A 58,451-nucleotide genomic window follows, 5' to 3' on the forward strand; every position below is an offset into this window, starting at 1 on the left:
CTCCTCCGAGGCGCCCTTCCTCTGTCTGCCTAAGTTGAGGGCTTCCTTCTACCGGGAGCTGCACCGGGCAGGAAGCGGGTTGTCCCTGTGTAGACCACAGGGCTTCTCGTGGCCCTGTCAGAGGAAGCTTGTGGCTAGGTCAAGCTCCACTCTGTCTACCTGATGGACTCCTAGACTCAGGTCCCCTCATAGAACTCTGGGGTGTTCCTCCAACTTCATCAACACCCCTACAAATTTCAGCATTCCTGAGGCTGAAAAAGGCTGATTCCCTTGAGTCCACTGAAATTGCAAATTTAAGACTGAAAAGACTTCTCCCATTAATATTTCATCCTCATAACCTTATAGTTTTTTTTGTTTTTTATTTTAAAACACCCCTGTCTGGCTCAAATGGTTGTCTCTTCATTTCTACACACTTGTTTTTTGCAACAGTGAGCAGAGGGTCGTAAAATGACCGACTGCTCCCAGCTCGGTCATTTTTCAGTGATGAAGAGATATTTTATTTTCGAAAGAGGTGCGTGTGCATGTTTGGGAACTGAAGGAGTGTAATGAGATTAGTGCAATGCTTTGTGCTGGGGGCGTGTGTGAGTCTGTGTAAGGTCTGGGAGAGGCAGAAGTGTAGCTGTTTCGGTGCCCAGTGGGTGGGGGGGGAGGGGGTTTAGTGTGGGAATCCTACCCAGGAATGCCCAGGGTCCCTCTGCATGGCCACTGCACAGTCACTTGACTCTGTTTCTCCATCACCCGGAGTCCCAGCTCAATCCCCCGAATGAAATGAGGCCACCGTGAGAAACCGGTCCGGCTTTGCATCTCATTTACATAAATATTTATTAATCGTCATTAAACTGAACAGAAACACGCAATGCACTTCGGGTGTCCGACGGGAGTTTCATCTTCACTACAAGAGGAAGGTAAAATTGCGTGTGAGTGTGTGGGTGAGTGTGTGGGTATGTGGCCTGTGGGTTTGCATCTTTGCAGAGTGTGTTTGGATGCCTGATCTCCTGCCTCCGGTGGGAAGAGGTTCTCCTTTTGCCCCCTTTTTTGGGAAATCTCCAGAAGGAGCCCTCAGCCCTCTCCCTGCCCACCTGCCAGCCAGAGCCAAGAGGATGTCTCAGACAAAAACCCCCTCTCCAGACACTGGAAATCGCCGGGCGCCTGGCGCCCACCGAGGCACAGTCGGGCAGGGGCGGGGCTGCCTCCAGTTCTCGGTCTCCTCCCTTGTCCCGGGGAAGGGACTGAGTTGCCTGCGGGGAGGGGGGTGTGCGGCGAGCTCTCCTCCCTCTGCCCCCGGACGCCCGCGCCGGGGCTGCGTGTGCGTGCGGTGTGGTGTGCGTGTGTGTCTTCCATGCAAACCCTCCCTCCCCAAACCGACCCCCCCAACAGTTTGCCATTCCATACAAATTTGGAAACAGATTTTTTAAAAACAGCAGGACGCACAACGGGGACGGGGCGGGGGAGGGCAGTGGCACTGGGGCCCCAAATCTCCGAGTCACTGATTGTAAGAACCTGGGGAGGGGAGGGGGCAGCGCCGGCCCCCACTTCACCAAAGTGCACAGATCCGCGCTTGGGCGGCGCGGCCCGCAGGCCGGGGAGGGGGAGCATCCCGGGGCCGGGCCGGGCCGCTAGGCTCAGTCAGAACCTCCTTGCATAGATATTTGTGTCTTTTTATTATTGGTAGTAGTATTTTTTGCCTTTTATTGCTTCTAAAAGTTCTTACTGCGTTTTCTCTCCGATCCGGACTCTGCGTTCGGCCTCCGTCGCCTCTTAGCTTTTTTTTTTTTTTTTGTATGTTTGTTTGTTTGTTTAAAAAAGGGAAAAGGGAAAAATGGATTCTAGTTACAAATTGTCTTGGCCTCTCTCTTTCCTTCAATCCACATTCCCTCCCGCCAAAATTAAAATCACAAAACGCTTAGACTAGGGGTTGGGGATGATGAGGGCTTCCAGGTCCAGGCTCCGTGCCCTGACTTCTGCCCTCTTCAAGAAAGAGGGGGCGCCCGGCAGCTCGGTGTCTGTTCTAATAATAATAATAGGGGGAAAACAGCATCCCACAGCTCAGCTGCCCCCTTACCAAAGCCTTTGGGCCTGCAGGGGGAAAGGGGAAGAGAAAACCTAAGTGCAGGAATTGGGAATTGGTGGGGGGTGGGGGATCTCCAGGGAGTGCCCAAAGAGGGGTCCCTGTAGAAGTACTCCCTGGGAAAGAGGAGGAGGGAACCCCTTGGGGAGAGAGAAGGCAGTCCCCTGGGGGAAGTGAGGCCCCTGGGACGGGCCACCCACAGGTAAGAGGATCGCGCTGCCTAGGAGAGCGGCAGGACCGGCAGCCCGCGCCCCGCGCCCCGCGCCGGAGTAGGTGGGGTGCCCCTGCGCTCGGGGGGCCTAGGGGCAGGGGTGCGGGCAAAGGCAAAAGAAAAAGAATGGGGCGGGCGCGAGGTCTCAGTTATGGAAAAACGCATTGAGCTCCTCGTACACGGGGCCCCGGTCGTGGTGAAGGTGCATATCGTAAGACAAGAGATTCTCCGAGTGGACGCCCCCGCGCACAGCCGACGAGCCGAAGACCAGCCCGTGGCCCGTGGGCCGCGAGCCGGGCAGCGCCGAGTAGTGCATAGAGTAATGGTAGCTCTTCTCGTGGTCGGGCGACGAGTCCTGCTTGAGCGAGAAGTTGCCATTGAGACAGAGCGGGGGGCTGAGCGGGCCCTCGTACTCGGAGCTGTTGTAGTCCGGGCTCGCACCGCCGCCGCCAGCCGCCGCGTACAGCGTCTCGTAGGCGGCGCAGTAGCCGTGGGTCCGCAGGGCGTGCGCCGCGCCGCTGCCCAGGCCGCCCGCCGCCTGGCACTGTGCGCCCGCCAGGCGCGAGCACGGGTACGGGTAGGGGTGCATGGCGAATGGGCCACCGGAGCCGTGGAAGCGGCCCGTGCCGTCGGCGCCCTGCTCAGTGAGGAAGTTGCGCGAGTTGAGCTGCAGGCAGCCGGCCACCAGGTTGGTGGTGGGCTGCGACAGGCCCTTGCACAGCGTCTGCACGTAGGACACCAGGTCGGGTCGCTTGCCCGAGCGCAGAATCTCAGAGAGCGCCCAGATGTAGTTCTTGGCGAGGCGCAGCGTCTCGATCTTGGACAGCTTCTGCGTCTTGGAGTAGCAGGGCACCACCTTCCGCAGGTTGTCCAGCGCCGCGTTCAGGTCGTGCATGCGGTTGCGCTCCCGAGCGTTCGCCTTCTGCCGCCGCAGCTTGGAGCGCTCCAGGCGCGCCTTGGTCATCTTGCGCTTCTTGGGCCCGCGCTTCTTGGGCCGCTCGCCCTCTGCCTCGTCCAGCCCTTCCTCTTCCTCCTCTTCCTCCTCCTCCTCGCCCCCCAGCTCGCCTTCCTCCTTGACCTCGGCCAGCGCGGCCTCCGGCACCTCGTCAGCACGGAGAGGGACGGGCTTGGCGGCCCGGGCGGGCCCCGGAGCCCCGGGCCCCGGCGGAGGCGGAGGTGGTGGCGGCGCCTCGCCCTTGTCGCTTCTCGGCTCGTCGTCGTCGCCGTCGCCCCAGCTGGCGAACTTGGGCACGTCCGAGAGGAGACCGGGCTCGCTGAACAGGCGGGTCAGCATGGTGCCTGAGGGCGCCCGGCGGGCGGGAAGAGGAGAGAGCGCAGAGTTAGGGGAGCGCTGGGGTCATCCCGACCCCCGTAACCCGCCTCCACCCCCGAGTCCGGGGCGGGTTCCCGCCCGGGGGGCCCTGGGTGCCCACCTCCTCCGCTTGCCGCACCCCGAGCCAGCCCAGCCCAGCCCAGCCCAGCCCAGCCCAGCCCCGCCGCCCGCCCGGGGTCTCGGCACAGGCCCGTTCTCCGGCGCTGGGCCCCGGCTCCACCCCTCGCCTGAACGAGGGGCCGCTCCCCGCGCCGGTCCTCTCCGGGTGTGGTCGGGGACAGAACAGGGGCTTTAGGGAGCAGATCTTTCGCCGGGGGAGGCGGCGCGATCGCCAGGAAGCCTCTTCTCTCCCGGCGGTGGAGGAAGGCTGGGCGGCCGCGGTGGGGCAGCTGCCCCGCTCGGCGGCTCCGGCGGCCCGGGCCCCGCCGCCCGGCTCCCCCGCCCTCCCGTGGCTCTCACCCCCACACTCCCTAATCCAATTTGCAACTTGGCCGCGCGCCGCCCTCGGCTCGGCCCCCACCCCCGCAGCCCCAGTTCCAGAGGCGGGAGGATCGTCTCCTCCAGCCGGGCGTCCCCAGCTCCCGGAGCCGGCTCGGGGCGGCGAGGGCTGAGAAAGCCGGGCATAGGGAGGAGACTGAGAGAAGCGAGCCCCGTCCGTCTCCCCTGCGGTCAGGGACCCCCTTCCCCCCTTTAAACTGCCTCCCTCCCACACGGCTCTTCAGATCTCGTTGTATTTCGGGATTGATGGGAAAAAATCCAAATTTGTTTGTTTGCTTCTCTCTCTCTCTTTTTTTTTTCGGTGGTAGGGAAAGGTCGAAGGTTCCTCCGGGACAACCATGGGTGGGGGTTCCCATCTCAGCCTCTTCACGCCCCCCCATGACCCTGCTTTCCCCCTCCTCCCCAAGCCCATCGCAGGCAGAGACGCCTCCCTCCGCAGCCCACTGAGCTGCAGCCCCTAGGGGAGAGGGAACCCGGGGCGCCTCCAATGCCCACCCCATGAGGGGGCATCGTCCCGGGAAGGGGGGATTTAGGGACCCTCCTGTCGGCCGAAGAAGCTGCCCCCCATCCCCCAAGCGGCGGGTCAGATCTAGCTGCCTTTCGGACAACTTACCTCGGAGAGGAGTCAAGGGGAGAGGGGAGGGGAGGGGGGGGAGGGGGGCAAGAGAGAGAGGGGGGAGAAGAGGAATCTTCTCGCTTATTTCATTGTTCCCCCATCTTCAGGGAGCGGGGGCAGCGGCTCCTCAAGGCGGCAGGCGCCGGCGTCTTCAGAGCGCCATGCGAACCGCGGAGCGAGTGTGGCATCTCTACCAGGCGGGGTACCAGCCTCTATGCCAGGCCATATGGGCTTGGCACGTCACGGGCAGCAGCTATCACATGAGAGACGGTGATTGGCATGCGTCTGCATTGGGGGAGAGCCGGCTCCCCCGGGACCCGCCGCCATCTGTCACTCTCTACTCCAAAAAAAAAAAAAAAAAAAAATTAAATAAATAAAGGAAATAAATAAATATCTCTGCCTCCCTCCCCTCCCCGCCCAACGCAGGGAAAGCAGGGATTGAGAGGGAGGTAGGAGGAGTTGCCCCCCTTGGATATAGAGTCCCCCACAAGGGAACAATGGGGTGGCAAGGCTGGAACTTGGGGGGTTTTGATGTCCCCAATTCTATGCTCCCTCCAGGGCCCTGTTCTGTCCATTTCCTCCCTTGCAGGCTCCCAAAGGTGGGTCAGGGACCAGACCCTCGGCTCCGGAGGAGGGACCTCTATGTTTGCCTCCACCCCACCCCCCGACCCCCAGGAGGATCCCCTCGGTCACAAAGGGACAGCTGAGGCCCCCTCCCAGGGTGGGCGTGGGGGGCGTTCCTGGCCTAAGCCCCATAGGTAGATGTTGGCACCGTGCCATCCCTCATCCCTGTCTGCCCCTCCCCCACCCACCGTCACGCACACACAACATATGTGGCTGAACGCAATTCAAACCAAGGGAAAGACAGAGGAAAGGAAAGACTTGCCTGGATGTCTGTGCCTTTGCATGGGCGTGTGTGTGTCTGTGGGGACATGTGTGTATATCAGTGGCGTCAGCTGATGGGAAAGATTTCCTTGGGTGTTTAGGGGTATATGTAGGTTGGGATGGGAATGGAAAGGAACCCTTGGGATGAGCCAGTGCACCCACCATCTGGGGGTGTGGGAGAGGGCTCAGTCTGGATTCCTAACCCAGAAACTTCTCCCTCCTCCCCCCCCCCCCCCGCTTCCCTGCCTAACATACTTTCCCCCTGCTAGACAAGTGACCATCCCACCAGTGGCTTTGTCTCCTGGCCTCTGACTTGCTTATTTGAGGGAGGAGGGGGCTGAGCTGGGAATTGCCTAAAGTTCCTGGAAGAGGCTCAAGCATTCTCCTCCCCCTGCAAACAAAAATACTGCAAGTACTGAAGCCAACTCCAGCAGTCTTGAGAGTGACCAGGGGGAGGTAGGTCAGACAGGTGTCTTGATAAGGAAGGTAGGAAATTCCTGTTTTATCTTACAGCTCACCTTTCAACCCTCTCCCTGGGCCAGACACAGAGGGAAATGGCACGAGTTGAGGGAGGAAGCTTTAGACACACACACACACACACACACACACACACACGTGTTCCTCACTCTGTGGTGCAGAAAATGGATACACACCCCTACTCCGATAGATTCCTGTGTGTAAGCAGGTAATAGCAACCAGGTGTAGAGAGACCCTCGTCTACACCTTTATTCAGGCATTCGTGTGTTTCAGACCCTCGTTTCCTATCCCTCCCCACCCTCCAGCTTCCATATGCTTAGACAACTTCAATTATACTTTAACCACGTGCCCTTTGGTGGCAACCACGTGCTAAGCACTGGGCGGTGCAAAGACGGGGGTTTCACCCTCAATCTGGACAGGAAGTTTTCTCCCTCTAGGACCTGCAGAAGGGGTCTCAGGCTGGTAAGACACTGATTTGATGCCTGGTAGAATGAATTAGGTTCTAAACAGAGGTACGCATGATGGCCAAGGAGGCCTTGGAGAAGGGGGGCTGGCACTGTGTGAGCCAGGACCAGGTACCGAAAGGCACCTCAAATCTTCCTCCTACAGAGGCCCGTAGAGGGGAACTGACTTGCCCAGGACCACAAAGGGGAGAGCAGAACTTGGTCTAGAACCCAGGGACTTGACTCCCAGCCCAGTGCTCCTTCTACAGTCACACAGTCTGCCTCAGCGGTCTCCAAGGATGAGAAACCAATGGTAAGTTTTCCTCCACTCATACGTCCTGGTTCTGGGAAGGTAGGCTCCCACCCATGGTCTGGCAGATGGTCTGGGGCACTCTGGGCATGGCAGAGAGAGGGGCCAAAGGATAGGCCTTAGGTGGGGCAGAGACTCAGGGGTGCTGGCCAGGCCTTTGTCCATGTTTGGGCGCAGCCTCAAAGGCTTTCCTGTCCCTTTACAGAGGGTGGGGGTCTTCAATCCTGACACATGGCCCTTCTTGAGTCCCCCAGTCACATGGTATTTTGATTACCTGCACATGCTTTGGGCTCTGATTCCTGGCCACCCTACTTACCAGCTTTAAAGAATGCTGAATGCCTTGAGCAAGTTACATAACGGCTCTCAGTCTTGATTTTCCCATCTGTAAAATGGGGACAATTATCCTACACCTCATAGGGTTGTTGTTAGTACTAAATGGGATAGTACCTGTATTGAGTTTAGCACAGGGCTGGCAATAGAGTGCGCCTTCAATAAATGTCCACTCTCCTTTTTATTAAAGCACTTTGTAAACTGTAACATGCTTTATGCTATTAGTTTCTTGCACATACCCCCGGCACATACACACTCAGAATGCTTTGTCTACATGAGAACTGAGTTTTTGTTGAATTAATGGGTGAATGAATGGATGACTAAGTGAATTAATGCTTCCTTGGGGTCGAAAGATACCCCCTGCCCTCTTCTTTGGACACTGGGGCCTGGGTTAAGCCTCACAGGTCCCTACCAGCTCTGCTTTCTGCTCCAGGCAGGAAGCAGACCTCCTCAGCATGGGGGAGCCCTTCAGAGGCTCTTCCATCCCTGCCCTATCTCCTGTCAGGAATGACCTCAGCTCCCTTCAGACCCCCAGAGAAAGAGGCCTGAGGGGTCAGGAGAATATACCTTGGGGTATGGAGAACTTCAGTCCTCTCAGTCTGTTTGCTGCCCCTGTCTTTTCTTCCTTCAGAAAAATGGAACAAGTTTTTCTCACTCGACACATTTCAACTTTTTTTTAGAAGATACAATAAAAAAAAAAAAAAAAAACAGGGGAAAATTGGAACAGAGGGAGGTGTGGGATGGGCCCGCCTTAGACATGGGCTTGAAAGAGGTATAACACACACGTGTCCACATACACATGCACAAGCATGAACATCCAGGGACGTCTGTGCTCCTCTCTGTGCATCCAGAGATGCAGAGATGCAGTGATGGAGAGACAGAAAGAGCCAGAAATGGAAGGAAGGAGACGGAAGGAGAAGGACACCCAGAGATGCCATCTGTTCCTCCCCCTGGCATTGGGGGAAGGGAGGTGGTGAGGGGCCTGGTCCCCTCTGGGTCTCTGAGAGGGAAAGGGGAACGCTGGGCACCTCAGCCAGGTCGGGAAGCCTCCCATCTCTGCTGCCCACTCCCATCCAGGGAGCTGGGAGCTGAGGGTCTGAGGTTCCCATGGAGACATAGCCCCATCCCAGGGGAGGCCACAGTCTGGGCACCTAAAATGGCTGCCTCAGAGGGGTGGCAGCCATTTTGTGCAGGCGTAGGTCCTGGGGGGGAGCATTGGGGATGTAGAGGGGAGAGAGAGGGAAGGGATAGGTCGTTCCTGAGCAGTCTAGGTAATCGTGCTCAGAGGACAGGAGAATGTTCTATAAAACTGCTCTCACCAAAAAAAACCCAAAACAGAACCAAAAACCAAAAACCAAAAAAAAAAAAAAAAAACCCAACACACCACACACACACAAATCTGTAAACCCGCGTTCCATTCTGACACCCAGAAAGGACACCTAGCCAGACGCCACCACCACCACCCGCACCATGCTCCAGATAAGACTGGTGGGGGCAATTGTGCCGGAGGAGAGTTCATTTCCCACCAAAGTGCCAGACCACGAGGGGCAGGCGGATTAGAACCCAGGTGTCCATTCCCCGCCCGCGGCCCTCTAACTCCCGGGGCCTCCCCAGCTGAGGTGGGCAGGCGGGTTAAGAACGAGGACAGGAGCAGGGCGAGGAGGGGGCGGTCTGCTCTGCTAGCCCCCCCTCTGATTTGAGGGGAAGGGCAGGAATGTGGGGCTCCTCTGAGGGCCGGTGCTCCCGGCATCGGCTGTGCTGTGGGGAAGAAGGGAGGGGAGGGGGCCGGCCGGCGCTGCCCAGACGGCGACTCTTCCATCAGTTCGGATGCTCGAAGCTTCCTCCTGAAGTATCAGAGCACCTGCCGCCCTCTTCCCCAGCCCCCTGCCCACCTCAAGTCCAAAAGGACGTTGGGGGAGGGGACCTGCCGCTTCTTCCTGGCTCTGGGGTGGGCACCTGCCCCGCTGCCCCCTCCCCCCACCCGCTGCAGTGTTCTGGGGAGCGGCGGGCACGCCAGATGGCGTGGCTGAGAATGCGGCGACGTTGCCGGGAGGTGAGGGCTGGCACGGGTGACATGCGGCTGCGTGCCTTGTGGTGCCACCGGGGAGGGGGAGGGGGAGGGGAGGACCAGTGAGGTGTAGCCCGCCTCCTCTGTGCTGACCTCCTGGCCTGACCTCCGGAGCTCACTACCAGGATTCTCTTCGACTTCCTTCGCCTGCGCCCTGGGCTCCCGCTCTGGGCCTAGGCGCCACGCAAAGATAGGTGGGCACATGCCCGCCGCTCCAGGCGTGAGCTGAGAGAGTCCTGGGTCAGACCCCGCTAACCAGGGACAAAGGCCGGTGGAGGAGACCCACTAGTCCTCCAGCAAAGCCAGCACCCTTGGGATTGGTCCTTTGCTCCAAGCGTACAGTGACCCGTGCCCCATAACCTTTGACTTCTGGCTTCTGAGCCCTGTTCTTCTGAAAAGAGCTCCTTCCCTGACAGGCTCTGGCCTCTGAGTCCTTTTTTTCGTCAAACTCATTCTCATTCCTCACCAACAGGGTTCCTGGTTGGACATCTCCTCCTGGCAGCCTTCCCTGATCTCCCCAGGCAGCTTCAGTACTTACCACCCTCCGTCAGGAGAAACCATTTACCCATGTCTCCCTGACTTGACTGTGGTGGCTACTTACCTTATATCTCAGTAGTCCGGGGCTTCACATAGGTTGTATACAGTTGGTGCTCAATAAATGCTCCTTGCATTAATGCCTGGCTGATTTATAGGGTTTGGGGTACTGGAGCCTTTCTCCAGAGACTCTTCCAAAGCAGTCAGGTCCAAGGCCCCGGGTCAATCCCTGAGCCCCCAGACTCCGCCTCCTGCCTTTTGCACCAATTTCAGTGTGGGGAGGAGGACTTGGGATGCGGGGGTCACAGGTTCCCCTCAAAGTAGCTTTCAGAGAGAGGGCTCAGGGCATGGAGGCTGAGCCTGGGAGTGCCTGACGCCCATTCCCTGGGCACCAAGCTCAGATTCTGAAGCCACATGAGGCCCCAAATGCCTCCCCTTCCAGGGCGGTTCCTGCCCAGCTGTAGACCCCCTTCTCGGGCCTCACACCTCTCAGCAGGCTCAGAGCCCCTCTCCTTCCTCTCCCTACCCCGCACCTTCCCTGCATGGGGTAAAGGCAGCTCCCCGAGGGGAGGGGAGATGAGGTCCAGGGACACAGCTGAGTCCCACTCCCACTGCCATTTCTTCTTTGCTGATGCTACTCCCCAAAGCCACCCCCCAATATCTCAACCTTCTGTCTTATGGACCTGGCCCAGGCTCTCTTCCCCTGGGAAGCTCTGACTTCCCACAGGCCCTTGCTCCTCTGGCTTCCCACATAGGACCGAGGCCATTCATCCTGTTGAAAAGTCACATCTGAACGTGACATTCCCCTCCGCAAGCACCTTCAGTGGCTCCCCATCACCCCTAGGATCAGGCCATGCTCTTAGGGACACCCTGATCTGGCTGCTACGCAGCTCTCTGTCAACGCTTGTCCCTGCCTTGAACTCTGCCCCTCAGCCACTCTAAACTCCTTCAGTTTTCATAAGCCTCATGTCTATGAGCCCTTGCTCAGGCTGTCCCCTCTGTGTGGAGCACCCTCTCCACTTTCTTCACCTTTTAAGCCTAAGCATCACCTCCTCCAGGAAGTCTCTCTGGGTTAGATGCCCTCTCCAGACTTCCCTAATGCCTTCTGCACACCTCTATGGAGGCACAGGCCATGACCTTTGCCTCATGGGTCTCTCCCACCTGGAAGGCAGGAACTGGTCCCAGAGCCTGGCACATACAATATCCTCAATAAGTGGTCGTGGTGACAAAGGTCCGTCCTGCCACTGCCCAGAAACTGCAGGCTGCAGCCAGGGCAGGACACCTGCCTAGGGAAAGCTCCTCCTCCTTTCCCCTCAGCCTCCCTACAAATCCCCGCACTGACATAGAACCTCAACCTTCCCCCCTGTAAAATGGGCGTGATAATTACAATAAGATACCTGCTAAGCATCAGATGAGTTAACAAATGTGGAAGGGCTGCCTCAGCAACTGCCCCATCCAGGTATGGCTGGTTTTGCCTCAGGCCCCTGATCAACTTAAAAAAAACAAAACCCAACAACAACAACAACAACAACAACAAAACTTTGGGACTTCTCTGATGGCGCAGTGGTTAAGAATCTGCCTGCCAATGCAGGGGACACGTGTTCGATCCCTGGTCCGGGAAGATCCCACACGCCGCGGAGCAACCAAGCCCCTGTGCCACAACTACTGAGCCTGCACTCTAGAGCCCACGTGCCACAACTACCGAAGGCCGCGTGCCTAGAGCCTGTGCTCCGCAGCGAGAAGATATTGCAATGAGAAGCCCGCACACCACAACAAGGAGTTGCCCCCCACCTGCCGCAACTAGAGAAAGCCCGCGTGCAGCAACGAAGACCCAACGCAGCCAAAAGTATATAAATAAATAATTAAAAACAAAACTTTGTTCCTGAACCTCTGTTCATCACTGCATCTTTGTTCTGCCTTTCTTGTCAGTTTCCCAAGTGAGCTGCTGGGATGTCCTGCCCCTGCCCCTCCACGGGTCTGCAGAGGAGGGCAGTCAGTGGAAGAGGGAGCTCGAGCTGGTCAAAAGAACACCAGACTTAGCAGGGTCTCAACCTTTGTCAAATCATGTAAACTTCTGCTTCCTCATCTGTAAAATGGGACTAGTGCCACTTGTCCACCTGCTGACTCTCTTAGCACTGACGGGAGGACCAAAAGGACAGTGATTATGAAGTGCGCTTGGAGTGGTTAAGTCCTGATTGATGGCAGATAGTGGGTGCCTGATGGGGCAGTGCAGGGCAGTGGGAAGAGCACAGGTTGGGTGTGCATCCCAGGTTTCTTTCGTCCAGGCAGGCTCTGCACTTTTTCTTTTTTTTTTTTTTGCGGTACGCGGGCCTCTCACTGTTGTGGCCTCTCCCGTTGCAGAGCACAGGCTCCAGACGCGCAGGCTCAGCGGCCATGGCTCACGGGCCCAGCCGCTCCGCGGCACGTGGGATCTTCCCAGACCGGGGCACGAACCCGCGTCCCCTGCATCAGCAGGTGGACTCTCAACCACTGCGCCACCAGGGAATCCCCAGGCTCTGCTCTGAACTTGCCCATGACTTGGGCATATCATGATTTCCTCCCCTGGAAATCAGAACCAAGGATCTGGGCTGGGGACTTCTGGGTACCTGGTACTGGACAGTCCTCTGATGCTTCCCTTGAGCCCAGTATCAGTGCATATGGGGCACCTGAGGCTGGCAGTGGGCACAGAGGACCCACAGCCGCAGTGGTGCTGCTGCTGGTGCTCACAGGAGCCTTAAAGGGCTGTGCATGGGGGTGAGGGCGGGGGTGTGCATGCAGGGCAGGAGGTCACAATTTAACCAGAGACCTCTTGGCTTAGCCCCTGGGAGACTGGAGCCCAAGACAATGTGAATGAGACTTAGCCTTTACTCCCCTGGTTCAGTACCCTGTGGGGTCAGGGAGGCACGGGGAGAGAAGGGAACAGTCTAGGGGTAGGAGCCTCATGGCCCAGTGCCCCACCTTACAGATAAGGAAACCACAGCACAGAGAGGGGAAGCAACATGACTTGTTTCACACAATAAGTGGTGACGGAGCTGGGACTAGAAACCAGGACCCTGATGACTGCTTTGGGGTCCTCCTGTCCCTGGGGCCTCAGAGCTCTCTGTGATACTTTAATGCTTTGTAATCCATAATAGTGAAATAATGACAGTGGCAGTGTTATCTGTGCCAGGCCCTGGCTTCACACACACAATCTTATTTCATTCTCACCATGACCTCGGATGTGGGATTACTGTTACCTCCACTTAAAGACTAGATGCTGAAGCACAGAGAGGTTGAGGTTAAGGTTGCTGTGTCGGACTTCCCTGATGGCGCAGTGGTTAAGAATCTGTCTGCCCATGCAGGGGACGTGGGTTCGAACCGTGGTCCGGTAAGATTCCCATATGCTGCGGAGTAAGCCACAGCTAGGTGAACCCGTGCACCTAGAGCGCGTGCTCCGCAAAAAAGAAGCCACCACGATGAGATGCTCACGCACCACAACTAAGAGTAGCCCCTGCTCTCCGCAACTGGAGAAAGCCCGCAGGCAGCAACGAAGACCCAACGCAGCCAAAAATAAATAAATTTATTTTTTTTAAATGTTGCTGTGTCAAGGTCACCTGGCTGGTAAGTGGCAGAGCCTGGATTTGACCCAAGCTCTGCCGTACTCTGAGTCCAACCTCTTACTCAGTTTTACAAACAGTGTTCCTTTCTCTGAAACCTGGGTTTATCTCCACACTGTGGGACCAGCAGACTCTACAATAGAGAGGGAAAGGAGGGTACCCTGGGAGGATCTGGGGCCAAGGGTTTGCCTGTTATCCAGGCCCCCACGTAATGGGAGTCAGTGCCCTGGCCTGGGTCTCTGCAGTTCTACTCATGGTAGGTGGGGGGCTCTCTCTACACAGGGAAAGGGGCAGTCACATCAAACATGGGTTTTCTCCACCCTGTATCCCTCTTCCCTCAGCTCCTTCAGGAGGTGCCTTCCTCGCCCTTGCAAGCTCAGTGAGGGGCTTCCTTCGCCAGGAAGTCCTCTCTGATGCCCCCTGAGGAAATGGCACTCTTTCCTCTGGCCCTTGGCTCCACGTTGAGCACTTGAGGATGGACCGACCTGCTGGAAACCCAGCTTTACGACTTGATCACTAGCCGCGGGCCACCCCATTCTGTTTTCCGTCTGTAAAATGGGAATAAGGAGCCCTGCCGCACAGAATCTTTGTGAAGATTGGAAGCAAAGCGGTGTCCTATGAAGAAGCACCTGGCACCCAGTGGGCCCCTGACACTCCTTCTCCTTGTCCTTCTCACCCTGGCGTTCTCCCGGCTCTCTCCTCATCACCCCCGCCGCGTGCCGGGCAGAGGGCCTGGAGCTCCCCGGCCGCTGGGTCCCGGCTCGCAGCCTGCCTTCCGGCCTGCCAGGCTCCCTCGGCACGTGCCCCGCGCCCCCTGGGGCCGCGCCACCTCCTGGGCGGCCTCGGCGCGCGCCCTCTGGCCTCTAGCCCAGCTCGGACCGCCGGTCGCCTCCCGGAAGGGGGTCCAACTGGGGCTGGGGGGTGGGGTCGGCGGGGGTGGGGTCGACCGGGCGGCGGCGGGAAGCGGACGCTGCCCCTTTAAGGTGCCACCGCCGCGTGGCAGGGAAACAGCTTGTGCCAGCCCCATTCCGCCAGGCTCCGCTCGCAACAAGAAACACAATGCATAACAATCAGGCGCGCTCTTGGAGCTGTGCCACGCGGCGGGGGCGGGGCGGGGCCGCGGGCGGGGTGGGGGCGCCCGGGTCACGACCCCGACCGGCGTCCGGTGGCCGCGGGTCGGCCCGGAACCCGCGCTGCCCCGCGCGGCCGCTCCGCGCCTCGCGAGGTGGCGCAGCGCCCCGGCGCCCCCGGCCTCGCCCCGCTCGCCTCCCCCTCCCTCCCCGCCTTCGCGCTCCCTACAAAGTTCATTCCCACTAACTCTTTTCCAGGCCACTTCCTCCTCACATCTGACAATCCAGGGCCCCTCATTCTCCCAGTAATCACTCCACTGCACTAATTGCACATGCAAATATGCAAATGCGTATTAATTAATTACTATACTAATTAGTTCTGTGGTATTTGCGAGTAATAAATCATTGGATGGGAGCGAGGAAGCTGGAGACCTGGCCCATTTTCATTCTGCATAAAATTTTAATGGTCTCTCTGGCTGATCCGGGACGGCGGCGCGCGGAGAGGCTCTTAAAGGGCCAGTGGCGGCGGGAAGGGGCAGGGCCGCGGAGCGCGGGGCGACCCCGGCCCTGGGCAGGCTTGGAGGTGCAGCCCCACGTCCTGCAGAGGCGATCTCCAGCACGGGGTTGGCTCTTCCCCTCCCCTCCCGGGCTAAGGGTCCTCCTGGGTGGCTTCTAAGGAGAGAATCCGGGCCGGGAGGAGGCGGCTGAGCTCGGTTTCTTTAAGAAAGGAAAGAGGGCAAGGAGCTGCGAGGCCAATGCCAAGGCCTTTGGGGCCCCAGGGAGACAGAAATGAAGACTCCATCTCCAGGATGGCTGAGTAAACTGAGGCACCAGACAAGACAAGCTTAGCTCTCACCCCAGTCTGTCCCCAGGGGAAGGAAGCCTCCAGGATGTCCTGGGTGCCCCCGTCTCGTCTCTGGTGGAGGCCACCACGGCTGGGGGTACCTCCAAGCTTTCCCTTTCCACATGATCAAACTGCAGCACCGCCTCCATGGGCACCAGCTGGCACCCTGGCAGAGCAGTCCTAGGCTTGAGTGGGCCCCCGGGACCCGCTTTTTTTCTTCTAGGAGGTAGTCAGGACCTATGCATAGGGAGGGGGCCGGAGAGTTTGCAGGAGCATTGACTCAGGGAGGTAGAGGGTTGTGTCTCCTGACTGAGCCCAAGCCAGGGTCTAGGGGGATGTCAGAGGTGGGAACACTGAGGAAGTGGAGCCTGCGGGCCTGTCCTGAGCCAGGAACCCCAATACTAGGGTCTCCAGTCTGGTTCTGCTCACCCTGCAACCTTCTGCCATCAACAAGCCCCTAGTGGGGCAAGGCCTAAAGGGGGTCAGTGCTCTAGTGGGCCCATCATAGTAACAGCAACTCACAATACTGTTAATTCGGGGGAACATTTATTTAGCCGGAGACCTGTTCTGAGAATTCTAGATGGCTCACAACCCCCCAGTGACGCAGGTTCTATCACAGGCCCTTTTATGGATGGAGAAACATGGGCACTAGACAGTTAAGCAACCTGCCCAAGGTCACTCAGCTGCGAGGAGTGGAGTGGGATTTGAACCAAGACAGTCCAGTTCTGACATCCGGGTTCTTTCCACCACACTCTGCCACCTCTCTCTCCACCACTATGTCCTGAGCACCTGCTGAGAGCCAGGCCCTGTGCTAAGGATACGAACTTCATGGGCAGAGTCTCATTCAACCCTCATGACAACCCAGGAGGTAGGTTCTGGGATTCTCCCCATTCTAGAGCTGGGGAGCCCAAGGCTCAGAGAGGTTGACTAAGTTGCTCTGGGCACACAGGGAGGATGTAGCAGAGTCGGGCTCACTCCCGGCCTGCGGCCTGCGTGACTGCAGAGGCCAGCAGGTCTCTGGGTGTGGGGCGGGAAAGAGTCATGACAGCTAATAGAACAAGAGAAGAAATGGAAGGGAATTCAGTTAGACAGAATGTGGGGAGAACTTGCTTCTTGAGAGGTGGGGCTCCCAGGAGCTGGAGTTAGGTGGAAGCTTTTCCTTCTTTTCCAAGAAGCAGGCTGGGGAAAGGCCATGGCTACCTGAGTCAGGAGGAGGTTGGGGGGTGGAGGAATGGGAGGGAACAGAAGGGCCCAGAATGAGAGAACCCAGTCAGAACCATATAACTCAGAAATCCGGGTTGGTTTTTTTCTCAGTTTTGTCCCCAGAACACCTACCTGCCCCCACCTGTGGAAATCTCCTGAGCAACCCCACCCCAAGATTTGCTACTTGTGGGGAGCTAGGAGATCCAGTCTCTGCTCTTTCCAGCAGGCGGATGAGAAAGATAATACTGTCACATTACTGTAAGCACCTACGATGTGCCAGGCACTTTGTGTGCCTCAGCTTGTCTAATTTTCACAACAGTTGTGTAATTATTATCCCTATTTTATAAATGGAGTCACCAAGGAGGGAAAGAGAAGTTAAGTTACGTGCCCAAGGTCACACAGCTAGTAGGTGGGAGACCAGGATTTGAACTTCTGACCTGGTGTGATTTACCACACTGTTCCCCGTTTCCTACTGAGCTCCTTGTGTCTACAGGGGCATAGCTGGATTTTTCTTTAAAAATAAATAAATTGTTTACTTATTTTTGGCTGCATTTGGTCTTCATCGCTGCGCGTGGGCTTTCTCTAGTTGCGGCGAGCAGGAGCGGTACGCAGGCCTCTCACTGTTGTGGCCTCTCCCGTTGCGGAGCACAGGCTCCAGACGCGCAGGCTCAGTGGCCATGGATCACGGGCCCAGCCGCTCCATGGGATGTGGGATCTTCCCGGACCGGGGCACGAACCCGTGTCCCCTCCATTGGCAGGCAGACTCCCAACCACTGCGCCACCAGGGAAGCCCAGGGCTACTCTTCATTTTGTTGTGAGGGCTTCTCATTATGGTGGCTTCTCTTGTTGTGGAGCACGGGCTCTAGGCACGCGGGCTTCAGTAGTTGTGGCTCGCGGGCTCTAGAACGCAGGTTCAGTAGTTGTGGCGCATGGGCTTACTTGCTCCGCAGCATGTAGGATCTTCCCGGACCAGGTATCGAACCCGTGTCCCCTGCACTGCAGGCGTATCCTTAACCACTGTGCCACTAGGGAAGTCCAGCATGGCTGGATTGACTCTTGCCCAGCAGCATCAGGGAACACAGCAGCAGCAGGCCTTTCGCCCTGGGTGCCTTTGGAACTTGCAGATGCAAAGAACATGTCTCATGCCTGCCATTCACAGGACCCCCACCCCGCGTGGATTTTCACGGTGCCTTTTATATGCCGGTGGAAGTTGGGCAAAGTGAATGTTCTGGAGGCCCAGCTCTCTCCTCTCACTATCCTGGGGATGAGTGTGTGTGGGCATCTCCCCAGAGCGGGGATGTTATCCCAGCATTCCTTGTGCCTCCCAGCTCCCCCCACCCTTGAGAGAACAGCAGGGTCAGTGAGTCTGTTAGCATCTGTCAGGGGGACCACCCTGATATGGGAATTGAGATTCCAGTGCGCTCAGGGATGAGTCCAGGTTCCCTTTGCCTCCCAGTTGCTCAGGGGAACTTCTCTAGGGAACCTGAACACCTCATCTCCCCCAGAACTAAGAAAACCTTTGACACCTACCCTCTGGGCCTGGGAGTCCTGGGTTTGGGGGTTTTAGGGCGTTGGGAGGGATGGCCTTTGGGCTGTAGAAGAATCATCCTCCCCCTCTCCACTCCACTCCACTGAAGCCCAGAGAAGCTGGGTTTCATTGGGGTCTCCCCCACACATGTCCAGTTCTTGGGAGACTGGGGGCAAGTTGGGGAGTTGGGGGAAGGAGGCAGGAGGGGCGGGCTGGCAGCTCTGAGCTTCTCCGTGCAGCCCTCGGGGCCGGGTGCCTGGGCAGGAGGGGGGGCAGAGCAGCTGCTGGCGATTTATTAAGCAGTCACGGAAAAATTGGTTTATAAATTAACAGCTGTTTTAACTTTAGGGCCTCTTCTTCAGGGAATGGAAGCAGCCGACTGGACCGGGATTGGAGTGTGTGTGAGGCTGGTGGAGGGGGTGGGAGGCGGCAGGCTCCGGCAGCTGGCGTTCTTCGGGGGCAGCCTCAGCTGGCACCTCGGGGGGCACCAGGCAGTGGCCAGAGCAGGGGGTCTCCAGGTGCCCGGGGCTGACGCTGCCCCCCGCCGTGGGCTGCCGGCTTGCTCATTCTTCTCAACAGCATCCCACCTGGGGGCGCCAGAGGGAACAGATACCGCTGTACTCAGGTCTGCCACCAGAGGGCAGCCTCCGCACATTGATTTTTGCTTCCCACCCAGGTTGGTCCAAACTGGGCTGAGAGAGAGAGAGAAACCCGGTCCAATTCTGAGCAAGAGAGAAGCCCAGTTCAGTGTATGCAAGCGATCTTGTACTTAACTCTGAAGTCAGACGGTTTGCCTTTGAACCCAGGCTCTGGGCAGAAATTCTGAGCCTCATTTGCCCCATCTGCAAAACGGAGTGAATCTAATGAGGATTAAATGAGACAATACATATAAAAGGCCCAGCCCCGTGTCCAGCACGGAGTAAATGCTCCATATACGTCACGCGTTGCCAATTTCTATGACTCATGTATTTATCTATTCATTCATTCCTCAATCCATCCCCTCTGCAGCATGTAGTGCTACTGTATTCTGGGCACTATGGCAGGCAGGTGATGATGCAAAGACAGATAGTGGGTAGGACATGTCTCAAAATAGTGTGCTAAGAGTTATGATACACCCAGTGAGGGGGGAGGGGAGATTGACTTGGATGGGGCAAAAGAACATTTTGGGGTGATGAGAACGTTCTATATCTGTATTGATAGTGGTCACATGTTGTATGGAAATGTTTCATAGAAGTTTATATTTAAACTTGGTACATTTTATTGATTATAAACTCTAACTCAATAGAGTTGATTTTTAAAAAAGCACCCAATGTGAATTTAATGAATGGGCAAAGGATCGGATGACGGATGGATGAATGAATGTGTGTCAACGAGTGTCTCAGATGATGGCCCACCTGTCCTGGTGTCACCAGTGTCCCTACTGAGGGTGCCTTTGCCCTCTTCTCTCGGTGTCCACGGGTTTTCCCAGAGGCGGGCCTTGGAATCCCCAGTCTCTCCCTCCCGCTCTCCATCCCGCCCCCCGTCCGCCCCCCACCAGCTGCGGCAGGGAAAGATGCCCCAGAGTGCCCAGCTAACGCTCCCTGGCTTCTCTAAGGTTGCTTCCAGGGGCTTCCGGGGGCCTCCCTTCCAGCTGCCACATGCCAACACAGCCAGCTTGACTCAGCTCCGGGGTTCCAAGGTCAGGGTTGTGATGCCCAGCTACAGACCCGCAGTGCCAGCAGCGTAGCAGCCCAAACACTGGCCGACCCCGCCACCTTCTGGCTATTTTCCGAACTGCACTCCTAGCGCTCTAGAGAAGCTGAAACCTTTATTGAATACTGACCGGAGAGCCCTGCACTGGGCTGGGGACTTCATTAGTTTCACTTTTTCGAATCGTCACAGGTACCATGTAAGGTGGGCTTTGAGACACGAGGAAACTGAGGCACGGTGAGGCTAAGAATTTGTCTAAGGTCACACAGTAAGTTACAGAGCTAAGATTCCTACCCAGGTCTGTCCAGTCTACCTAGTTTATTATGTCCACTAGACTATATCTTGCTTGGAAGAAAGGAGGGAAAATTCACGACTGAACTCTTTCCCCACCTCCCCAAAAGAGAACAAAGGCTTCACACTTCCAGAGAAGGTGAATGTAGTGCCTCCTGTATGCCGGACAATGTGGCAGGCAAGAGGCAATGATGTGAGGAGAAACGGTGTGCCCAAAATAGTGTGCTCACACCTACTATACATTAATAGACACCCTATGACAAACTTTGTCAGTCCAAGCAGAAAGACCCATAGTTCAATGGGAGTTAAGTCAAACAAGGTCTTGAATTTGTTCCTTGGACCCAAACGCCTGTGTTTCTAACTCAAGAATAATAACCGAGGAGTGGCATATTATTTTTACAGCTCATTTGCATATGATTAATTCTAAGTCAAAGAAAATGGAGGCCACCCTGGCCCCTTGCTTCTCAGCTCCCCTGGGATGTGCCTGACGCTGGCCACCTCCCCCAGCCCCTGCTGGGCTCCCCCATCCTCACCAGCCCCTCCCCACTCCTTGCCCCTGCCCACACCTCCCTCCCCCAAGAAGTCCCTTTCCCTTCCTCTGTCACCCACGCAGCCTCCGCCACCTGGCCGCCCACCTGAAAAACTTTTCCCCAAGTTCTTGAGAAGTCGCGTAGGATCCAGGAGAGAAAAATCAAAGTAATAAAACCTCATTTAATTCCTAACGGAGGGCAGAGCTGTGAGCTGCAATTATCTTAATGCCGAGCTATTTTTGCTCCCTCTCCATCTCTGTCTCCTGCCTCTCTCTGTCGTGAGGCTTTCGCTCTCCCCCTTTGTCTCTCCATCTCTCACACGTGTTTTTTCGCTCTTTCTTTCCGATGTCTCCTACCTCCCCCTCCTCTCTCTCTCTCACCTCCTGTCTCTGCCATCCTTCCTTCCCTTTCCCCTCCTTCCTGTCCGTCCCTTGTGACTGTTCCTCTGTCAGCGAGGTTCCCCCGTCCCTCTTGGCTCCAGGGTTTAGCAGCCAGAGCTGTGGGTGCCTGGGCAAAGGTTGGGGAAAGAGGGCAAAGACCCTCCCCTCTGTCCCTGAAGACCCCATCTTCCAAGCTTAGCCAAGAGAGGAGAGTCTCCGTTCCCAGCTGCCCCAGCCCGGGTCAGGGGAACTTTTCCTGATTCAGGGCCACCCAGAGCTCCAAGCCTCCCTGGTCAAAGGAGCCTCAGCCGCTGTGTTCCCCAAGGCCCTCTCAGCTCGGATGGGCCTGACGCCTCCTTGTCCCCGTCCTCTCGTTACCCACCCAGCTGTCCTCTGTCCCCTTCATCCCAACCAGGACCTTCCCACCTCCCCAGCACTGGAAGCCACAGGCCTTTCAGCCTCCTCTTAGCCCGGTGGCCACTCAGGTTACTGCCTGAGCCATGGCTTTCCTGTGCCCCTTCCGACTCCCAGGACCTCCTCATGTGCACGGCCAAATTGGTCGTTACCACCGTAACCCAGCTGAAGGAGGGGTCTGGGCCAAGCCAGGGGCTGCCAGAGATGCCCACACCCCTGGGCCAGCAACCTGGCATCTGGCTGTTTCCCCACAAGCATAAAAGTCAACAAACACAGCAGGACTTGAGCCAGGCCTGGGGGTTGGGGGGAGTGGTGCTGAGCAGCCAGGGCTTCCAGTGCCCATGGGCAAAGCTCTGCCCTCCTGATACCCTCTCCTCACCCCCAGAGTGGGCGCTGACTCTGGGGCTCTGCCTTGTGCCCCTGACCCCATTGTCACAAGACTCCTCTGGCCTCTTGCTCCTTCTGCTCTGCCAAGGACCCAGCACACTGGGGCTGGGAGTGGAAAAGTTGCCAGGTGGGGGGAGGGGGACGCCTGACTGTTCCAGGCCTGAGGGTGACCGGGAGAGAAGAGAGCCAGCACAGAGCCCCAGGAAGACACATGCCTATGTACACGTCTACACACACACCCTCTCGTCACCGCAGAGGGGCCTTCAGTCCCTCGCCCCTAGGCCCGCAGAGGGAAACACCGGTTCCTGCAAAGATACCCAGGACCTGGACAGATAAACAGGGACACTCCAAACCACAGGGCCATCTCCTCCCCTTTCTCCCCTCCAGAGACACACACAAACGCCTGTGCAGAGAGAGAGAGGTTCACACCTCAGAAACGAGCACGCACACACCTCTCCCCCCTGCTCTATTCCTGCACCAAACTCACACACGTGCTGGCACGTGTACTGGTACAGGCTGGCCCCCAGCACCCCCAACTCCATCTCCCCCGGGCTGGCTCTGTCCCCCCCACATTAGATCTGGGGAGACACTTGAATCCAGGATATTTCACGGCAGGGACACATTCCCCGCCCCCCACGGGAGTGCTCCCAGGATCACAGCCTCATCCCCTTCTACTGTACAGGCTGGAGCTGTGGATACAGTACTCCCCCACCCCCCCCCGCCCCCGCAAGCTGGCACAGCCTGCCCATCACCTTGACAGCCTCTGACATCCTCCCCCACCTCACCCCCTCCCCCGCACACACACAGTCTTCCCACACCCTGCCACTCACACCCGCATCCTTGACACTCTGACACACTTACTCACATACTCGCACACACTCTCACCACACCGACACCCCCCCTCACACACACACACACACACACACACACACACACACACTCCCTAGCTATAGGCACTACAGGGCCCCTGGCACTCACTTTCACACACTCCCTGCCATGATGACTGACACGTGTCCTCCCACGCACAACCCGTTCCACGCTCACTCGCTTTCTAGGACACCCCCATTCACAGCGTGGCAGGCTGGTGGTATTCTCTCCACGACCTCACAGGCCTCCCCGTGAAACTCCAAGTATCCACGCCAGGAAGGGGTTAAAGCCAGAGTCCCCGCTGCTGATCTCCCCTCGGCCTGCCCGCATTATCCTCCCTGCTGGACTCCATCAATAATGCAGCTTCAAGTTCTGGGGAGACGGCAGGGGGCCCCCAGCCCGCTCCCCGGGTCCTGGCTCACACTCCCCGCCCTCCTCCCGGCCCCGGGAGAACACGCTCCTCGGCGCTCATTGGCCCTTGTCTCCTGAGTCCTCCCACCAAGCTCCCGGGCGCCAGTCCCAGGCTGAGGGGACGGGCTGGGCACCCCAAGGCTGGGGCCGGAGGGTGAGACCCGGAGAGACGGAGCGAGGCAGAGACAGAGACAGGCATGCGGAGAGGGAGCAAGGGAGATAGAGGAAGGGCGGAGAGACACTGAGAGAGAGCGAGGGAAGGAGGGGAGAGACAGGGACCCAGACCCGCGAGCCGGGGAGCCCGGGGTGCGGGCGCGAAGGCACCGAGGCACGGGCGAGCCCCGGAGCCCGGCGGGGTAGGCGAGCAGGCGGCCGCCCCCCGCCCCACGCCCCCGCGCCCCACGCCCCCGCGCCCCCTCCCCTCGCCGGCGCGGTATTTTTATCTGTGCGTGAACAGCCCTCCTGCTCCTCCCCGCCGCACTCAGCCCGCTGTCGCCGCGGCGCCCTGAGCAGCGCGCCTGGACCGCAGCCCCGGACCCCGCGGCGCGCGCCCCGCCCACCGACCACCCGCCCGCCATGGACCCCAAGGACCGCAAGAAGATCCAGTTCTCCGTGCCCGCGCCCCCCAGCCAGCTCGACCCCCGCCAGGTGGAGATGGTAAGGGGGCTGCGCCCCAGCCCCGGCGGCGCCCCCCTCACCCCCGCTAAACACCCGGGCTCGTCTGCGCTCCGGGGTCTGAACTGGCCTGGGAGACGGGGGCGAAGGAGTCCCGGGCCCGCCTCGGACGCGGCGGGGACGTGGGGCAGCGCGTGAAGTTCGCTGGAGACTCGTGCAACTTTTTCGCCTGGGGCCCCGGTCCTGATCCCGGGGCGGGAGAATCCCGGGCGGCCCCAGGGAGGGCAGACGGTCCTCTGGACCCTGCACAGTGTCCTCCTTCCCTAAACTCCCACGCGGACCACTGGTGCCGCTCAGATGTGAGAAACGTGGTACACTGACCCATTACACAGAGCAGGCCTCCGCCCAGCTGCCCCACGCTCCGGCTTTCTGTCTAGTTCCACCCTTCGTACCTGGGCTGGGGTCGCCAGAGCCTTGTTCTGACCTCTAGACAGAGCCAGAACATGGCAACAAGCGGGGGAGAGGGGGGGATGATGACCAGTCATCACAGAAGCCAGAAGTCCTCCCACAGACAACTGAGTTCTCTGGACAGCCTTTTTGGGGACTGGAGGCCTCCAAGGGCTTGAGGTGGGGGTGGAGGGTGGGATGTGATGGAGGGAGAGAAGAGGGTTCTGCCCCCCACCCCGCAGCCTAGCCATTCACTTGTTGCTGAGATGCAGCTGGCACCCCACAGCGCGGTGAGAGTGGAGCCAAGTCATTTTGGGGAGAGCTAGGCGGCCGTGGGGGCGGGTTGGGTCCCCAGCCCAAGCAGCTTTTGGTCTGGAGGGCAGTGTTGGGAGCTTGGCAGAGGGAGGTGGCAGTTTCAGCTTAATTCACCTGGTTCTCTTTGTGCATTTCCCTGGAGCTCAGAGGGGACCTAATTAACTGACACTTGGTCTGATTGCCAAGCTGGGGGGAGGGGGGGGAGTCACTAGGAGTGCTCAGTGCGCCCCCCACCCCCCGGCTCAGCCTGGCTCATGTACCAAGGAGGGCAACTTTTTGTTTTTTATGAGGACTGGGTGAAGAGTTCTGCAGCCTGAGAGATACTGCTAGAGGGACCCAGAGCCAGGCCCCCAGAGACCACATCCAGGCCCCTGTGGGTCTGGGGGTCAGACCCACACCTGAGCCTCAGTGTGAGGTTGGAGGTGCCTGCAGTACCAGGCTCAGCCTCCCTCCACTTTCCCTGGAGCCCTTGAGCTGACCTTAGGTAGGCAGGGCCATGTGGGTGCCATGGCCCATGGGGCATCTTCCACAGCCAGCTTCAGGTCCTGAGGTCTGATGTCTTCAAAAATGAGAGAGGAAGGGACTTGGTAGGGGAAGAAGGAAAGGGAGGTGGCAGTTCTGGAGTAGCCATGGAGTGGGATGGGCGTCAGCTGGGAGCCAGTGATACGTTTTTCTTGTCCCTTCCCTGCCTTGGCACGCTGTGTGACTTTGAGCTCTTTGCTGAACCTCTCTGAGCCTTGGGTTTTCACCTTGGTAAAATGAGGGGGTTGGGTGAGCTATGGAGTTCCTTACAGCTCTGACAGTCTTTGATTCAAAGGTTCCCTGGGGACTCCAAAGCACTGTTTGTCCCCTGCTGCCTGGGTAGGGGGTGGGGAGTGGGCTGCAGGTGTCCGTCCTGCCCCCCCTCCTCCCCATCTCTTTCTCTGTCTTCTTAGATCCGGCGCAGGAGACCAACCCCTGCCATGCTGTTCCGGCTCTCAGAGCACTCCTCGCCAGGTGGGCCCCTACCCTGCCCCCTAGTCCTGGCCCCATCCTAACCCTGATGCCTTCTTGGGGCCCCTGCCAAAGTCCCATGAGTAGGAGACTGAGCAGAAGATGGGGGGGTTAAGGTCTGGGAGCCCAACTCCATTGGGTTCATTTATTGACCAGGCACCTCCCAACACCAGGAGGGAAAGGGCACAGAGGCTGAGCCTTTGGGGAAAGTAATTCAGATTCTTTCTCTTTTCTCTCTCTCCCTCTTCTCTCTTCTTCCTGGCTCGGTTCACTGGTGGCCTCCCTCAGAGGAGGAGGCCTCACCCCACCAGGTGAGTTTCCAGGGGCAGCTGGAAGGAGGGATGCCAGGGCCCTTTGTGATGGGCTGGAGGGGATTACTTCCCAGCTAACACAGGGTGCCACCCAGGAGGACATTAGCATATCAATTGGCACCTCAGTGAGAGTGCCTGGTGCCAGGGTGCCACCAGCACTCTGCCCTTGTCTCTCCTCTGCTCAGACTCAGGCTGGGCCTCCAGAACCCAGGGTCCTGCTCTGAGCCAGGCCATGGCTCTGGAGCCCCTCCCAAAGCCACCAGTTAGCCTCAGCCTTGGTGCAGGAGGTGCAGGACCCGAGGGGCGGCAGTGCCTGGGCCTGGACCTGGACCTGAGAACAGAGGCTAGACCAGTCTGCCTGGGTTGCCTTGGTGGGATGGAATGGAGGGAGGGTGAAGGCAAGGGGCCTCTGTAAGCCCATTTAACCTGGCACTTCCCCAGCAGAGAGCCTCAGGAGAGGGGCACCACCTCAAGTCGAAGAGACCCAACCCCTGTGCCTACACACCACCCTCGCTGAAAGGTACTGTCCCCCACCCATTAGTTGGGCTGTCCCCTTGACCCCTGCAACTGGGCTGACATGGGGTGTGTGTGTGACATGTTGAGCTTTTGTTGGTGGGGACGGATAGTCTTGGGTACCCACCCCAATCCCTACTTAGAGACCAATTCTTTCTTAATTTGGCCTTGTAAAAAGAAGGAGCCCAGAGGCTGAAAAGGGTGGCATGGGTCTTACAATCAGGTTGTGGGGTTGAAAGAAAAGAGGCACGTAACAAGTAGGCATCGTCTCTGCACCTCCTTTGCAAGCATGCACTGGACCACCTCCCCCTCCTTCTCCCCGAAGGGCACCTTCTTTGGGCTGCACCCCTTGCTCTCCTCTCCCATTCCCGTGCCATTTGCACAGGTCTGCACACTGATGCTTCTGTTCCTGCTTCTCCTTTCTACACCAAAAGGCAAGTCATTCCTATAGCACTCACTTATCAAACACCTAGTGTATGCCAGGCCCCCCTGGTGGGTGCTGGGCAAAAATAAGAGTAAGATTTGGCCTCAGCCCTCCTGGGGCCCTTCACCTCAAAGGGTCGGGGAGAGTTACAGAGGAGAGGGTGTTTCAGCTTGCATGGGAAGCCAGAATAAGAATTCAACAGGCAGGCCAGGCATGGAGGGGCATTCCAGGGAGAGGGAGGAAGGTGTGCAAAGGGAAGCAGGTGTGAAATCACAGGGGTCTTCAGGGCCGGCCTGGAGACTTGGCTTCCAGGGGGGAGCTGGGGGAGATACACCTGGAGGAGAAGGTGGGACGGGTGTGGGGAGGGTCTCTTCCTAACTAAGCCTTAGGATGCCTTCCTACACCCACCTCAGCTCCCACCTGAGGCTCTTCTTGCCTGGCCAGCCTCTCCTCCCACGGAGGCTGGGAGGGAGGGGACCAGAAGGGTGTGTGGAGAGCTCCCTCTGGGGTGGGTTTAATGAGCTCCCGGTAACCGGCCAAGGTCTACAGGTGCAACTGTCAGGCTGCCGGCCAAGGCTGGGAGCAGAGACTGGGAGGAGAGGCGAGAAGCGCAGGCGCCCTTTCTCTTCCTCAAGGACAGGACGATGCAGGGACAGCTAGCGGGCCGTGGGTTCAGCTTTTGGAAGGCCTTCCTACCTGTAGGGATGTGGGGAAGGCCAGCCCCTGAAGCAGGCATGAGGGAGGAGGTGGCATCTTCTCAGGAGAGAATATGAGAAATCTCTCTCCTCCCCATCCTGGGCTGGGCTGGGGGCAAGTGCCTGTGAGAGGGAAGAACCACCCTTGGACTCTTGATTGTGAGCAAGGGGCTGGGGTGAAAAAGATGGCCAGAAATGTGCCCCCACCCCGCGGCCCCTTTGGGCTGCAACTTAAGGAGGGTCTGAGTGGGGAGAGGCAGGGCGGTGGAAAGGGGCCAGGAGAGGGGTGCGGGGGCTGTGCTGGGGACCTTGGGGCTTAAAAAGGGACACTTGGGTGGGGGGAACTCAGGTTCCCAGAGCTGGAGACGGAGGGATTAGGAGACAGTTGGGAGGATGAGGGGGAGACCCCAGAGAGCCCTGCGAGGCACGAGGCAGGCGAGGCACGCGGGAGGCTCACGGGGCGCCAGCACAGGGCTGCGCACACCTATTGTTGATGCTGCGGCTCACGAACTGAACTCTCCTCCCCCGGCTGCTCGAGCTGCCACCTCCTCTCCTCCCTTCCTCCCTTCCCCAACGCTCAGGGGACCCTTCTGAACCTGCAGGGCACTGTGTTATAGGCTTTGGCTCCTTTCTGGGCAGGGAAAGCATCTGGCAGGGTGGGGGACTTGTAGGTGGAGAAGCTCAGGGCCCCCAAGGAAGGGTGGACACTGAGTCTTGGCTTGAGGGGGGTCCTCCAAGGCCGAGCCCTCACACTTGCCTCAAGGTGAAGCTTTCCCCAAGGACAGGGCGGGGTAATTTATTGCGCTTTTATTGCCTGGGTAGCTTGCCCAGAGCCAGCAGGAGGCACCGGGTGGAGCTCGGGGCAAGGCAGGGCAGCGGGCAGACACAATGCACCCTCTGTGCCTGTCCCTGAGTTGGCAGGAGAGCGGTGCCCTGCTCCCTACACTGGAGGTTTCCAGCCTGGATCTGCCCGCTCTGGGCTTTCTGAGGGGAGGGGCTGCCTGTGGAGCAAGGAGTAGCAGCAGCAACTGCAGGTCCCAGCTCATCAGCATCTGGTCTCTGGGCCTTGAGTTCAGTGACCCAAATGCTCTAAAATCCCACCAGCTCCTGGCCCCCCTGCTGCCTCTGTCCCAGCCACTCCTCCCAGGGTCCCCTCAACCCCTGCCATCCTCCCAGAGTCCCCCAGCCCTGGCCCCTTTCTCCTAACCCCGTAGTCCTTTCCATCTTTTGGAAACTTCTCTCCAGCTGCCCACACTGTTCCCTCGCTAGGTCCTATCCCAGCAGGCCTTGGTGGCGTTGGGGGGGTGGGTGGTGTTCGCTGCTTTCTAGGTCACCGCAGAGGGAGCTGAAGCTTGGGGATGTGGGTCAAGATTGTGGGGGCCGTGTCTGAGCACGCCACATCCCCAGGCACGGACTTCACTGGCTTCAGACTATTATGTCCTCAGCCTCAGAACTGTTCCTACCTCTTAGAGCCTGGGGCAGAGGTGTGTGGAGTAGCATCTATGATGGGGCACTGCCAGCGAGTGGGGACCAAGCCCAGCATGGGGTGGTGGGCAGGATCGGGGTAGCAGTGAGCCCTAAGCAGGCTGGGCACTCCCCTAGAAGTTGAAAGGGACAAATCCCCCAGGGCCTGGCCCACAGGCCCTGTGCCTTCTCCAGGGGCTGTAGCTGGTGGACAAGCCCCCCAGCCAGGGAATGTTAAACTGCTGCTGTACCCGCCTGGTCTTGTCCGGCTTGGCAGGAGCTGCCTGGTGCCAGCCTCTGGGAGAGCAGCACCTTTGGACAGCTTAAGAGCCAAACATGATCAAGAGTCTACCCCCTGCTGCTTCTGCCCTGGTCTGGCCCCCAGCAGGCTGACCTGCAGCTTTTAGCTTTTGAATTAGACCCCTGTGGGGGATTAGCTCTGCCCCAGGCCCACAGGAAGGAGGCTGGGGACTGGGCCACATGCCTCTCCCGCTTCTTGGGCCTGGCTGACCCCTGCCTTCCCGGTCCCCCTGTGCCAGCTGTGCAGCGCATTGCTGAGTCTCACCTGCAGACCATCAGCAACCTGGGTGAGAACCAGGCCTCAGAGGAGGAGGATGAGCTGGGGGAGCTGCGGGAGCTGGGCTACCCAAGAGAGGAAGACGAGGAGGAGGAGGAGGATGACGAAGAAGAGGAGGAGGAGGAGGAGGACAGCCAGGCTGAAATCCTGAGGGGCAGCAGGGGGTCTGGTAAGCTGACCGGGCTGTGAAGCCTGGGTCCCCCCACCACAGACCAGGTGGGATCCCCCCTGAGTGTCCCGGGACACCCCCTCCCAGTTCACAGTTTCTCACACGTGTAAAGGGCCTCCCCGCTCTCTCATCCCACAGGACGCCTTGCAGTCAGCCTTACCTGACACCTGGGCTGTTCCCATCCTTGACTCAGTCCTTCTCCCAATCAGGTTTCCTCTACTAATTCCTCTCTTCCCTAAGAATTAAGGCAAGGCCACCTGAGGTTTGAGGCTAGACCCAAGAAAGGACTTGCCATCCACGGCAGTTGGGAGGTGCAAGGAGATGGGGGATAGTGGACTAAGAGTACCCAGTGCCCCCATCGCCTGCATTTCTGAACACAGGATGTGGTCTCTGCTGGGAGGCACAGGGCTGGTTGATAAGTCCTCTCCAGGAACCTGTGGCTCTTTTCCCCTTTTTTATTTCCTAGGCTGGAGGTGAGAGGGTGCCCTCTAGTGTCTAGATGGAGAATGTAGGATTCAAGAACCAACTGCGTTGGCTGCAGCTCCAACCCCAGCTGCCTGGGAAGAGAGGGGCCAGGGAGGGGCATGAAACCTACACAGAAGGCCTCAGAGCTAGAGACCCCAAATCCCAAAATCTCCACAGGGAGTCTCAAGGCCCAGAGAATTCCTAGGCAGGAAGATCTCAGCCCTCCCAGGACTGTTCTTTCTAGGCCCAGGCCAGCCACATCTATCCCTCCCAGTGCACCTTAAACGTTTTGGTGCCATTATTTATGGGGATGAAAAATAGCCAACCACTCCTGCTTGAAGTGTCCGTCCCTTGCACCCCTCAAAAATGGCGTGGGCCTCCTCTCTGCCTTGGCAGCGGGGGCATCGGCCATGGGAGCAAAAGCTCCAGCTGGAACAGGTGAGTCAACTCCCACTGGGACCCCCCAGAACAGGTGAAGAGGAGGTGAGAGGAGACTGTTCCCTTAGGAAAGCAGCAGGGCGGTGGGTCAAATGACAAGATGACCAAGGAGCAATATCAATTGCCACCAATCGTGGAGCAGCTCCTAAGTGCCAGTGCTGGGCTGCAGGGTAGTAACTATTATTTAAGGCAGTCTACACAATTTCCCTTACCATCCCCTTCAAAGAGGTAACAACGGACCTATCTAAGTCATATGGCTAGTCGTTGCAAGAGCTGTCTTAGTCCAGTGCTCTCTCCACTATACCATGATACCCTCTGAAAGCTTAGCCACAGCCAGCTGAGAGACTCAGCTCCTGTTCCCGGACAGCCAGATGGATACTCAGAGCCTGTGCTTTTATCCCTTCTTTCCCGCCCCCAGCTGGGCAGAAGACTACTTGTGGCCAAGGTCTGGAGGGTCCCTGGGAGCGCCCGCCTCCTCTGGATGAGCCCCAGAGAGACGGAAGCTCTGAGGACCAAGTGGAAGATCGGGCATTAAATGGTAAGGTTTGGGCGTGGGGGGCGGGGCTGGGGAGGCGGGGCTGGGATCTTGGTGGGCGTGGCCAGACCCTAAGTCCATCTGCTTGCCTTGCAGAACCTGGGGAGGAGCCACAGCGCCCTGCTCACCCTGAACCTGGCACATAGGCATCAGCCCTGCATCTCCCAGAAGAAGTGGCGAGGGCATTGCTGTTCCCCAGAAACCCACCCTGTCCCCACCCTACTTTGTACCCTTCCCCTCACTTGCTAGGGCTGCGGCTTCTGACTTAGAAGACTAGGGCTGGTCTGTGTTTGCTTGTCTGCCCACCTTTGGCTGATGCCCAGAGTCCCTGGGCACTTGCTGCCTGATGCCTACCCCTGCCAGTCATTCCCCCATTCACCCAGTGGGTGGTGGGATGTGAGAGAGCTTGCATTGGGAAATCCAGTAAATGGGGGACAAAGGTTCATCCTTCACAAGTCTACTCCCCAGACCCTCTCCCCTGGGCACAGGAAACCCACAGGGCAGGACCCTAAGATCTGGGGAAAGAGGGTACTGAGAACTTGAAGTGCCCATAGATCCTTCGGCATCCCCTGGGGAATTCCAAGTCACCACCCCTCCCACTGGCTTCTACCAGGGCCCAGGATTCAGGCATCCTTTCCACAGCCTCAACATTTTGGAAATCTTCCCCTTATCAACTGCTCCCCAGCCTGGGTGCCTGGAAGATGGACTGGCAGAGGCTGCTTTGTTGCATTTTGTTTGTGCTTTGATGCCAGGAATGCCGCCTAGTATAAGTCCTTAGGGGGGCACATGGTGGGGGAGCCAGGCTCTCCTTGTCCTCCAGCTGCTGTGCCCCCTTCTCTCCTTCCCTGACTCCAGGACTGAACCGCTCCCAGGCTGTAATAAATCTTTGTAAATAACTGCTGAGACTTCTCTTTCAGGGGAAAGGAGAGGGAGGAGGTAACAGGTTTCCCTGTTACCCTGTAGTGGTCATCCAAGGGTCAGGTCCTCGACCCTAGTGTCCAGTCCTCTAGTTTGCAGCCTTGACTGCTGACAAGCTCCGAGCCCTCTTGGGAAGGACCACAGGAGTTCTAGGTCCTGCTGGGGATGGCTGAAAGAGGGGCTGTCCCCCAGCCCCACAGGCCTCCCCTCGGGAAGATCCCCTTTGTTCTCCACAGTGCCAGGCCTATGTGGCCCAGTAAGGATGATGCCCCTGGGCTTCTTTCCAACTCCCCTACCGTTAGGAAGATCCTTTCAGGCCTAACTTTAGCTGCAGCCCCCACTTCCGCCCCCTGGGGGTGGGGCCCGAGGGCTTGGGGGCGGGGCCGCAGTCCTACGCACTTTCGCTCTCGGGGGCGGACTCAGTGGCGGAAGTGGCGCCGCCGGGAGATCCCCTTCCTTTCGGAGGTGCTGCTGGGGCCGCGGAGACCGGCTGGGGCTAAGAAGAACTGGGGCCGTGGCTGACATGGAGCAGGTGGGTCCGCGAGAGGTCAGTGGGACCGGGTGGTGGTACGAGGGCTACGTCTTAACAGTAGATCCCGCCTCTCTAGCCGGTGTCCGTTCACAGTTCCGTCCGACCCTTCCCACACCCCCTGCGCCCCAGGTTCCGCCCCCTTCCTCTGCTTGGCCTTGCTCCACCCCGCGCCGGGTTCGAGGGTCTCGGGCGCTGACCGTCCGCGGCCCCGCCCACTCGAGAGAGCCCGGGAAGGGCGTCCCGGATCGGCCTCCAAAGCCTAAGTCTTCTTTGTGAGCGGAGAAGCGAGGGGGCGGTATCTGGGTATGAAAGGGCAGGAGTTGGATATAGGGAGGGGTCAGGGCCTGAGAATGAGGAGGAATATATCTACAAGTTACGGTAGGTCTTCGTCTCACTGTCATCCGGTCTCCCTCAACTTCCTTTGGAAATGACAGTGAATGACTTCCTAATTGACATCAGAAGGGCCCTTTAGTATCTTTCTTGAGTTCTTAGAGGTGCATACTAACTCGTAATTGAAGTAGTTGATACGTGCCTCTCTCCCCCTTTTTTGGCTTCCTCCGTGTCAGCATCCCCTTATTTTCTTCCTTCTTCTCTGACTGTAGAAATACCGTTTCACATTCTCCTCTCTTGCCCAGTCCCTTACTCTGTACACTGAATTTGGGTGGTCTCGTCAACTCTCATGGCTTCAGCTTTACACCACCTAAATACCCGAAACGCGCCCAGGTCTACATCTTCAGCGGAGTGCCCCTCCCTGGAGCCTCAGACTTGGCCATCCAGCTACCAGTTGTACAGCTCCACTTCACCTGCCACTCACTTCGTCTGAACTTGAACTGCTGCTCTTTTCCCCTGCAGATTCATTCTTTCTCTACCGCCCCATCCCAGCCAGAAACCTGAGAATTATACTTCCTCTTCTTTCTCAATTTCCATATCTAAGAGGTGACCTGAACATGCTTCACACCTGGTCCTGTGCCTCTAACTCTTTTGTTACCACCCTGTTGATGTGTTTCTCACCACCACGATGACTGCAGTGACTTCCCAGCAACTTCCAATCATGGCTGCCTGCAACCCAGCCTCCAAACTGTAACTCTTGTGATCCTTTACTTTTATTTTTTTTAAATTAATTAATTAATTAATTAATTTATGGCTGCGTTGGGTCTTCGTTGCACGCGGGCCTTCTCTAGTTGCGGCGAGCGTGGGCTACTCTTCGTTGCGGTACGAGGGCTTCTCATTGCCGTGGCGTCTCTTGTTGCAGAGCACGGGCTCTAGAGCGCAGGCTCAGTAGTTGTGGCTTGCGGGCTCTAGAGCGCAGGCTCAGTAGTTGTGGCGCACCGGCTTAGCTCCTCTGCAGCATGTGGGATCTTCCCGGACCAGGGATCAAACCCGTGTCCCCTGCATTGGCAGGCGAATTCTTAACCACTGCGCCACCAGGAAGTGCCTCTTAGGAGACTTTAGAAACACATCTCATAATGTTACTTCCTTGTTTAAAACCCTTTGATGGTTTCCCATTACCTATGGGAAAGACTGAATCTTTAGCACAATTTACAGAGCTCTCAATGACCTGACCTCTTCCCTACCCTGTGTGTACCCTAAGGTCCAATAATATGGCATTGCAGGATGCGCTTTTCCACACACTTTGTGTCTCCATGCCTTTGCATGAACCAGCCCCATTACCTGAAGGCCCCTTCTCTTACCTGCTGGGCTACCTTCTGCTTGTCCTTCAGTGCTCGGCTCAGGCAGCATCACCTCTGGACCACCTTCCCCCCACCACCCCCAAGGCTAAATATTGGCCCATCTGAATCCCTGCAGCAGCTGTCCATAATAGCATGATGATTGACAATACAGACTCCTGAATCAGACTTCCTGCGTTCTGATACTGTTTTGTGATCTTGATGAAGTCACTGCCTCGGTTTCCTCATTTGTCAAATGGAGGTAGTACTGTGCCTGCCTGACAGTTATTGTGAGTATTAAATGAAATAGTGTATGTTTCATTTGTGAATAAGTGCTCAATAAATAAGTGTTAGCTATTATGGTTTACATAAGAATAATATAGAACAGTGGGTATAACTTTTTTTTTTTTTTTTGCATTACGCGGGCCTCTCACTGCTGTGGCCTCTCCCGTTGTGGAGCACAGGCTCCGGACGCGCAGGCTCAGCGGCCATGGCTCACGGGCCCAGCCGCTCCGCGGCATGTGGGATCTTCCCGGACCGGGGCACGAACCCGTGTCCCCTGCATCGGCAGGCGGACTCCCAACCACTGCGCCACCAGGGAAGCCCATAACTTTTAGTTTTATAAAGTGCTTGAGGACAGTTGACGTGGCTTCCTTCTCATTCTGTCCCAGAGCCCCAAAGCCTGACTCTTTGTCAATGAATATGACTCTTTGTCATTTCTCAATGACTCTTTGTCATTTCTGCTCAAGAAATGAATCTGGAAATGGGTAAATGTTACATGGCAAGCGTTAATTCTAGAGAAATGTACACAGAGCTCTGGGAACCCAAGCAAGAAAAAAGCCAAGGATGGCTTTCCAGAGGAGCTGACAATTAGTGAGGCGCATTAGAGTGAGAAAATGAGTTTACCAGAAAGAGGTAGAGACCAGGGTGGGCTCAGAGAATGGAGAGCTGGGTCCTCTGAATAGAGAGCTCTTGCAGGGGAGGGGGCTGAGGTGGGCAGGAGGGCAGAGACAGTCTCTGCTGCCAAGGCTGGGGATTCCTTTCTTCACCTGGCCATGAAGAAGTGTCCCCATGAAGAAGTGTCCCCTGCAGGGACCATGCCCTGGGGAGGTCTGGAGGCCTGGTACCCGTGTTTGGGGACAGGTCCCTGGGGTAGGGTCAGCATGCACTCCTGTGGGCTGGGCCTGTGCTTTAAACCTGAATCTGGGCTTTTGTTAGTGGCTGGAATGCCCATCTTCCTTGCCTCCCGCTGGTAGACGTGGAGGCCTGAGTCAAATGGCTTCTCCTCCCTGTGGCTTTCCTGGCCTCACCCACTCTAGCTGGGGTCAGATGTTCCCTTCTGTGGGAGCCCACGGTCCTTTGTTCGTTCCTCCCTGGAAGTGCTGATCACAGCATGGCACTGTACATTTCTCTGTCAGCCTCCCTCACCAGACCCGGAGCCCCTGAATATCCCCAGGGACCAGCACAGTGTCTGGCACCCCGTACGCTCTCCGTTCTCGTGCTGCGGTAAACTGAGCTCTCCCACACCTAGACTTGTTTGGAGGAGGGGGGCGTGGGTGAGACCAAAAATCCTGTACGTTTGACAGCTCACACTTACTGCATCGAACGGTAGAGATGGTTGGCCCCATTTTACAGACAAGGAAGCTGAGACTTGGGAGGTGTCTCCGCAGGAACTTAAGGGACCATCTTCTGACTCCAGGTCCACAGCTGTCTCCCAGAAAGTGCCTCAGGCTCCCAGCCCTCAAAAGGGGCAGCTGCCACATCAGTGGGATAAGGGACAAGGAAGGCATCCCATCCGGCCCGTTGTGTATCCCTCTGAACTTTTCCTGCCTGGGAAGAGGCTGATCCTGGCTTTTGTCTGGTCAGAGCTGGTGCTGGGAGGAGTCTGTGCTGAATCACCCCCACCCCTGCAGAGCCCTTCCCTCAAGGAGGCTGATAGGACTGAGATCGCCCTGGAAGATGACTGGCTCTTCCAGACTGACCTTGAGAACTTGACCTCATTAGCCCCCATTTTTATCCAACAGCACCAAGGGGTCGGGTGGGGCCTGACTCACCAGCCCTTGAGTAGGCCAGGGGTCAGAGAATCCCAGAGCAGGGGGCATCTCCAACATTAACAGGGCCTGGCACGTAGAGGGAACTGGAGGGCTGAGTAGATCTCAGTTTGTTAGGATTTTCCAGTGAACTGTACCGTCAGAGCCTTCTGGGCTGGGGAGGGGTAGGGAGTGTACAGTGATGAATATGGTTTCTTGGCTTGACTGTACTCGGTCTCCACTTCCCCAAAAGGAAGGGAGAAACAGAGCCTGGCTTGGGCTTTGATATCTTATTGGTCGCTGCTGCTGTGTCCTCTCCTTAAATTCCTACCTCTCCAGGGAACTTCCCAAGCCCTCTGGATGGGGCACAGTAGGTGCCAGTAAGCCAACTGTGTCGAGGCTGATGGCATGGGCCACTGAGCCCTGAACTACAGGAGAGCCTAATGTGTACCATCCTGGGCGAGCAGCTCCCTGAGGTCAGGGCCCATCCTACCATCTGGCAGTACTGATGGACCCTCAGTTTGGGCAGAGTGCCATGCTACACATGCCCGGCCCAGGGCCCTGCTTCTAACACTGTGGCCCCTAATAGTAGTAATAGCTACTGTTATTTAAACACAGGCACATTGCAGGTGTTATTTCTGATCCTTTCAATAGTTCTGTGAAGTGAGCATTCTACCATCCCCATTTTACAGGTGAGAGACTCAGTGATTTGGTCAAGGGCACACAGCCTAATTAATAAAGAATGGCCTTGGGGGCTTCCCTGGGGGCGCAGTGGTTGAGAGTCTGCCTGCCGATGCAGGGGACACAGGTTCGTGCCCCGGTCCGCGAGGATCCCACATGCCACGGAGCGGCTGGGCCTGTGAGCCATAGAGGCCCGTGTACTGCAAAAAAAAAAAAAAAAAAAGAATGGCCTTGGGCTTTCAACTCCAGGTCTGCTGACCAACCCCCAAACCCACACCCTTTCCCTTGTTCCAGGGTAGGCATTACAGGTCCACAGGCCAGTGAACCTACTAGATATGTGCCATGTATGGCCAGACACTGTGACTGGGCCTCAGGGGCTTAAGGAGAGATGACTTTGAGGCTCAAGTCTAGCGTGTTAGGAGGGAAGTGCTGAGGCACAGTCCCGAGACGTAGGCCTGGGGAAGCCTGAGGCTGAGGGTGAGGTGTGCCCAGGAGGTGCCTTGTGAACTGGTCTCTGAAGAGTTGGAGTTCCCCGCAGGGGGAGAAGGTCATTCCAGAATAAGGAAGCAGAGGCACTGGAGGCACTGAAGGGAGACCAGCTGGCCATGGTGTGTCCTGGGAGCAGCCAGTGATCTGGAGAGCACTGGGGGAGGGGTATCAACCCCAGAGCAAGAGAAGAGAGCTGGGGACCCTTGCTATCTGAGGGATTTAACTCCTCACCCAGTCTTCTGTCTGTGAGCTGGGGCTCAGGGAAGAGGAGGGGAGCTGCCACCCTGCCTGAGGGTGCCCAGGAAACCAGTCCCCCTTGCCCGTTGGTAGCGGAGGTGCCGGGGCTCTGGGCAGCACCAAACACCAAGAGAGGGTGGAGTCCAGCTCCAGGAGAGGCTGGACAGGTGGGGCCACTCCTCCAGGGCTGGGTGTGAACGTGCACCTGTGCATGTGACGCTGCAGGAGAGGGTGGAAGTAGCCGTTCAGCACATTTCGTGAATATTTACCGTGAGCCTGGTACCGTTCTGGGAACTGGGCACGCAGCAGTGAGCAGAGCATGGGAGTCCCTGTTCCAGTGGAAGAAGGCAGGCAGGAAATGGCCCAGCAAACATGTAATATGTCTGGGGTGATGTGTGCTGTGAAGAAGAATAAAGCAGGGTAAGGGGGTGGAGGGTGGGGCTAAAGAGGCTGTTCAGGGAAGGCCTCTCCAAAGGGACCAGAATGGAGGGAGGGGACATTACAGAGACCTAGGGGAGGAACAGACAGGACAGCAGGAACAAGGGTCCAGGGGTGGGAACATGCTTGATGTGTCCAGGGAACAGTGAGGGACTGGTGTGGCTGGAGCAGAGGGTTCCAGGGGAGGAGGAGGCTTCAGGCCAGGGTGGGGACTTGGGCCTTTACTCTGGGGCAGCTGGAAGCTGTTGGAGGTTTGGGGCATTGGGAGGTGTGGTCTGACTTTTACTGGGATCTCTCTGCTGTGTTGAGAATAGACTTGGGACAAGGACAAGGAGGCGGTCAGGAAGCTGTAGCAGGTGAGAGATGTGGCTTGGGCAGGGTGATGGTAGTGGCGAGCAGTGGCAGCTACTGGCTGGATTTTGAAGGATTTGTTGATCGTTCAGATGTGGAGCGGAGGGCACTGGGCTCTCCACAGGCCCTGCCTGGGGGGCTGTTCAGCTCTTTGGGGTCTTTTGACACCTCGCTTCCCAGCCAGCACAGGCTCTGGAGGCAGCCACGTTTGGGTTGACAGGGTCCCAGCCCAGCACTGAGGGAAGCCCACGTGTCCCTGGGGTCAGCTCTGACCCATCCAGGCTGGGGGGCTGTAGGCAGGCCTCTCTGAGCTTCAGTCTCCTTATCTCCACAGCTCCTGGTAGTGGGTGCAGTGAGTAAAGGAGAGGATGTCTGCAGGGGGCCAGCGTGGGCCACTGCCAGCCCAGATTTGTTTCTTGTGGAAGGTCTGCAGGCCTGTTCGGTCTGCTGTCCTCCGTCCCCGAGCCAGCTTCCACCCAGGCCGGCCAGCAGGGCACAGGCCAAGGCCAACCTCTTTTGCACGCAGAGCCTCTGCCTCCTGCCCTCCTGTGGATTCTCCATTAACCTGGGCATTAACAGGGGCTTGATCCAGAGCAACCCCAGCCCTGGCCTGAAGCCGTCTCCCAGAGGCAGTCAGAGCTCGAGGCTGTTTCCGCCAAAGAAGAGGCAGGGGTGTCATGTTAGCTCACCCTTCCGCAGCGATCACTCTGCGTCAGGGACTGTTCTGGGCCATTATGTGTAATAAGTCACTTAATCCTTATAATACCTCCAAGAAGTAGGTACTACTGTTACCCCCATTTTACAGGGAGAAAACTGAGGCACAGAGGGGTTCAATGACTAGTAAGGTGGGAATCCAGGGTTTGAATCTTCTCCTGGCTTGACATCCAGTCCTTTTTTGGCTTCATCGATTCCTCCTGATTTGTGCTGTGTTAGGGACCCCTCAGGGAAGCCCTCGTGGCTAGTGCCAGCATTTCCTGAGCAATGCAGCGTGGGGGATGTGTTTTGAGCCCGTGTCTCCTGTCCCCTCAGCCTGGGGAGAGGGTTTGGAGGAGCCGCACTGCTCCGAAGTGAGAATCATTTCTGGATATAGATGAGATGTGTTCCGTCCCCTCGGGGTCACAGAGCACAGCTGGTGGAGGGAACACTAGCTGGAACCTGTGCAGCTTGGCCCAGCCCTCTGTGGGAAGCTGGGCAGAGGAGAGGGTGAGAGGACCTCAGAGGGAGCCGTGGTGGCCTGGTGGCCGTGGTTGACGTCTATGGCGCGCTTACTCTGTGGTGCCAGCTGCTGTCCTACGTGCTCCCCACACACCGCTGTCTCCTCTGATCCGCCAGGTGGCCCAGGCTCAATACAGGTATCCCCCGTTTCCAGGTGCAGCCTTGGAGGCTTGCTGAGTGAGGGAGGGAGGGACATTGCTCACATCGCAGACTTGCCTTGGCCGGGAAACGCCGGCCAGGAGCTGCCGAGAGATGGCTGGAGCTTCTGGCCTCGGGTGTGGCTGAGGCCTGGGAAGGGCCCTGTCTGTGCCCCTGCCACCTAAGAACCGTGGAGATTGGACCCTGGGGGAGGCGGGGGCGGGGGGAGCAGGCACCAGTGGGAAGGGGTGGTATCAGAGATCAGTCCCAGGCCCCGTGCTCCAGAGCCCAGCCCCTCCCTGGGGAGACACATTTGCCTGGAGCTGCAGTAGCTGGGCCCTTAGTGCACAGGATGAGGGAACCTGGGCTGAAGGCTCGGACAGCTTGCTCTGGCTCAACCAGGCGGGTGAACTGCGGAGGTCAGATTTGAACTCAGGCCTTTGGGGGTGATTTTACTACTGTGGGGTGTAAGCCCCACCCCCTCCCGCACCCCACTTAATCTCCCTCTCACCTGGACGGCCTTGCCGGCTGCTGGTTCCATTTCCACCCCCACCGGCCAAGCACCTGCCGTCCTTCTCCCGACCCGTACATAAATGCCAGCCTGAGGCGGGAGCAATTATTGCCGCCTTTTTTATTGTGGTAAAGCACACACAGCGTTAACAGTTACCGATTCAGCCATTTTCAAGTGGACAGTTCTATGGCATTAAGTATATTATCGTTCCCTTTATTTAATGCAGCTGAAGAAACCGCGAGTCTCAGGACGGTTCTCTTTGCCCAGGTCGCACGGCTGGGAAGGGCAGACTGAGACTTGAGCCCTGGCCGCAGAGTCCAGTTCCCTTTGCACAGTACCAGCTGCCTGCTGCTGTCTGCTGAGTCGGGCCCCACCCAAAGCTCCTGCTGCGCTCGGGCTAGTGTTTCCTGGGGCGAGTAAGAGAAGGCCTGGGAGGGGGTGTGAGGGCCCACCCCTCCCCTTTGCCCGCTGAGCTTTCCCTGGGCCCAGAGACCTGACTTGCCCACTCCTCCGCGCGCCTCTTTCCCTTCAGACCGAGGACAGACGATAAAACCTCCAGTTTCCCCTCCCTCCCCGCCACTCTCCCCAAGCCTCAGCAGCTCAGCTTCCGCAAACACATCAAGTGTCAAGTCTGCAGGCAGCCCAGGCGGACTCCTTCACGCCACACGTGCTGCTCCGCTCCGCTCCCGTCTCCTCTGAAGGCTCTTGGGAAGGGCCGGTGACAGCAGGTGGTGGGCTTGGCAGGGGGCGCTGCTCCCAGAGGGCTGGGTGGCAGCCCTGGGGGGGGGCGGTGCAAGGAGGCCCAGGCCAAGCTGCTCTGCCGGCAGCTGCCACCTTCCATCCTCCAGGGTCAGGGCAGTTCCAGGCCAAGGTGGCTTTCACCTCTTAGACTGGCAGGTGGTCGGAGGGAGCTCAAAAGCCTTTTGAAGTTGTCTGAGTTCTTTTCAAACCACACCCAAGGAGGCGCCTCAGGGGTGACCATGGATGGAGTCTGAGGAAAGGCTGGCCGGTGGGGCTCTCTGTGGCCGCGTCTTGTGGCAGGACCCATACAGTCCTGCTTTTATCTGTTTTCTATATTGAGGTTCTTTTTTTTGGCTGCGCCCAGGGATTGAACCCAGGCCCTCGGCAGTGAAAGCACAGAGTCCTAACCACTGGACCACCAGGGAATTCCCGTCTATTGAGATTCTAAGTAAGGTTTTCTTGTTGCTGTTTCGTTTTAAGTTAAACCATGGACCTTTTTCCCACATAGAGAAACGGAGGTTGGCTAAGAAGGACTTGCCCAAAGCTATTCAGGGTTAGTGGCTGCCCTCAAACTGGGGCTCAGGTCTTAACTCCTGACCAGGGCCCATTCTACCCTACCAGCTCTTGCTTATTTGGACCCGGAGTTTCTTTCCTGGGGGAGGGCAATGTAGAAGCCTTCTCTCTCTGCCTCTTGGCCAGCCGCCCCCACCCCTGCTTCAGAGCTCCAGGGGTCGGCTCCCTCACAGCTCTGCATCCGCTGCTCGCCCGGGCTCCCCCAGCACTTCTGCTCTCAGCCCCCGTCTGTGTCTCGCTTCCACAGGGATATCTGGGTGTGTGAGTATCAGTGCTATTGCCACTCTGAGTGTGTCTCACACCCAAGCTGTTGCCAGCCAAGTCCTGTCCCCAGAGAGGGAGGGGGAAAGACAGACAGACCCGGGAGCAGACTGGGAGTGGGGAAGTCACAGCGCCCTGCCATGAGATAGGGAAGAGGGAGAGGGGGAAGGCAGATAGAAGAGAGGAGAGAGAGAGAGAGAAACATGAGAGAGACTGATCCGATGGGGGTGGAGAGAGACTCACAGATGGGAGAGAGAAGGAGAGGAAGACCCAGAGAGGGGGCGAAATAAAGATGGACGTGGGAGAGGGTACAGAGACACTTCTAAAGAAAAGTAGAGAGGTAGCTTGTGAGAGAGACAGAAAGGGGGAGGAGAGAGGGAGACAAGTCCGGCAGGAAACAAGAGGGCTATTAGAGACAAGCAAATGTCACCTGCCCTGGGGCTGCGGCCCTCTCTCGGTGAGGGATGCGCTGAGTGTGCAGTCTGGCACCAGATCCAGCTGATGGACATTGGGGGGTCCCATTGCCTGTGGCCTGTCACATCCCCTCCTCTGACTGCCGCCTTCCAGAGCTGGGCCCAGCCTTCCTTCAATACCCTCCAGGTGAGCTTGTCACGGGGATCCCAAGAGTGTGGTAGAGGGGGGATGGCCTTGGGCTGGTGCCTCTGCTGAGAGCAGTCAGCTCTGTGTCCACTGGCACACAGGCAGAGGGATGGGTGATCCGGCTTGCTCAGAACCCCCTGCTGGCCACATACGGGGGGCTTGTTTTGGACTTAGTAGATGGAGTGGGGCGTGGAAGGTAGCAGACGTAGCAAAGGTATGGAGGGGACGGCGAATCTGGAGGGGAGACTGGTTAGATCTTGCCTTCCCAGGATCAAGCACAAAGATCTAGGGCTCCCCTTCCACCGGCCCCCAAACCTGCCCCCTGGTGCTGGCGTGTGAGAATACTCAGGGAGACCCTCGATGGGGTCCCAGAAACTCAGGCCCCACTACACTGCATCAGCTCTTCTCTGGCTCTAGACTAAACCTTTCCTTCCCCCGCACAGGGGACAGGGCCTCTGAGGGCCCCCGCCAGCAAATTGGTAGAGCAGAGACCTTAGGCCTGGGGCCTGCATGGCAGGGAGGGAGTGCTCCAGGGCCCCTTTTGTCTCTAGGGTTCATGAGGATTTCAGCCTCATGCTTGCACAGGCAGGTGAGGAATGGGTAAGTCCATTCACCCTTTCGGAACCTTGGCTGTCTTATCTGAAGAATAGGAGGAACCATCCTGCCCTGTGTGGGCACGAAACACGGCCATGGGCGCAGTGTTCTGTGGGCCCTGGAGCTCTGGGCGAGCCTTGGGTAGTGGCTGGGTTTGCCCTGGTCCTCTCTACCATGTAGCATGGAGTTGCGGGCCAGGAGACCCTCTGGGTCATCCACTTATTCAACAGTCAGTTATCCAGCACCTGTTAAGTGGCAGCATCGTGCTAGGTCCTAGGAGACGGCAGGGACCAAGTCCGATAAAGGCCTGCACCGCGGAGTCTGCAGAACAATCAGTAAGATGGTTTCAGATGGTGAGACTTCACTGAAGAAGGTGAAGCTCCGTAAATTAACTGGGACTGGGGACAGGAGGGTGGGAGGCTCTGAGGAGAGGGCTTTGGGGCTGCCTGTTGAAAGGACTGGGGAGAACGTTCCACCCAGCCCGGGGAGCTAGGTCTAGGGCCCCCGAGGCAGGACTGGGCTGCCACGTGTAGGGACCTAGAAGTCCCGGGTGGCCGTCGTAGTGAGACGGGGCCCGTGCCTTGTGCGAGGAGTGGTGCGAGGAGCCAGGCAGAGCCACGTCCTGCGAGGGCATCACGAGGCGGGTGCTGTTATCCTCAGACCCGGGGGGCGCCCTTGAAGGGCTGTAAGTGGGGAATGGCAGGATCTGATTCATGTTCTGAAAAGCCTTCTCTGGCTGTCGTGTGGGGAAGTGGTTGCTGCCGGGGGAGAGGAAGCCTGGAGACGCGCCCATTAGGAGCAAGTTGGAGCGCTGGGAGAGAGCCGTGCTGGGTGGGCCTGAGGTGGCAGTGGTGGGGACATAGCTGGAGATGAAGATGTCATCCCGCCATCCCGCCCCCAGCACAGAGCACTGTGCTCTAGGAAGTCCCTCCCAGTCGCCGTGGATTAGGGGGTGGGAGGGCAGGGCTGGCTGCTGGGAGGGAATGTGGCTTTGTGCTTGGAAAACAAAGAACAGAGCTTGGGACTGACTTCTCCTGGGGGTGGGGGCAGGCCCGGAGGCTGAACCACAGGGCAGCGCTTGGCAGGAGCAGGCTGTGCCCCCGGACATCGGGGAGGATCCCAGAGGCCTCCAGGGGTGACCGTGGGGCTGCAAGACTTTGCCGGGGATGGCGGGTGTAGAAGCAGGACAAGTGAGAGGGATGCTCAGACGCCTCCAGCCTGAACGTCAGGCCGCAGTGGGAAATTAGGCAGAGAGGGCCCTGGGCCCCCGGGTTAGGCTGGGGCGGAGGGGGTCCCCGGGGGCTGCGTGGGAAGGGACGAGGGAGGTGACCGGGACCTCCAGGACCCTGACATGCAGGACCTGAGCCAGCCGCCCCGTCTTCCCGCAGCCGTGCCGCTGAGGCCCGGCCCTCTCTGCCTGGAGGTGGGGGCCGCCAGGATGAGCAAGCTGTCCGGGGAGCCGGCCCGCGACCTGGAGCGCAGCCTGCCGGCCGTGGCCTCCCTCGGCTTGTCGCTGTCCCACAGGCAGAGCCTCTCCTCGCCGCCTCGCGGGAAGCGCCGGGCCATCTCCGACGTCCGCCGCACCTTCTGCCTCTTTGTCACCTTCGACCTGCTTTTCATCTCCCTGCTCTGGATCATTGAGCTGAACGTGAGTGGGGCCAAGGCTGGAGGCACAAGCCGCACTGTGGGGGTTGCCTGGGCCTCAGTGACTCCGTCTGCCGTATGGGAGGGTTGCCTCTGGCGGTGGTGGGAGGGGGCGCCGTTGATTTCCAGGTAAAAGGAAGAATGAGATGACAAGAAGAGCTGTTCTCATCTTCCAGAGAAAGAAACTCAGAGAGGCTGAGTCGCTTATCTGAAGTCTCTCAGCCAGTATATGAAGGCGGCAGGGTTTGAACCCAGACTCTGGCTCCAGAGCGCGCACTCTTGACCTCTGCGCCATACTGCCCCCTAGCGGACACTCTTGAGAAAGGAGGAGGGAGCCCAGAGGACTCTGGTTGAGCTATTGAAACCTTTGTCTTCTTTCTGCTCTACATTACTCTCTGGCTCCATTCATTCAACAAACATTTTTGAGCCCCTGCTGTGTCCCAGATACTGTGCTAAAAGCAGAGGGTACAGTGGGGAGCAACCAGTAAACACTCCCAGTTCCCAGTGGCGCCCAGCTCTCCTTCCCCACCTGGGGCATTCTTCAGTGCCCCCCAGTTTGGCCTCTTGGGTTTGGTGAGATGCCACCTAGCAGTCTGCAGGCGGAGCTGCCTGTCGGGGCAGGGTCTGCCCCCTTCTCTCCCTGTGCAGTGCTTGGCCAGCTGGTGGTGGGGCCTAATCCCCGGGTGCTAACAGGGCAGGGCAAGACCTGACACAGAGGCAGGAACCGTGGAACAGGGCATCCCAGGCTTGGTCCCGTGCCAGCTTCTCTGTAGTAACTGTGTGACCTCAGCAAGGGACTCAGCCTCTTTGAGACCCCCTGTTCTCCTTGTACAAAGTGGGTCAGAGTTCTGGATGGCAGGTACCCTGCCTCCAGATCGCAAGCTCAGGTGTCAGAAGAGTGACTGGTGCTAGAAATGAATTTGGAGAAGGGGCTGGTTTAGGGGTGAAGAGGGTAACTTTGATTCCGGGCGTGTTGAGCTGGAAATCAAGGCAGGGCTCTGAGGGTGACTGGCCTTTGTGCACAGGGATGAGCTGGCCCCTTCAGCGAGAAGGAGCCACAGCCACGGGGCCTTCGGGACCATCTTACCGATGAGAGAGCTGAGGCCCAGCAAGGTTCAGGGCCGCTTGAAGAGCTTCCGAGGTCTTAGACATTCTTGCTTTTGAAGGTCCCGTGCAGCATCTCAAAGCAGGCACTAAAATTCACCCACATCCTTCATTCAGTATATATATTTTCTTGCCAGAAAAGAGCTGAAAAAATTTTTTGATAATTTTACTTTTGAAACTCTCTGGCTGTATTGGCTGTAATAGCTTAGCAGTCCTCATGCAGACTTGGGAATTCTTGCAAAGTGCGAACATCTAACCTCCAGATTGTTTTCAAATGTGATGAAAAATTTCAGAGTGCTGGATTTAATAGTTCATAGAATCAACAGAATGTTTCACTCGGTAGACACTTCACTGAAATTTTATTAATTTTCAGCTCTGTCATCTTATTTTCATATTTTGGAGCATACGTATTTTTAATTTTCTAACAGACTGTGTGTTGCCCAGTGGATGCAACGACCCTGGCCGGGTTATAAGACCTGTGCCAAAGTCTCGTAGCCCGTGGCAAAGCAGGGGCTGGAACTCCACTGTCCTGAGTCCTCACGCAGTGGGCAGGCGGGTACCCAGGCAGAGGGAGAGTTCTCCGTAAAGAGAAAAAAGGTGGAAGACAGAGCTTGAGGGACAGGGTCTGTTAGGGGTGGGAGGGGCCTTGGAGCCCAAGAGGGAGCAGTCAGGAGGAAGAGGCGGACCGAGCTGGGGTGGGGTGGGGTGTCAGGCCAGGGGCAGCAAGGCATCAGACTCCACAGGGCTCAGAGCGGTCTTGAGGTTGAGGCATTCAGTGGGGATGTGCCAGGGGCTCGAAGTTCAGTGAGGGGCTGTCCAGATTGCTGGCTCCTGCCCCGAGCATCAGAATCACCTGGGAGTTTTATAACCATTCTAGATGCTCAGCTCAGCCTGAGATTCAGACCCAGTGTCTGAACATCTGTATCTTTAACAAGCCCCCCAAGCCCCAATTCATATCATCTGCCGGAGATCAGAAGCCCCGGTCTAGGTGTGAAGGGTCTTCCCCTTCAGGGCTCCCAGGCCCCATTCCTGAGAGTCCCCTTGTGCCCCGCTTCTCCGGGGACTGGTGCCCCACCTGCAGAGGCGTAAGCCTGCCGCCCCATTCCTCCTGAAGCCTCAGGCGGCTCTAGCTCTCAGTGTCCATCCAGACCCCTCACTCCCCAGCCAGGGTCTCAGGGGTCCCATTGAAAATGTGTGGGTGGCTAGGGCAGGGGCGGGGGCAAGGACCAGTCTTCTCAGTCTGAATGCCATCCTCTCTAGCAGCATGATGGATTTTGCCCATTAAGTACAAACCTAATCAATTGATTTGCCACCTGGGGCTCCGTCTGGCACCACTGCCCACCCCTGGCCCCCATCACCCCAGATGGATGCCCGGCTGGGAAGATAGAGCACCGCAGTGGTGGGAGGGAGATGAAATTATGTGAGAGGCATGCTCCCAGCGCCCTGTGTGCCAGCCCTACCTACCTGCATGGGGCTCATCGCCTCTCCTGCACAGCCCCAGGGCCCTCCAGGCCTGCCTCTTCCTGGGCAGTGTGCGCGCCAGTGTCTGAGGCTGCCTGGATCCTTAGAGAAACAGTAACAGTGCTGGGGTCTCAGGTCCCTGGCTGAGCTCCCCTGCTGCTTCAGGGGCTTCTTGAGCATTTACAGCCTCTCCTCCCGGTTCTACCTTCTCCCCCTCCCGCCCCTCCCCCCCCCACCCCCCCGGGAGAACAAGGGGCAGCCCTGGGGACTTGGTTCTGCTTGCAGAGCTATCCACGTCTCTCTCTTCCAGACCAACACAGGCATCCAGAAGAACCTGGAGCAGGAGATCATCCACTACAGCTTTAAGACTTCCTTCTTTGACATCTTTGTGAGTGGCCTTGGAGATCCTGGGGACAGGGAGGGCATAAGAGCGTGACTCTTTCGCTGGATTCTCTCCTTGTCGCAACACACATCCTAATCTGATCAGGGAGACTTGCTCCTATCTTCAGGGAACCCTCAGTATTCAAACGGCTTCCTAAATGAGGCCCCACCTTCAGAGAGCCCCAAGTGGGAGGGGAAGACGAGAGACCCCTATCCAAGAAGGTCACATCCAGATCATCCCCAAAGAAACACTGACTTGGCCTCGGCCATCCTCTCCTGGGGTGGACACACCATGAGGAGGGAAACTCAGGTGGCAGGACTGGACGGGGAGGCCCGCCTTCAGCAGGGGTAGGGCCACTGGCTTGCCCGTGATGGTCCCCCGGCCCCCCACACCAGGTCCTGGCTTTCTTCCGCTTCTCCGGACTGCTCCTGGGCTATGCTGTGCTGCGGCTCCAGCACTGGTGGGTGATTGCGGTAAGATGCCACTTTCCTGGCAGCTCTCGGGCCCTGGCGGGGCTGGCGCAAGAGATGGGATGGAGGAGGACTCACTCCCCAGCCTCTGTGCTCGCTCTCTTCCTCCTTCCCTCCCCTGGGCAGGTCACCACGCTGGTGTCCAGTGCATTCCTCATTGTCAAGGTCATCCTCTCTGAGGTCAGTGGCTCAGGGTCTGGCTGGTCTGGTGGGCATCTGGCCTGAGGGATGGGCTTCTCCCAAGAAGGGACCGCTCCTCTGATTTTGGGTGTCTGACCCTGCTGTCGGGGTTGGGGTGAGGGGGAATCCTGTCCTTTGAGAGTTCTAAGGGATCATCTCCACTGGCTTTCCCCACTCGCGCCGCTGCAACCCCAAGGACGGAAAGTTCCGCCTCTCGCCTAACCTTAGTTTATCCTGCTGCAGAACTCATTAATCCATCCGTCTCGAAGGCGTGTGCCACAGAGGGTCCCCACAGCTGGTACCGGGAGTGGGGTGTAGGCCAGAGTTGGTAGCCCCAGGGTGGGGCTCTGGGTTTGAGGTGACTCCCTGCCGTGGAGCTCAGCCCCCTCCCTCCACAGCTGCTCAGCAAAGGGGCCTTCGGCTACTTGCTCCCTATCGTCTCCTTCGTCCTCGCCTGGTTGGAGACCTGGTTCCTTGACTTCAAAGTCCTACCCCAGGAGGCTGAGGAGGAGCGATGTGAGTGCTGGGGGGTGAGGGGGTGCAGTGAGGGTCAGCCCCACCCAGGAGAGGAGCGTTTGGGGCCTGAGAGCCAGTTCTGAGCTCTGCCTCTAGGAGCCTTAGGGTGAGCCTGGGCCGGGGGACCCCAGGCTGCTGGGGCATGACTGTCCTTGGTCTGGGGCGATGGCTGCCCACGTCTGCTCCCTCAGGGTATCTTGCTGCCCAGGCTGCTGTCGCCCGAGGACCCTTGCTCTTCTCCGGCGCCCTGTCCGAGGGCCAGTTCTATTCACCCCCAGAATCCTTTGCAGGTGCGAGCTGGTGGGTGGGAGAACTGCCTTTGGGGAGGGGTGTTGGCTGGGTCTGTTCTTTCTGTTCATGTCAGCTCCCCGGGGAAAGCGAGCAGCCCTCTGCCATACCCACTTTCATACCCCTACACCATTGCACTTGTACCCCGACCTCCCCGCCCCGCCGGCTCTCTCCACCTCTTCCCATTGTCCTCTGCTTGTTTTCTGCAGGGTCTGACAATGAATCAGATGAAGAAGTTGTTGGGAAGAAAGGCTTCTCTGCCCAGGTATCTGGCTGCCTACCCCGCCCCGGGTGGGCACCCTGGAGGAGGGGCCAGTGCTGCACTCAGCCCGGTGGGCAGGGGCTTCCCAGCAGAAGGCAGACCTTAGGCAGCCTGAATGCCAGCCCGTGTCCATCTGGGTGTCTGCCCCACTGTCGGTCAGGCCCACTGGTCTGCTTCCTGCCTGAGGCCCGGGGGTAGCAGCCGCAGCCACGGCACCTGGTCCCAGGAAGCCCGCAGGGCCCGGGAGACCGGCCCAGACCCAGCATCTGGACATCTGGCTGAGTCAGGCTTCCCACCCAGCCCGGTGCAGAAAGAGCAGGTGGGGTGCAGACCCCAGGCTGACCCCTTCCTGACTGCCATCCCTGGCCAGGAACGGGAGTACATCCTCCAGGGGAAGGAGGCTACAGCGGTGGTGGACCAGATCTTGGCCCGGGAGGAGAACTGGAAGTTTGAGAAGAAGAATGTAAGAAACCCGCCTCCCACCTGATCCGGAGAGTTTTCCTGTGGGGAGTTTTCCCTCCCTTTTCTGAGGCCTGAGAAATAAGCCCAAAGATTGCACGGGTTGGAACCATATTCCTAACCCCAGGAGAGGGGGCTGAGCCCTGGGGTCAGCCACTTGGTTGGGCTGCACTGGACATTCCCACCGCCCCTCCCCCTGCTTCCCCCCACCCCACCCCCACCCCCGGCTACTCTGCTCGCTCGGCTCCAGCTTTGAAGGGGAAGCCAGGCTTCGGCCCTGTGTCTGGTGTTTTGTTTCACGGTCAAAACAGTATTATCTAAAAAGATGGCAGAGAGCTTGGAAAACAGAGGGAAAACATCCTCATCCCTTTCTCTGGCCAGTTCCTCTGGCAGCCCTTGTCGGACTGGAGACACGGTCCTTCGTGGTTGCAGCCGCAGCTGTGCTCCTGCCTTTAAACTTGAGATCAAAAGCCTTTCTCTCCTCATTGCAGAACATTTGTCGGAACCACTGTTTTTTTTTTTTTTTTAATTGAAGTACAGTTGATTTACAATGTTGTGTTAATTTCTGCTGTACAGCAAGGTGACTCAGTTATACACATATGCACATTCTTTTTATATATTCTTTTCCATTATGGTTTATCTCAGGATATTAAAGAGAGCTCCCTGTGCTATACAGTAGGACCTTGGTGTTTATCCATTCTAAGTGTAATAGTTTGCATCTTACAACCCCAAACTCCCCGTCCATCCCTCTCCCTCCCCCTACCCCACTTGGCAACCACGAGTCTGTTCTCTATGTCTGTGAGTCTGTTTCTGTTTTGTAGATAGGTTCATTTGTGCCATATTTTAGATTCCACGTATAAGCGATATCATATGGTAGTTGTCTTTTTCTTTCTGAGTTATTTCACTTATATGATAATCTCTAGTTGCATCCATGTCGCTGCAAAGGGCATTGTTTTGTTCTTTTCTATGGCCGGGTAGTATTCCATTGTATATACGTACCACATCTTCTTTATCCGTTCATCTGTTGATGGACATTTAGGTTGTTTCCATGTCTTGGCTATTGTGAACAGTGCTGCTATGAACATAGGGGTGCGTGTATCTTTTTGAATGATAGTTTTGTCCAGGTATATTCCCAGGAGTGGGATTGCTGGATCATATGGTAATTCTAATTTTAGTTTTCTGAGGAATCTCCATACTGTTTTCCATAGTGGCTACACCAACTTACATTCCCACCAACAATGAAGGAGGCAAGGAGGCAGAACCACTTTTTTGTTTTTTGGCTGCGTTGGGTCTTTGTAGATAGCTTCGTGCAGGCTCTCTAGTTGCGGCGAGCGGGGTCTACTCTTCGTTGCAGTGCATGGGCTTCTCATTGCGGTGGCTTCTCTTGTTTTGGAGCATGGGCCCTAGGCGTGTGGGCATGTGGGCTTCAGTAGTTGTGACACGTGGGCTCAGTAGTTGTGGCTCGCAGGCTTAGTGGCTCTGCAGCATGTGGGATCTTCCCGGACTAGGGATCAAACCCGTGTCCCCTGCATTGGCAGGCGGATTCTTAACCACTGTGCCACCAGGGAGGTCCCAGAACCACTGTTCTTTAATGGCTGCTCAGATATCCCGAAACTCCCGGAGTTTTCTACCCTGAGCTGTTAAAAACCTGCCCTGCCTGTCACCCACTCCTGCCCCCCAGGCTCCCCTCTGCCCACCTCCCTGCCACCCTTCCATCCCTGCCACAGGAATATGGGGACACTGTGTACACCATCGAGGTTCCCTTTCATGGCAAGACCTTCATCCTGAAGGTGAGTGAGGGAAGAGGTGTTCTGGAGCCTCCTGCTCTGCCTGGGACTCCAGGAAAGAGCCCGGGGGTAGGGGGACCCGCCGGCAGGTTTCTCCCAACCAGGAGGGAAGGGCTGGTGTGCCCGCGTACACCTGGCACCGCCCAGCCCTCTGCCCGCCCCGCTCCAGACCTTCCTGCCCTGCCCCGCGGAGCTGGTATACCAGGAGGTGATCCTGCAGCCCGAGAGGATGGTGCTGTGGAACAAGACGGTGACAGCCTGCCAGGTGAGCCGAGCCAGGGGGCCAGGCCTGGGCACCCCTCAGGGCAGAGGCAGAGCGACATGGCGGATTGTACCCCAGCGTGATCATGGCCCCCAGGGGACCCAGGTCACGTCATTGGGCTGCTCTGTGCCTCAGCTTCCCCGTCTGTAAAATGGGGATGGTGGTACCAGCGCCTCCCGGAGAGGGTGGGGAAGATGGAAGGAGGGAATGCTCAGAGCGCCTGGCCCAGCCGGTGCCCATGAATGGGAATGGCTCTTAATTAAGGGACCTGAGCGCAGAGCAGGCTGGCCTGGGGCTTTCCTGAGACGCTGGGACCCTTCCCTGGGGTTTTCCTGGGGTGGGTACACCTCACGTCTGCCCTGACGCCCGCAGATCCTGCAGCGTGTAGAAGACAACACCCTCATCTCCTACGATGTGTCTTCGGGGGCCGCGGGCGGTGTGGTCTCCCCCAGGTGAGTGGCCCCCAAGCTGCCTCCTCTCAAGCCAGGCCGCCTGTCCTTGGACCTTCTCGGCACCCCCTGACCTAACCCTACCCCCTCCAGGGACTTTGTGAACGTCCGACGCATCGAGCGGCGCAGAGACCGATACCTGTCATCGGGCATCGCCACCACCCACTGCGCCAAGCCCCCGACACACAAATATGTCAGGTGAGCTGAGCCTTGCCTGGGGTCGTCCGCGCCCGCCCCTCCCCTGGTAGCTGTGGGGACAGGGCAGGGTCGGTGTGTACAGTTGGCCACTTTCTCCTGCCGAGGCTGCCTTCCTGTCCCCAGTCCCGCTGTCCCTATCCTGCTTATCTGCTGGAGGCTGGACCCACCACCAGGCCGGAGGGCAGCTCCAGGATAGACCGTGAATGGGGATGAATAGGGAGCAGCCCGGGGAAGGGGGCTGGGAGCCATGAGGTTACACTGGTCTGGGGGACCTGAGCAGGAGGCTCTGTGTCCTGAACCATCGACTTCCAGCCTGAGGAGACTCGGGTCGCTTTCATCCCCTTCTGCCTGTCCCGCGGCCTTGCCTTTCTCCCGCAGCGCTTGGAAGTGCCTCCAAAGGGAGAGGCCTTAGTCTCCCTGCTGCCCGTTCCAGGGCCTCCTCCAATTGCCCTGCTGTCTAATCCTAGCCCTGCAGGTGACCTCCTCCCAGATACCCACTCTTCCCCTTCTGTCCTGGGGTTCCCCAGGGAGCACTGTTCTTTGAGTGTCAGCTTGGGGCTCTGGTCTCGCCACCACCGCAGACTTGCTGGGTGATGGGCAAGCTCATTTCCCCCCTGGGTGCCAGCTTCCTTATCTATGGAGTCAGGGGAGCTGTAGGCGAATTAAATGGAGATGGGATGTGCACCATACAGCTCAGGCCTGACGCCTTCTGATAAGGCGCCCCCTCCTGGAGCCCAGTGGCACTGCACCGCTCCCAGAGCTGGGCCCTGGTGAGGAGTGCCCGCCCGGCCCACCCCCTCGGGACTAGAGCGGACCTAGAATCCCTGGACCGACTAGATGAGGGCTGGGAAGGTGGTGAGCTGGGGCTTCCCTGCCACTGGGGGTGTGCAAACATCGGCAGGCGGTTGTAGGAGGATTCGAGCGTCACATGGCAGGTGGGGGTGGAGGGCTGTATGCCGTGGCCTCTGGGACGCCCCTCCTGGGCCCTGCTCAGGCAGCGAGGGGGTTGCTGGACCAGCAGCTCCCTTCCCTCTCCCACCCCAGTCCAGGGTGGGCCAAGAATGGGGCGTGGTGGGGAGTCAGGGGTTCTGCCTGGCTCCAAGGTCCCCCACTGGTACCTCTCTCCTCAGGGGAGAGAATGGTCCCGGGGGCTTCGTCGTGCTCAAGTCAGCCAGTAACCCTGGAGCCTGCACCTTCATCTGGATCCTTAATGCAGATCTCAAGGTGGGCATGCCGGGTGGGCATGCCGGGGCTGCAAGGCAGGCTCTGTGGAGGGGAGGGGACTCTGCTGTGTGACCTTGGGCGCTCCCTGCTCTGCTCAGAGCCTCCCCTACTCTCCGCCTCCTTTCTTGCTCTAAAACTGGGGGCAGGGTCCAGATGGTCTTCTCACCCTGAGGTGCCGGAGGAATTGTGCCTCCGCTTTTCACCTCTGACTCCCGTGGCCCCCAGGAAGGGTGGCTGGCTGCCAGCCCAGCCCCTCCCGGGTCTGTCTGTGTGACTCACGCCAAGCCCCAGGCACGGCATGTTCTTCCTGCCAGGGGGTGGGGGGGAGGGCGGCCTAGGCTGCATTCCAGAGCTGCACCTGTGTTCTGGACCAGAGCAGCCCCTGCTGGTGCCAGTTGTTGAGGGGGAGCCCCTGCCCAGGGCAAGCCTTCCTGGAACTTCTCGCCTCCCCCAGGGCCGCCTGCCCCGGTACCTCATCCACCAGAGCCTCGCAGCCACCATGTTTGAATTTGCCTTTCATCTGCGGCAGCGCGTCGGAGAGCTGGGTGCACGGGCATGAGCATGCCCCCTCACCACCCTGCGGGCCAGGGTCCTGTCGCCACGGCCTCCAGAGCCAGAGGAGGGGCCGGTTGGGCTTCCCACTGCCCACAGAGGACCTGGCCTCAAACAGTGGGGAGGAAGGAGCTTCCTCCCACAGCAGCCCCTGGGCCCCAAGCTGCCACCCTCCACACACTTCACTGTGCCTGGGAGCCCTGGCCGTGGGCAGGTCGAGAGCTCAAGCGTCTGACTCTGCCGCTGAGGCCAGTGGGGTCCATCCATCCTGCCGACGTTTACTTGGCGTCCCTGCCTCCTGGAAGAGGAGATCCGCTGTCCCCACCTGGCCAGGCCGGGGTCTGGAATGGGAACCTCGGACTTGGCGGGGGAGGACCCTGGGCAGGACAGAAGTCAGGGCAGCCTTGTCACCAGTGTGCAGGCGTAGGACCCCCTTCTTCCGCCTGCTCTCTCATCACGGTGTTTTAGGATTATTTAAAGGGTCTGGGACCTTTTCCCACTTGCACTTGTGGGGGTGTAGGTTGCAGGTGGGAGTGGTGGGTGCTGGCACGGACCTGCCTCTCCCAGGTTCTCTCCAGGTTGCCTCCCCCAGCCCAGGGCCTCCTTGGGGACCTTTGTAATTTGAGCCAATTAAAAACATGAACTCAAAAAAAAAAAAAGCAGTCCTTCCAGCCTGGCCTCTTGAGGGAAGAGAAGAGCAGCACCTCGGAGGTGGGGGAAGGAGCCGCCACATGACACACCCTCTCACAGCCTCGCAGAGCCAGGACGGAGCCAGTGGAGACCCAGTTCCTGGAACCACCCCCAACTTTCTTGAATGGTTCAGCTGGGCAGATGACTGGTCAGAGAAAAATTCCCCGCCTCCCTGCCGGGTCTCCGGTGAGGGAAGGTCAGGTTAAGGTCTCCAGCCCAGGATAGGGAGGCGGGAGGTAGGGAGAGACCTGGCAGTACCCACAGCAGGCCTTGGTTGCCCCTGGGGTCCCAAGGCTGGGGTCCGGGGGGCAGCCTGGACGTGGGGCCTGGCCTTCCCGGTCACTGATGCACCTCCGGGACGCCGGCCTCTGGGGTCCACTTAACCTCCCGTCTCTGCCCCGTCACCCTGGGGCCACCAGAAAACCTGCCTTCCTCCCTCCCTGCCTTCAGGCTTCCCGAGGAGCTGACTTGCTTAGAGCCGGGGTGGGGGCGGGGTCTCCTCTTGGTCCTGGCTAGGTGTGCGACCCTGGGCAAATCTACCTCTCTGAGCCTCCATTTCCTACTTTATAAAGGCTTTTGTAAGGTTAAAAGATACCAGGGATCAGGTGTAGTGCTCGGTCATCAAGAGGATGCAGTCCTGCCGCAGGTGGGCGCCCACGGGCCTTACCACTAGGTTCTCATCTCAGCTCCTGGCCCTGCCGCTCTTGGTGCCCGTTGCTTCGTCCACTCAGTGACGCCTTCCTTCCTCCTCCCCCACTCCCTCCACCCTGTGTGCCAGCTTCCAGCAGCACGTGCTGCTGCTCTCGGTGCTGGGCTGTCCTGGCAGCCCTCCTACTGGCCTGCTCCCTGGGGATGAGAGCCAGGTCCTGCCCAGTGGCACCCTGGAGCTGGCAGGACCCAGAACTCTTCTGGTACGGCCACTGTGAACAGAAAGGGGGCAAAATGCCCAGAGAGGGGTAGAAGCTGACCCATAGTCACACAGCCTGTTTATGGCTGCTTTGGGGCTAGAGCCAGATCTGGCTGCCGTTCCCTGGAGCCCCTGGATTCCCACCTCCCCCCACCTGAGGTGTTGGGGTAGAGCTGGGGCCACCTCCCACACCTCCCCCCACCCTACTGGCCCAATGGGAGAGGAAGACACCTGGCAAAGGCTGGCGTCCAGGAGCCCACGTGTGGAATTAACTTCCGTTGCCCCTGCTGGTGAGGTGGTGGTCGGGGGCCAGGCCTTCAGGGGCGGATGCCCGAGGACATGGCGGCACTGTCCCTTCTTGCTGAGGGGAGAGTCGGGCTGTGCCCTTGAGCCCAGGCAGTGGGGAAGGACACGATGGCCTGGTACAGAGCCCAGAGGGGGCCTCGGTTCCCGCTGTGGCCTGCTCTGTTTACAGACGAGCCGCTGTCCTCCCTGGGTTAGGGGAAGGGGCGGGGCAGAGGGCAAGTGCCAAGGTGGCACGAGGCTGGGCACGTGCCTGGTCCCAGACGGTGCCTGAGGAGTGTCAGACACCTGGAGGTGTCACGCTGAGGACCCCGCCCCCACGGGAGCATCTTGAGCTTTTCAGAAGCTGACCTCTGACCTGGGGGCAGCCAGAGTCCAGGTACCCCAAGCCCCACCCTGGGCCCAGAATCCCCCAGCAGTGAGTCTTGGCTCTGCTTGTAGCATCTGACGCCAGAGGGCCTGAAAATAGCCCCTGGAGGAGGGGGAGGAGGGGGCTATTTAAAGGGCCTGGGAGGAACAGAGCCCAGAGAGAGGGAGCGGTCATCATGGCCACTTCAGAGCTGAGCTGCCAGGTGTCCGAGGAGAACTGTGAGCGCCGAGAGGCCTTCTGGGCTGAGTGGAAGGATCTGACACTGTCCACACGGCCTGAGGAGGGGTGAGTGCTGGCCAGCTGGGGGTCCCTCCTCCCCTCCCCTAGAGCACCCTTCCTGAGCCTTAGGAAGCCAGAGCACAAAGCCCAGGAGAAGTTTCGGGGGGTGGGGGCCAGGAGAGTTCCCGCTGGGGGGAGCAAAGTGGAGTCACCCCTCCAGCACCCCAGGTCCTGGCAGTCCCGGGGAGCCCTGCCACTCAGCGTGTGACTGGAGGGCAGCAGCTCTCAGGAGTTCAGTGTCCCCGTGCCCTCTCCTTCCCAGTTGCTCCCTGCATGAGGAAGATGCCCAGCGGCGGGAGACCTACCACCGGCAGGGGCGGTGCCAGGCACTGGTGCGGCGTTCCCCCTGGCTGGTGATGCGGATGGGCATCCTGGGCCATGGGCTGCAGGAGTACCAGCTGCCCTACCAGCGGATGCTGCCGCTGCCCATCTTCACCCCTGCCAAGGTGGGCGCCACCAAGGAGGAGCACGAGGACACCCCCATCCAGCTGCGGGAGCTGCTGGCACTGGAAGCAGCCCTGGGTGGCCAGTGCGTGGACCGCCAGGACGTGGCCGAGATCACCAAGCAGCTGCCCCCTGTGGTGCCTGTCAGCAAGCCCGGCGCCCTGTGCCGCACCCTGTCTCGCTCCATGTCCCAGGAAGCACAGAGAGGCTGAGAGGGACGGTGACTCGGGCTCCACAGTGCCTGCCCTGGGCTGGGCCCTTCCTGGCTAGGACCACGGAGGGGAGCTGCTGGCCATGGAAGCTTTGTAGTTTGCCCAGAGTTGGGGGCTAGGGGAGGTGGGAGCCAGAGGCCAGGATGCCTGGGTCTCCTGAGTTCCCACAGGGAGGGAGCAAAGACGGTGGGCAGTAAGGGTGGAGAGCTGGGGGCCAGCACAGCCGAGCACCCCCAGGAGGAAAGGCAGAAAATGCTGGTGAGGGTAAGAGGTCCCTGAGAGGAATGACCCCAGTCCAGATTTCAGCTTCAGAGAAGGATGAAGAAAAAGCGTAAGGGGACCTGTAATGGTCAGGGAAGGAGGGAGGCCTGGAGAAGACCGGAGGAAGGGGGACGTGATGAGGGCAGAGGCAGGGTGGAGCCCCCAGCACCCTCTGTTAGCGCTGCAATAAATGCTCAGTCACACGCCAGAGTTTCGTCTCTTTCATGGTGGTTGAGGGGCCCGCCCGTTGGTGTTCCCCCCACGCTCACTTCTGGGAACAGGCCCTGCATCTGAGCTAAATATGGCAGAGCCAGTGGGTCACCCCATGCTCCCGGGCAGGGCGGGGGGAGGGTGGCAGGGACAGAGATGTAAACAGGGTGGCTGTCCGTCCAGTGCCCCTGATTCTGCTCTGCAGTCCTGGCCTCTGTGTGAGTCCCCTGGCACTGGGCAGTGCCCAGGAGGCCAGTTGGCATCCAGGGTTTGTTTAAATGACCTCAGGAAGAATATGGAAGGGGCTGGCACCGGGACTGTCGTTAGCTGTGCCCCAGGGTGTGGATGGGGTCAGTGACCCCAAGGCTGACCTCTCTCTTGGTTCTGAATCCAGACAGAATCAATCCTTGGCTGGGGTCAGGTGTTCCACCCTCCCTGCCCTGGGAGCCCAAGGTGGGTTCTTGGGGGTAGGGTGTGTGTGTGTGTGTGGGGGGGGGGTCAGGTTCCTGTCTGTGACCCCTGCAGCTGTTGTGGTGACTCATGTCCCAACCTGGCTGCCTGGTCCAACAAGAAGACGCTTTCCCTTTGGGACAAGGTGAGGGTAAGGGTGTGGCACA

General features: G+C 58.4%; 4 protein-coding genes across 7 annotated transcripts; 3 read left to right on the forward strand and 1 right to left on the reverse strand.

The window, feature by feature from the left end:
* Positions 1-2,424: 2,424 nt before the first annotated feature.
* NEUROD2 (neuronal differentiation 2) lies at positions 2,425-3,573 on the reverse strand. Its single transcript, XM_060081861.1, has one exon. It carries the CDS (start codon positions 3,571-3,573, stop codon positions 2,425-2,427), a length of 1,149 nt encoding a protein of 382 aa, XP_059937844.1.
* Positions 3,574-23,559: 19,986 nt separating this feature from the next.
* PPP1R1B (protein phosphatase 1 regulatory inhibitor subunit 1B) lies at positions 23,560-31,090 on the forward strand. The gene is made up of 7 exons (XM_060082406.1): positions 23,560-23,640; positions 25,296-25,356; positions 25,642-25,664; positions 26,109-26,184; positions 29,300-29,506; positions 30,828-30,947; positions 31,041-31,090. Exons 1-7 carry the CDS (start codon positions 23,560-23,562, stop codon positions 31,088-31,090), a joined length of 618 nt encoding a protein of 205 aa, XP_059938389.1.
* Positions 31,091-32,281: 1,191 nt separating this feature from the next.
* STARD3 (StAR related lipid transfer domain containing 3) lies at positions 32,282-54,901 on the forward strand. 4 transcript variants are annotated; one of them, XM_060080841.1, is made up of 15 exons: positions 32,282-32,394; positions 44,309-44,568; positions 47,440-47,517; positions 47,907-47,971; positions 48,108-48,161; positions 48,560-48,677; positions 48,869-48,967; positions 49,175-49,230; positions 49,598-49,690; positions 51,368-51,476; positions 51,643-51,738; positions 52,108-52,187; positions 52,278-52,382; positions 53,513-53,606; positions 54,061-54,901. In XM_060080841.1, the coding sequence occupies exons 2-15, from the start codon at positions 44,359-44,361 to the stop codon at positions 54,163-54,165; spliced, it is 1,362 nt and encodes a 453-aa protein (XP_059936824.1). In that variant the 5' UTR covers positions 32,282-32,394; positions 44,309-44,358; the 3' UTR covers positions 54,166-54,901. The 4 variants fall into 4 exon arrangements, with proteins under 4 accessions (XP_059936824.1, XP_059936825.1, XP_059936822.1 ...); XM_060080842.1 differs by having other exon boundaries at positions 47,907-47,984; positions 51,414-51,476; positions 54,061-54,896; XM_060080839.1 differs by having other exon boundaries at positions 47,907-48,161; positions 51,414-51,476.
* Positions 54,902-56,603: 1,702 nt separating this feature from the next.
* On the forward strand, positions 56,604-57,363 carry TCAP (titin-cap). The gene is made up of 2 exons (XM_060082387.1): positions 56,604-56,713; positions 56,970-57,363. The coding sequence occupies exons 1-2, from the start codon at positions 56,604-56,606 to the stop codon at positions 57,361-57,363; spliced, it is 504 nt and encodes a 167-aa protein (XP_059938370.1).
* The last annotated feature ends 1,088 nt before the right edge of the window (positions 57,364-58,451 follow it).

The sequence above is a fragment of the Mesoplodon densirostris genome, chromosome 18, assembly GCF_025265405.1.
Source record: "Mesoplodon densirostris isolate mMesDen1 chromosome 18, mMesDen1 primary haplotype, whole genome shotgun sequence".
NCBI classification, from domain to species: Eukaryota; Metazoa; Chordata; class Mammalia; order Artiodactyla; family Ziphiidae; genus Mesoplodon; species Mesoplodon densirostris.

Excerpts from the sequence above, each read along its gene's own strand:
- NEUROD2 (XM_060081861.1), bottom strand. The coding sequence starts at position 3,573 with ATGCTGACCCGCCTGTTCAGCGAGCCCGGTCTCCTCTCGGACGTGCCC.
- TCAP (XM_060082387.1), top strand. The coding sequence starts at position 56,604 with ATGGCCACTTCAGAGCTGAGCTGCCAGGTGTCCGAGGAGAACTGTGAG. Across the intron at positions 56,714-56,969 it reads TCCACACGGCCTGAGGAGGG|TTGCTCCCTGCATGAGGAAG; the intron begins GTGAGTGCTGGC and ends TCTCCTTCCCAG.
- STARD3 (XM_060080839.1), top strand. The coding sequence starts at position 44,359 with ATGAGCAAGCTGTCCGGGGAGCCGGCCCGCGACCTGGAGCGCAGCCTG. Across the intron at positions 48,968-49,174 it reads ACCCCCAGAATCCTTTGCAG|GGTCTGACAATGAATCAGAT; the intron begins GTGCGAGCTGGT and ends TGTTTTCTGCAG. Across the intron at positions 53,607-54,060 it reads TCCTTAATGCAGATCTCAAG|GGCCGCCTGCCCCGGTACCT; the intron begins GTGGGCATGCCG and ends CGCCTCCCCCAG.
- PPP1R1B (XM_060082406.1), top strand. The coding sequence starts at position 23,560 with ATGGACCCCAAGGACCGCAAGAAGATCCAGTTCTCCGTGCCCGCGCCC. Across the intron at positions 23,641-25,295 it reads ACCCCCGCCAGGTGGAGATG|ATCCGGCGCAGGAGACCAAC; the intron begins GTAAGGGGGCTG and ends CTGTCTTCTTAG. Across the intron at positions 30,948-31,040 it reads GGAAGATCGGGCATTAAATG|AACCTGGGGAGGAGCCACAG; the intron begins GTAAGGTTTGGG and ends CTTGCCTTGCAG.